Source organism: Ovis aries, chromosome X (genome assembly GCF_016772045.2).
Source record: "Ovis aries strain OAR_USU_Benz2616 breed Rambouillet chromosome X, ARS-UI_Ramb_v3.0, whole genome shotgun sequence".
In the NCBI taxonomy this organism is placed as follows: domain Eukaryota; kingdom Metazoa; phylum Chordata; class Mammalia; order Artiodactyla; family Bovidae; genus Ovis; species Ovis aries.
Window position 1 is genome coordinate 47,342,576 of NC_056080.1, and position 72,089 is coordinate 47,414,664.

At 39.1% G+C, this 72,089-nt stretch overlaps 1 pseudogene; it reads right to left on the reverse strand.

Moving 5' to 3' along the window:
- Positions 1–20,439: 20,439 nt before the first annotated feature.
- On the reverse strand, positions 20,440–36,411 carry LOC132658798 (endogenous retrovirus group PABLB member 1 Env polyprotein-like; annotated as a pseudogene).
- Positions 36,412–72,089: the final 35,678 nt, after the last annotated feature.

Below are 72,089 nucleotides of genomic sequence, written 5' to 3' on the forward strand. Positions count from 1 at the left end.
CTTTTTGGTTTCTTCTTTTCTTTTGACTGTAAAATATCTTTTTTGTAGGTTCCAGTCATTTTTATCAATGGTTGTTCAACAGTAGTGATTTTGCTGTTTTCCTGAGAGGAAGTGAACTCAAGTCCTTCTACTCAGCCATCTTTTATGGAATTGAAGTGCTGTTTTTAGTTTGGACATTTGATGTCTCTTTCCTCAATGTGTCTGGCCATTATTTCCTTGATACAGGATGTGCAGATGCAGCAGCCCTTGCATGCTTTTAGGACACTGGAGGTAAGACCTAGCACCTGCTTGAGGATCTCCTATGGGTGGTTCATCTCTGCACTCTCAAGATAATGGGGGCAAGGCCTGGTACCTACTCATGAATTTCCTAGTGGCAGGCACAATTGTGCCCTCCTGGGATGGTGGAGAAATGGCCTGGCATCTACTAACCAGTTTTCTTGGGGTGGGTGCTATCTGCACCTTCGTGAAACAGTGAGGGCTGGCTCTGCTGTCAGCTTCAGTTTTTCTAAGTGCAGGCTTTATTCACAAACTTCCAGGACAGTGGGCACAGGGCTTGGCACCTTCTGTCTCTCCTAAAGGCAGGCATTATGCATGCTTTCCTGCAACAGTGATGGCTGGGCCTGCCACCTGCTCATGGATTTTCTAGGCACATGTGCCATCTGCACCCTCCTGGGACTTCAGGGGCCAGGCTTGGCGCCTGTTTGTGGATTTCTTATAGGTAGGTGCTATCTGTGCTTTTCTGGAAAAGTGGCGGCAAGGTCTACTGCTTACTCATGAGTTTCTTAGGGTGAATACTATACGTACCCCTGCCCAGGACAGTTGGAAGAGGACCTGCTGCCTGTTTGTGGGTCTCAGAAAAGCAATGGTACCTGTCTCTGGAGCCTGTAATGACAGCAGTGTCACACTCCCACTCCTGGTGCTCCTGTAGGCAATGTATTGTTGCCTGGGAATGCTCACAGGGAAAGGAGCTCTCATGGTGGTTCCACACATGTCCTTGTCCTCCCTCTAATAATAGTGCCTTGCCTCTCCAGCAGGCTCAGTACTCAGGTTTTCTTCTGAGTACACAATCAGTTGCACAATCTCTTCAGGCTGTTTCCATGACGCTAACCCTGGACTTCTCCCTGAATCTGACCTCTGAAACCTGGGCTTCAGTGTCCAGCCCCATCTTGCACCAACAGAGGAGTATCTCAGTCTCAAGAGCACAGGGAGTTGGTGCTGAATTCCTCTGCAGGGTACTTTCCATTTTGCCTTCCACTAAATGTTGTCATTCTATCCTCCCAGGCTCTGAAGCCCCTCCTCCAATCTATCTGATCTTTCCATCAGTGGTGCATGGGGATGACCCAGAAAGATGTTATGGGGAGGGAGGTGGGAGGGGGGTTCATGTTTGGGAATGCATGTAAGAATTAAAGATTTTAAAATTTAAAAAATAAAAAACTAAAATAAAAAAAAAAAAAAAAATAAAGAGACTTCCCTGGGTGTGGGAACCTTTCCTTTTTCATAGCTTCCTCCTATGGGCACAGTTATTGTTGTTGTGGTTCAGTTGCTAAATTGTGTCTGACTCTTTGTGACCTTATTACCTGAAGCATGCCACACTTCACTGTCCATCACTATCTCCCTGAGTTTGCTCAGACTCCTGTCCATAGAGTCAGTGATGGTGATGCCTTCCAACCATCTCATCCTCTGTTGCCCCCTTCTCCTCCTGCCTTCAAGTTTTCCCAGCATCAAGGTCTGTTCCAATGAGTCAGCTCTTTGCACCAGGTGGCCAAAGTATTGAAGTTTCCACTTCAGCATCAGTCCTTCTAATGAATATTCATCAGTGATTTCCTTTAGGACTGATGTGTTTGATCTCCTTGCTGTCCAAGGGACTCTCAAGAGTCTTTTTCAGCACCACAGTTTGAAAGTGTCAATTTTTCTGCACTCAGCCTTCTTTAAGGTCCAACTCTCTCATTCATACATAAATACTGGAAAAACCATAGCTGTGACTAAATGGATCTTGGTTGGCAAAGTGATGTCTCTGCTTTTTAATGCAGTGTCTAAGTTTGTCATAGTTTTTCTTCCAAGGAGCAAGCGTCTTTTAATTTCATGGCTGCAGTCATCATCCACATTGATTTTGGAGCCCAAGAAAGTGAAATCTGACACCGTTTCCACATTTTCCCCATCTATTTGCCATGAAGTGATAGGACTGGATGCCATGATCTTAGTTTTTTTGAATGTTGAATTTTAAAGAAGCTTTTTTTACTCTCCTCTTTCACCTTCATCAAGAGGCTCTTTACTTCCTCTCACTTTCTGCCTTTAAAATGGTATCATCTGCATATCTGAGGTTGTTGATATTTCTCCTGGCAATCTTGATTCCAGCGTGTGATTCATCCAGGGTGTCATTTTGCATGATATACTCTGCATATAAGTTAAATAAGTAGTTCAGTTCAATTCAGTCACTCAGTCGTGTCCGACTCTTCACAACCCCATGGACTGCAGCATGCCAGGCCTCCCTGTCCATCACCATCTCCTGGAGTTCACTCAAACTCATGTCTACTGAGTCAGTGATGCCATCCAACCATCTCATCCTCTGTCATCCTCTTCTCCTCCTGCCCTCAATCTTTCCCATCATCAGGGTCTTTTCAAATGAATGAGTTCTTCACATGAGGTGGCCAAAGTATTGGAGTTTCAACTTCACCATCAGTCCTTTCAATGAATATTCAGGACTGATTTCCTTTAGGATGGACTGGTTGGATCTCCTTGCAGTCCAAGGAACTCTCAAGAGTCTTCTCCAACACCACAGTTCAAAACCATCAATTCTTTGGTGCTCAGCTTTCTTTACAGTCTAACTCTCACATCCATACATGACTACTGGAAATAACATAGCTTTGACTAGATGGACCTCTGTTGGTAAAGCAATGTCTCTGCTTTTGAATATGCTATCTAGTTTGCCATAACTTTTCTTCCAAGTAGCAAGTGTCTTTTAATTTCCTGGCTGCAGTCACCATCTGCAGTGATTTTGGCACCCAGAAAATAAAGTCTGTCACTGTTTCCACTGTTTCCCCATCTATTTGCATTGAAGTGATGGGACTATATGCCATGATCTTAGTTTTCTGAATGTTGAGTTTTAAGTCAACTTTTTCACTCTCCTCTTTCACTTTCATCAATAAGCAAGGTGACAGTATACAGCCTTGGTCCTTTCCTTTCCCCATTTGGAACTAGTCAATTGCTCCATGTCCATGTTTCTTTTTTCTTTTCTTTTTTTTTATATATAAATTTATTTATTTTAATTAGAAGCTAATTAAGTTACAATATTGTATTGGTTTTGCCATACATCAACATGAATCCGCCATAGGTATACACGTGTTCCCCATCCTGAACCCCCTCCCTCTTCCCTCCCCGTACCCTGCATGCAGATTACTCTGGAGATGGGTAAGGTGATCTGGTATTCCTATCATTTTAAGAATATTCCAGTTTGTTGTCAACCACACAGTCAAAGACTTTAGCATAGTCAATGTAGCAGAAGTAGATTTTTTAAAGTCCCTTGTTTTTTCCTATGATCCAGCATATGTTGGCATTTTGATCTCTGATTCCTCTGCCTTTTCAGTCATGTCTGACTCTGTGAGACCCCATAGATGACAGCCCACCAGGCTCCGCTGTCTCTGGGATTCTCCAGGCAAGAACACTGGAGTGGGTTGCCATTTCCTTCTCCAATGGATGAAAGTGAAAAGTGAAATTGAAGTAGCTCAGTCATGTCCAACTCTTCGCAACCCCATGGACTGCAGCCTACCAGGCTCCTTCATCCATGGGATTCTCCAGGCAAGAGTACTGGAGAATTGCCTTCTCCGCCAATATAGTATACTAATGCTTATATATGGGATTTAGAAAGATGGTCACGATAACTGTATACGAAACAGCAAAAGAGACACAGATGTATAGAACAGTCTTTCGGACTCTGTGGGAGAGAGCGAGGGTAGGATGATTTGGGAGAATGGCATTTAAACATGTATATTTTCATATGTGAAGCAAATCGCCAGTCCAGGTTCGATGTATGATACAGGGTGCTCGGGGCTGGTGCACTGGGATGACCCAGAGGGATGGGATGGGGAGAAATGTGGGAGGGGGGTTCAGGATGGGGAACACATGTACACCCATGGCTGATTCATGTCAATGTATGGCAATACCGATACAATATTGTAAAGTAAAATAAATAAATAATTTTTTTATAAAGGAATGTTATTTATATCACACTTTTCATCAGATAGTAAAAGTGAGTGATGAGTTAGAAAGAATGTTACAGCAATTTTGGAACAATAACCTCGATAAAGTCATGAAAGACACTTACTTTGCTCAGCATGAGGTAATGGCCATCACCATGAATAGGTCTGGAAGAATCCTTGCACACAGGTTTGAGATTTGTGAATGTGGATGAGGAACCCAAAGAGGTTTTCAGCAATTTAGTGACCCTCAGTGAGAATCTGGAGCTAGATATGCAAGAGGACAACTTCATTGAACTCTTTGTTGTGCAATATATAAAGTTTACTAATGAAGACCTGATGAAATTAGAGGCTCAGAAAGAGAGACAGGAGGAAGATGTAATAACAAAAACAAGAGATTTTACGATGCAGGAAATGGCAACGGTATTTTCTTTATTTGAGGAGTCCCTGTTAGTTGTTGAGGTACAGGACTTGAACATAGAGTGGTACGTTAAGGTTACAGCAGCTGTTCAGAATATAATCCAGTGTTACCATGTCACCTATGATGAGAAAAAAGAGCTAATATCAAGACACCACTGTATCATTTTTTGAAGAGGGTAGATAGAATTGAATCCAGTGAGGAACCAGAACCTGTACCATCACCATAAGGCATAAGTGAAATCATAACTTGCCAGGCATCTTCAATTGCTGTCAATCCTTCAACTCTACCATCTCCCACTTCCTCTCCCTCTTCTAATCAGTAGCTCTTCTTCCCTGTTCAGTAGATGCCAGTCTCTGTAGGCCCGCTGCTGTACTGTACTACTCTAACTTTCAAGGTACTATTATACTGTAAGATTAAAAAAAAATTCTTTTATTTTTGTATTATTTTTGTGAAAAGAATTATGAACCTATATATAGCGAATTGTATTAGTTGGGTACCTAGGATAACTTTCTTAGACTTATGAACATATTGGAGTCATGAGTATACTCTCAGAACAGAACTTGTTCTAATGTAGGGTACTTACTGTACTTCACTTTAAGTATGCACTTTAGAGTGTATGTCTTTAGAGCTGAAGAGTCTCTTGTGGGCAGCACTAAGATGGATCCTGTCTTTTTATCCATCTTGTCAGTCTGTATCTTTTGATTAATTCAATCAATTTACATTTACAGTGAATTTTGGTATGTCAGGACTCATGACTGCCTAATTATTGTTTGCTTTCTGGGTTTCTTTTAAATTTTCAATCCCCCCCCCCCATCTCTGCCTACCTTTGGCTTTAGTTGCACAGTGATGTAATTAAAAGTGGATTTAAAGGAAGCATTAAGTTATAATACTTGGCAAACTGACATAGGACTTTATCTCTACAGTAATTTTACTATTAAATGGCTTGCCACAACAATATCAATAGCATGTTTCTTCATATGATGCCAAATTCAGAATAGTAATGTGTATTATAAAAAGACACCATATTTTATTTTGTTATTTTAGAAAACAACTTAGTCTTCTGCCTTGTACCTAACTCAGTGTTAGATTCAGATAAGATTATCTCTCTGGTTGCCTTTTCTATATATTTTATACTGTTGACCTCTTCTTTAAAATCTTTCCTTAGCTTTCAATCAATGAATCTACTAAAGACACAGGATACAAAACCAATACACAGAAATCCTTTGCATTCTTCTACACTAATGACAAAAAATCAAAAAGAGAAGTTAAGGAATCAATTCCACTCACCATTTCAACAGCAACAACAGCAACAACAAAACATGAAATACCTATGGATAAGCCTACCTAAGGAGACAAAAAAAAAAAAAAACTATAAAGAAAACTGTAAGACAATCATGAAAGAAATCAAAGATGACACAAATGGAGAGAAATATAATTTTCTTGCATTTGGAAGAATAAATATGGTGAAAATGAATATATTACCTGAAGCAATTTACAGAAATAACACAATCCCTATCAGATTACCAATGGCATTTTTCACAGAAATAGGACAAAAAAAATCTCACAATTAATATGAAAGCACAGAAGACCCCAAATCGTCAAGGCAATCTTGAAAAAGAAAAGTGGAGCTGAAGGAATCAACCTTCCTGACTTCAGACTATACTACAAAGCCACAGGAATCACGATAATATGGTACTGGTATAAAAACAGAAATATAGATAAATGTAACAAGATAGAAAGCCCAGAGATAAACCCACACACCTATGGGCACCTTATCTTTGACAAAGGAGGAAAGAATATACAGTGGAGAAAAGATAGCCTTTTCAATAAGTGGTACTGGAAAAACAAGACAGCTACATGTAAAATAATGAAATGAGAATATTTCTTAACACTGTATACAAAAATAAACTTAAAATGGATTAAAGACCTAAATTTAAGGCCAGAAACTATAAAAAACATATTGGAGGAAAACATAGGCAGGACACTCTGACATAAATCACAGCAAGATCCTCTATGACCCACCTCCTAGAGTAATAGAAATAAAAGCAAAAATGAACAAATGAGACCTAATTAAACTTAAAAGCTTCTAAACAACAAAGGAAACTATAAACAAGATTAAAAAAAAAAAAACCTCAGAATGGAAGAAAATAATTGCAAATGAAACAATTGACAAAGGATTAATCTCTAAAATATAAAAGCAGCTCATGCAGTTCAATACCAGAAAAGCAACCTAATAAAAAATGAATGAAAGACCTAAGCAGACATTTCTCCAAAGAAGACAAATAAATGGCCAACAAACACATGAAAAGATGTTCAATATCACTCATTATTAGAGAAGTGGAAATCAAAATGACAGTGAGGTATCACCTCACCCCAATCAGAATGGCCATCATCAAAAAATCTACAAACAATAATTGCTGGAGAGGATGTGGAGAAAAGGCAAACCTCTTACACTTTTGGTGGGAATGTAAATTGATACAGCCACTGTGGAACATATTATATGCATTCTAAGTCACTTCAGTTGTGTCTCTTTGTGACTCTATGGACTGTAACCCACCAGGCTCTTCTGTCCGTGGGATACTCTAGGGAAGAATACTAGAGTAGATTGCCATGTCCTCTTCCACAAGATCTTCCTGAACCACACAGGAACTAAACCACGTCTCTTATGTCTCCTGCATCGGCAGGTGGGTTATTTTCCTCTAGTGCCACCTGGGAAGTCCAGAGAACAGTATGGCGATTCCTTAAAAAAAAAAAAAAATCTAGCACTAAAACTCCCATATAACCTAGCAGTACCATTACTGGGCATATACCCTGAGAAAACCAAATTAAAAAAAAAAAAAAGACACGTGTACCCTAATATTCATTGCAACACTATTTGCAATACCCTAGATGTGAAAGCAACCTAGATGTCCATTGACAGATAAATAGATAAAGAAGTTTAGTACATATATACAATGGAATATTACTCAGTCATAAAAAGAAATGAATTTGGTTAAGTTCTAGTTAGGTGGATGAAATTAGAGCCTAGAAAAATTAGAGCCTAGAAAAACTCATGAACCTATTTTCAGGGCATGAATAGAGACACCTACCTAGAGAACAGACTTGTGGACACAGTGAAGGAAGGAGAGGGTGGGACGAATTGAAAGAGTAGCATTGAAACATGTACATTACCATATGCAAAATAGCTATTGGAAAATTGCTGTAAAACAGAGGAAGCTCAACCTGGTACTCTGTGACAAAGTAGAGGGGTGGAATGGGGTTGGGGGTAGGAAGGTGTTTCAAGAGGGAGGTGATATGTGTATACTTATGGCTGATTCACATTGTTGTATGGCAGAAAACATCACGACATTGTACAGAAATTATCCTCCAATTTAAGAAAATGAAACATCACCCTGTAATAGAGAAAATAATAATAAAAAACACAAAAAAATCTTTACTTAGCTTTTGAGTATTTTACTCTTAGGATTCACCTACTCTTGGTATTTTTTTAGGTCTTTATTCTCCATCCACCCATAAAAGTCATTTTTCTCCAAGATACTCTTCTTGATCTTATTCTTTCATTTTAATAATATGAGTGTTTTAACTCACATTCACTTTTTTTTTTACTATAAATTGCATACTAATAGATCCAAAATTTATATACAGTCATACCTCAGAAATAGTTTGGGTTTAGTTCCAGACCATCACAATAAAGTAAATATTACAATAAGATGAGTCACCTGATTTTTTTTTTGCTTCCCAATGCATAATAATGTAGTCTATGTGTGCAATTAAAAATACTGCTAAAATATGTCAATAACCACCTGAGCCTTCATTGAGTCAAAGTAATAACATCAAAGATGGCTGATCACAGATCACCATAACAAATTAAATAATAATAAAGAAGTTTGAAATATTGTGAGAATTATTAAAATGTGATGCAGAGACATGAAATAAGCAAATGCTGTTGGGAGAATGTTATCAATAGACTTGCTCAATGCAGGTTTGCCACAAATATCATGCTGAATTGTTAAAAAAAAAAAAGCAGTATCTGTGAAGTACAATAAAGCAAACATAATAAAATTAGCTATGCCTACATCTCGATCATCTCTCATGCATGAAATTAATTCACAGTCAACTCTCAACCTAAATTTTTAATCTAAAAATTCATTTGATTCTTTAAATTGAGGATATTTAATGCTGAATTCATATTTCTTTTCCAAAAGGATTCATTCTCTTAACTCCTTTTCTTAGTTAATGGGATAATCATTTATCAAATTTCCAGGAAGAATCAGATATCTGGGAACCATAACCATCACATCATAGTTTCTCTTCTAAAACTTCATATTTAGTTGGTTATGAGAGCTGGGAATCTACTATTCAAGGTACATAGAGAGATATATAGATACAGATATCCATCTCGTTTTTAAAACTTCAAATTGACATTTTTTTATTCCTTTAATTTGTGTTCTCTGTAATTCCTGCTTGGATGATTAGAATAGTCATCTAACTATTCTGGATCTAAACTCTCCACAGCTTTTCCATACTCTTTAATCTTTTCTTCATACTGATTCCAGAGTGATGTATATAAAATAAAATCTGATTTATTTTCATGATTCAGTGAATCATTTTCTACAGAATAAAAGTTGAACTTTTTATCATAGTCATTCCTCTGTCCATATCATGGGGCTTATAGTTCCCCAGAACTCACCATAGAGTTTCAATCCACAATGACTGTAAATAATTGCCACTGTGAGGATTCACCCATACTCTCCTATACATTTGCCTGCATGATTTTTTACCCATCCTGCAAAAGCTATTCAGTAAAACTTCCTTTGTGAAATCTTGACTGTCTCTGCTTTCAAATACACATTTGACTTGACTTTAAAGAAAGTTTGCAATTTGAATGTGAAAAAAAGACAAATTTTAGAGATATCTTGAATGAAGCATGGCAGAAATTAGTTAATGCAACACTGTACTAAGACTTACAAAATCTTACAAAAGAATTAGTTCTAAGTCTGCCAGAGACTAAAAAATACTTGAGTCTAATATCTCAGTGACTCATTTTGCCTATCTGAAAAATATTAATGCTGAATGAGGTGGCCTTTAAAGGCTCTTGCACTTGTAGCATCATTGATTTTGTGGGTTCTGTTGGAAATGGAGAATAGGTAACATAAGCTGAACTTCTAAAAAAAAAAAACTACAAGGATCTGAAAAAGTTTCATGTTAAGTGTTTAGTTGAGTACTGATCAGTGCAAGAAAGAGAGAAGAATATGCAAGATTATGAAAAGAACTACCATAAAAGGATAAAATTGGGATTGTAGTTTACACAGTTCACATTGTTGTTGTTTAGTGTCTCAGTCATGTCTCTTCATGATCTCATGGACTGCAGCATACCAGGCTTGCCTGTCCTTCACCATCTCCCGGGGTTTGCTCAAACTCATGTCCTTTGATTCAGTGATGCCATCAAACCTCTGTCCTCTGTCGTCCCCTTCGATGTCATCCATCCTCTGTCGTCCCCTTCTCCTCCTGCCTTCAGTCTTTTCCAGCATCAGGGTTTTTCCACTGAGTGGGCTCTTTGCAGTAGGTGGCCAAAGTTTTGAAGCTTCAGTTTCAGCATCAGTCCTTCCAATGAATATTCAGAGCTGATTTCCTTTAGGATTGACTGGTTAAATCTTGCAGTCCAAGGGACTCTCAAGAGTCTTCTCCAACACCACAGTTAGAAGACATAAATTTTGGCTCTCAGCCTTTCTTATTATCCAGTTCTCACATCTGTACAGGACTACTGGAAAAAAAAAAAACAAACAAACAAACATAGCTTTGACTAATATGGAACTTTGTAGGCAAAGTAATGTCTCCACTTTTTAATATGCTGTATAGGTATTTTAAATACACAGTTCATGGAAGTGTTCATTCTTTCCCCAACTAGAGTGGAATTCCTTGTGCATACAACACAATCTTTGGAAAAGTCAAAAGGGTGTTGCCTCAGTCATGGTGAAAATTAATTATAGACTAAATAATTCTCCACATCTTCCTAACAAAGGAAAATTAAGACCTGAAAATATAACTATTTCCAAATAGCATAAAAGCATTATTGACTAAAGTGAAAGTCGCTCAGTTGTGTCTGACTCTTTGTGACCCCATGGACTACACAGTCCATGGAATTCTCCAGGCCAGAATATCAGAGTGGGTAGCCTTTCGCTTCTCCAGGGGCTCTTCCCAACCCCTGCATTGCCGGTCTCTTGCATTGTGGGTGGATTCTTTACCAGCTGAGTCACAAGGGCAGCCATTATTGACTAAAGATGAAGATTATTTACAAAAAGAATGGCATTGGCATCATGGAAGCATGAGACACTCCGTTTTCCTGCCCCTCAGTCTACAACGAACAAAGATGTCTCTGACCTATACACAAGGAATCTGGGGAATTTCCCACAACTGTGCATTTAAAGATGGGTGTACAGGAACACCACTCCAATACTCTTGCCTGGAAAATCCCATGGATGGAGGAGCCTGGTAGGCTGCAGTCCATGGGCACTAAGAGTCAGACACGACTGAGCGACATCACTTTCACTTTTCACCTTCATGCATTGGGGAAGGAAATAGCAACCCACTCCAGTGTTCTTGCCTGGAGAATCCCTGGGATGGGGAAGCCTCGTGGGCTGCCGTCTATGGGGTCACACAGAGTTGCACACTACTGAAGCGACTTAGCAGCAGCAGCAGTACAGGAATGCATATAGGAGGTGGAACCAAGGCAGAGGTAGTACCTGTGATCTTGGATCCCTGCCTGTGATAGCTGAGCCCACAGCCCCAGCGATTCCAGTAACAACACAGGATAGACAGAGTGGCAAACACACCTCCCATCTCGCAGGTGCAGCATAACCTGTGGCCACAAAGAACTGGACAGCAACAGCAGTTGGGTATGCAGTCCTGTCTATCTAAATAAAGAGGTGCCCATGAATCTACTTCCCTACCTCCATCACAGCAGTGGCACCTATTAACCTGATGATGCAGGACATGGCAAAGACAGCTGTGATTCTGGCTCTTCCTCAATCATCCCCCTCACCCTGAAGCTGTGGAGTTGTGAGACAGGACATCCTGAATGCAGAACATTTGCCATCTTTTTGCCCAAGGCAGAAAATTCAATAACAGCAGTGACACTGGAAACAGCAAGGCACCGGGAACACTGGAGGCACACACAGTAAAGAGACTATCAGTCAACACCTCTGAAGAGGATTCCCTTTCTAAACGGAGATCAAGATGATGGAATAGTAGGATACTGAGCTCACCTCTCCCCAAACACATCAAAAATATATCTAAATATGGGGAAACTCTTGCTGAAAACAAACTGGAGGCTGACAGAAAAGCTATTCTATAACCAGCTCTGTAAAGAAAGATTCACAAGGACTCAGGTAGGAAAGTAAAAGATGATCAGGTTAGGACCTGTGCCCCCAGCAGGGAATACAGAAAAGAAGGGGGGTATCTCAGGCTTGGGAATCCTCCCTGGGGAGTTGGAGGTTTGAGACAGATAATGGGCTTCATAGCCTTGGGGTCTGACACTGGGCAGACCAATCCCCTTAGCTGGTTTGCAAACCAGTAGGACTTACTAAAGGTCTGTGAAAAACTGAGAGTCTGTTCATGAGCAGAACATACACAAGCTTGCTTATACCCAAGAATAAAGTAGCGGAAGTAGATTTAAAATAGCCTGGGCCTGTGGCTAGTTTCACAGGACCATTCCAGCATACACCCTAACCCATAAAAAGTGCCTGATCCAGACCCTCTTGCTCCAATTCAGCTCTCTAGTAGGGCAAATGCTGCCATTGCCCAGGAGATTTTGCACTGAGGGAAACAAAGATGGCTCAGACTTGGCCCAGCCTCTGAACAGGGAAATGGCAACCATTGCCAGTAAGCATTCGGAATCAGCAGATAAGGAGCTACCTGAGATTGACTAGCCTGCTGGGACCATTCCAGCTCTTGACCTGCACTGGGCATGTCCTCCAATATCTCTTCCTTTGGCTATGCTCTCTACTGGGGTGAATGTGCCATTGCTGAGGAGAGGTGAAAGTGCTAGGAGGAAGCAGAGCAAGCTCAGACACAGTCCTACCTCTAAATGGGATGAAGGCAGTCGTTGATAGTGAACACACAGAGTCAGAGATTGTAAATTACCTAGGGTTCTAAATGGCTTGCTGAAACTATCCAATAATGTACCCTAATTCAGAACAGATTTGCACTTGAGCCCCTCTTACTCCAGCACTACTGCCAAATAGGGAAGAAGTGCCCTTGCCTGGGATACCCTGATGGGCTAGTGGTTAGCATTCAGCATTTTCACTGCCATGGATCAGATTTATTCCTGGTCAGGAGAGATCCCACAAACCATAAAGTGTGGCAAAAGAAAAAAAAAAAAAAAAGATGAACAAGAAAAAAAAAACTGAAAAAACAAACAAACAAAAACAACACTAGTGAAGCAGAGATAGTTTACCTGATAGAGTTCTAAGCATTAGTAATACATATACTAACTGAACTTGGGGAAAAAATAGATGAACTCAATGAGAATTTTAAGAAGAATCCAGAAAATATATACAAAAAATCAGTCAGAAGTGAAGAATAACTTAAATGACAACACACTATAATGAATTAGCAGTCTAGGTGACACATAAGTTCATTTATACAGATTGTATAAATAATCTGGAAGATAGAATAATGGAAAACATACAATCAGAACAGAAAAAAGAAAAAAAAATAAATGATAGATTAAAAGACCTCTAACACTACACCAAGCTTATTAGCATTCTCACTACAGGGGTCCCAGAAGAAGAGAGAAAGAGGTAGAAGTTTATTTGATGAAGTTATGCATGAAACTTCCTGAAGCTGAAGAAGGAAGCAGATTTTCACGTACAGGAATTTCCAAAATTTCCAAAATTTCCAAAAACGATAAAGTTCATGCTTTGTGTGTTTAGAGTATGCATGAATTTCAAACTTAGTTAAATTAGTAACAGCTCTAATAAAAATAATTAAGAAATGAAGACGGAGCAGAAGAATTAAGAAAATAATAATAATAACAACAACAAAAAGCCAAAGTCAGCAGAGGTAAGGAAATAATAAAGATCAAAGAAAAATCAAGGACCAGGTAAAGGCCATGGTTAACAAATGTTGACAAGGATGTGGAGAAAAGGGATCTCTAGCAAGTTGTTGGTGGGAATATTAAATGGCGTACCCATTACGTGAGACAGCATGAAGCTTCGTCAGAAAAAAAAAAAAAAAAACTACAAATACAAATACCATCAGGTCAGTTTAGTCACTCAGTGGTTTCTGACTCTTTGTAATGCCATGGACTGCAGCACACCAGGCTTTTCTGTCCGACACCAATACCTGGAGCTTGCTCAGACTCATGTCCATCAAGTTGGTGATGCCATCCAACCATCTCATCTTCTATTGTTCCCTTTCCTCCTGCCTTCAATCTTTCCTGGCATCAGGGTTTTTTCCAATGAGTGATTTATTTGCGTGAGGTGGCCGAGGTTTCGGAGTTTCAGCTTCAGCATCAGTCCTTCCAATGTATATTCAGGACTGATTTCCTTTAGGATTGACTTGCTTGATCTCCTTGTAGTCCAAGGGATTTGCAAGAGTCTTCTTCAACACCGCAGTTCAAAAGCATCAATTCTTCACTGCTCAGCTTTCTTTATAGTCCAACTCTCACATCCATAAATGACTACTGGAAAACCCATAGCTTTGACTAGATGAACCTTTATCAGTAAAGTAATGTCTCTGCTTTTTAATATGCTGTCTAGGTTGCTCTTAGCTTTTCTTCCAAGGAGCAAGCATCTTTCAATTTCCTGGCTGCAGTCACCATCTGCAGTGATTTTGGAGCCTCCCCCAAAATAAAGTCTGTCACTATTTCCATTGTTGCCCCATCTATTTTCCATGAAGTGATGGGACTGTATGCCATGATCTGAGTTTTTTGAATGTTGAGATTTAAGCCAACTTTTTCACTCTCATCTTTCACTTTCATCAAGAGGTTCTTTAGTTCCACTTCCTTTTCTGCCATAAGGGTGGTGTCATCTGCGTATCTGAGGTTATTGATATTTCTCTTGGTAATCTTGATTCGAGCTTGTGCTTCATCCAGCCCAGCATTTAGCATGATGTACTCTGCATATAATTTAAATAAGCAGTGTGACAATATCATCCTTGATGTACTCCTTTCCCAATTTGGAAGCTGTCTGTTTTTACGTCTGGTTCTAACTGTTTCTTCTTGACCTGCATACAGATGTCTCAGGAGGCAGATAAGGTGGTCTGGTATTCCTATCTCTTTAGGAATTTTCCACAGTTTGCTGTCACCCACACAGTCATAAGCTTTGTCATAGTCAATAAAGCAAAAGTATATGTTTTTCTGGAGCTCTCTTGCTTTTTCAATGATCCAATGGATGGTGACAATTTCATCTCTGGTTTGTATCCCTTTTCTAAATTTAGCTTGAATATCTGGAAGTTCTTGGTTCACATACTGTTGAAGTCTGGCTTGGAGAATTTTGAGCATTACTTTGGTAATCTGTGAGAGGAGTGCAATTGTGTCATAGTTTGAACATTCTTTGGTATTGCCTTTCTTTTGGATTGGAATGAAAACTGACCTTTTCCAGTCCTGTGGCCACTGCTGAGTTTCCAAACTTGTTGGCATATTGAATGCAATACTTACACAGCATCATCTTTCAGGATTTGAAATAGCTCAACTGGAATTCCATCACCTCCACTAGCTTTGTTCGCAGTGGTGCTTCCTAAGGCCCACTTGACTTCACTTTCCAGGATGTCAGGTGTGTGATCACACCATCGTTGTTATCTGTGTCATGAAGACCTTTTTTGTATAGTTCTTCTGTATATTCTTGACACTTCTTAATTTATCATGTTTCTATTAGGTCCATACCTCTTCTGTCCTTTATTATGCCCATCTTTGCATGAAATGGGTTAGATGGCATCACCAAATCAATGGACATGGGTTTGGGTGAACTCCAGGAGTTGATGATGGACAAGGAGGCCTGGCGTGCTGTGGTTCATGTGGCCACAAAAAGTCGGACATGACTGAGCAGCTGAACTGAACTTGCATGAAATATTCCCTTGGTATCTCTAATTTTCTTTTTTTTTAATTTATTTATTTTAATTGGAGGTTAATTACTTTACAATATTGTAGAGTTTTTTGCCATATGTTGACATGAATCAGCCACAAGTGCACATGTGTCCCCCATCCTGAATCTCCCTCCCACCTCCCTCCCCATCCCATCTCTCAGGATCATCCCGGTACACCGGCCCTGAGCACCCTGTCTCATGCATCAAACATGGACTGGTGATCTATTTCACACATAGTAATATGTATATATAGTTCAATGCTATTCTCTCAAATCATCCCACCCTCGCCTTCTCCCACAGAGACTCAAAGTCTCTTCTTTACATCTGTGTCTTTTTTGTTGTCTCACATATAGGGGCATCATTATCATCTTTCTAAATTCCATATATATGGATTAATATACTTTATTGGTGTTTTTCTTTCTGACTTATTTTGAGATCTCTAGTTTTTCCCATTCTATTATTTTCCTCTATTTCTTTGCATTGATCATTGAAGGAGGCTTTCTTATCTCTCCTTGCTATTCTTTGAAACTCTGCATTTAAATGGGTATATCTTTCCTTCTCTCCTTTGTCTTTAGTTTCTCTTTATTTCTCAGCTATTTGCAAGGCTTCCTCAAACAACCATTTCATCTTTTTGCATTTCTTTTTCTTGGGAATGGTCTTGATCACTGCCTCCTGTACAAACTCCTGAACTACTGTGCATAGTTCTCCAGGTACTCTATCAGGGCTAATCCCTTGAATCTATTTGTCACTTCCACTGTATAATCATTAAGCTTTTAATTTAGGCCATACCTGAATGGTCTAGTGGTTTTCCCTACTTTCTTCAAGTTAACTCTGAATTTTGCAATAAGGAGTTCATGAGCTGCAGTCAGCTCCCAATCTTGTTTTTGGTGACTCTATAGAGCTTCTTCATCTTTAGCTGAAAAGACTATAATCAATATGATTTCAGTATTGAAATGTCTTCTCTTGTGTTGTTGGAAGAGGGTGTTTGCTATGACCATTGTGTTCTCTTGGAAAAACTCTGTTAGCCTTTGTCCTGTTTCATTTTGTACTCCAAGACAAACCTGCCTGTTACTCAACATATCTCTTGACTTCCTACTCTTACAGACTTGTCTGTGAATGTCCAGTAGTCTCCAGCAGAGGCATGCTTTGGCAGTGGCCTGTGGTAGGATCAGGAGCACTGTGTGCAGCAATTCCTACAGGGGACCTTTTGAAAGATGTAGCCATTATCTTCATTGCCTCCACTACACTTTGGTCTCAGGTCAAACAGAAAGGAGAGAGCACAGCCCCACTCATCATTTAAAAATCAATTAAAGATTTACTGAGCATGGCCCTGCCCATTGTAATAAGATCCAGTTTCCCCCACAGTCTCTCTCATCAGGAACCTCCCATAAGCCTCTTATCCTTAACCTTCAGAGGGGAGACAGAGTGAAAACCACAGTCGCAGTCAACTAATCAAATTGACCAGATGGACCACAGCCTTGTCTAACTCAATGAAACTATGAGCCATGCTGTGAGGGCCACCCAGGATGGACAGGTCATGGTGGAGAGTTCTGACAAAACATGGTCCACTGGACAATGGCAAATCACTTCAGTATTCTTGTCTTGAGAACCCCATGAATAGTATGAAGAGGTAAAAAAGATATGACACTGAATAATGAACTTCCCAGCTCAATAGGTGTCCACTATGTTACTGTAGAAGAGTTGAGTAATAACTCCAGAAAGAAAGAAGAGATGGAGCCAAAGCATAAACAATGTTCAGTTGTGGATGTTACTGGTGATGGAAGTAAAGTCCAATGCTGTAAAGAACACTGCTGCATAGGAACCTGGAATGTTAGGTCTGTGAATCAAGGTAAATTGAAAGTGGTCAAAAAGGAGATGGCAAGAGTAAACCTTAAAATTTTAAGAATCAGTGAACTAAAATGGACCAGGATAGGTGAATTTAATTCAGATGATCATTATATCTACTACTGTGGGCAAGAATCCTTTAGAAGAAATGGAATAGTTCTCATAGTCAACAAAAGAGTCTGAAACACAGTACTTGGGTGCACTCTCAAAAACGATAGAATGATCTCAGTTCGTTTCCAAAGCAAACAATTCAATATCACAGTAATCCAAGTCTATGCCCCTACCAGAATGCTGAAGATGCTGAAGTTGAACAGTTCTATGAAGACATACAATTCCTTATGGACTACAAGACTACACAAAATGGTGGATTTGAAGGACTTGCACTCATCTTCTCCTTTGAGAACTCAAAAATTACAACTTGTTGCTGAACATCCATCAACTGGCTAATATTGGGTCCCACCAAAAAAATAAAAAAATACCCCACGTCCAAAGGCAAAGGAGAAGCCCAAGCAAGACAGTAGGAGGGCCAAAATCCTGTTTAGAATCAAGCCCCATACCAGCCGGAGATGCTCAGAGGGCTCAAACAAAAGCTTGTGTGCGCCAGGACCCAGAGATCCCCCAGAGACTGAGCCAGACCTGCCTTTGAGTGTCTCCTGCAGACGTATGGGTCAGCAGTGTCCTGCCATAGGGGCAGGGGCTATGGGTGCAGAGACCTAGGTCACACAGTATGTGAAATAAGCCCACTTGGAGGAGGTTGCCATTAATCCCACTATAAAGCCTCCAAGCACACCACCCACAAACTGCAGAACGATCATATGAAATAATTTACACACTGTTAAGAACATTCTAGGACCTACAACAGATTTCCCAACTTGGGGATCTGACAAAGGGACTGAGAACCCCCAGGGAGTTTGACTTTGGAGGCCAGTGGGATTTGATTATAGGACTTACACAGGACTGGGCAAACAGGCTCTTGGAGGGCACAGACAAAGCCTTGTGTGCACCAGGACCCAGAAGAAAGGAACAGTGACCCCACAAGGGACTTAACCAGACTTGTCTGTGAATGTTCAGAAATACCATATGGTCTAGCAATTCCACTCCTAGGTATTTACCTGAAGGAAACAAACAAATAAACAACAACAACAACAACAACAACAAACTATTAATAATTTTAAAAGGTACATGCACCTCAAAGTTTATAGCAGTATTGTTTCTAACAGCCAAGATATGAAAACAGCACATGTCAGGTAACTGGATAAATAAGCTATGGTATATGCATCTGTTCATGTGTGTTAAGTTGTTTCAGTCATGTCTGATTCTTTGTGGCTCTGTGGATTGTAGCCCACAGGCTACACACACATATGACTCAGCAATAAAAAGAATGAAATTTTTCCATTTGCTGCAGCATGAATGGACCTGAATGTTATTGTAGTTAGTGAAATGAATCAGACAAAGACAAATGCTGTATGTTATCACTTATATGTGAAATCTTAAAAATAAAACAAGCTACTTCATAAGAGCAGAAATTTCTAGACAAAGAGAAGAAACTTGTGGTTCCCAAAGGGAAAATGTATAGATGAGGCACAAAATAGAAGTAGGGGATTAAGAGGTTAAAACTACTATGTATAATAGAAATAAGAAGAGGGTGTTGTATAAAGATGGTGAGGTGGGAGAGTATGAATTGCACCTCCCTCCCATGAACATATCAAAATTACATCTACATGTGGAACAATTATCATGGGAAAAAAGATGAAAATGGCAAAACTCCTACACAAAAAAACTGCAAGAAAGATTTCCATGTAACTAGGTAGGAAGGAAAAGGACATAGGATTGGGATTTCTGCTCTTGGAAAGGATCTGAAAGGAAGAGAAAGTATGCAAAGGCAGATCATTAGACAGTGACGAGATTGAGCCAAAGACTACATGGCCCAGACCTGGGGTACCATGCAAAAGATACAAACCCCTTAGCTGCTAGAAGAATTGTTTAAACAGATATAAGTGATGGGGAAGGCTAAATTCCACTTCCATAATATGAGGGTGCTGGCTTGACAATAAACAGGGTGGAGACAACTTTGTGCTAGGGACTGCCACATCACCTCACTCTCCAATCTAAGAGGAATGGATAACTAAGGCCTGCTTATTGTACACTGCATCTTGTCATGGGACATGTGCTATACAGGCCCTGGAAAAACATTTGGCCTAGCCGTACATAGACAGTCTAGAGACCTGATGTGTGATCAAATGGATCAGTGGCGACCATTGTTGGCACTTATTCAAGTGGTACCTCAAGAAGCACTAATGACCTCCACACCTTGCTCACAGCTCCCATTTGAAAAAAACATTCTGGTTCCACCCACCCACAAGCCACAGGTTGGTGATGGGTCTAAGGAAGACAGATCCTGGGAAAAGATGTGATCTAGGGACAGAGGGATGGCTGGAGTCCTGGGAAGTTGTTCAGATGGGATGACAGCAGCCAATGTCGGTACTGACTCCATCAACACCACAGAAGCAGCCCAGATCTCAGACAGCACTGTAGCCACTTCAATAACTTGCACCACAATGCCCTGAATCCCAGCCCCAGCCTAGCAAATGCTGTAATCTTACACACACCATGCCGCAAGCTTGCACTAGATCAGAGATGACCAGAACAGGAGGAATGATACAACCTTGAACTACATCTTGGAGTGCAGATACAAACACTTGTACAGGCAATGCATCAGACCTCTGTGAGTGCATAAGCTACACTTACATCAACACTCCAATCTTTGAGGCAGAAAACACACTCAGAAGAGAGAGAGAGTCAGCTCAACCATGACCCTCAGTGTTTCTGCTACAGTAAGTAGGGAGCAGAACCCAACCCTGAGAGGTTGGCAACATCTATGGAGTAAAGAGGAAGTCATGCCTCACACTCTGCACAGACATTGCATCCTTCAACACCAGCTGCACTCACTGTCAATGTGATAGTGGCCAACATATCCTGAGGAAAGACATAGCTGGGGTCCACATCAAAACCGGTTTTGCCATAATGATACTGGACACATGTGGTAGACATAAGGACACTCCCAGATAAATGCACACCTTCAAGACTACAACAGACAAACTTTTCACCTAAATTCGAGACAAAAAAGTTGAGTAAAATAAAAAGGCAGAAGAATGAATCCCAACTAAAAGAGTAAGAGAAAAAAAGAAAACTGAGATTAAATTATGAAACAGACATTGTCAGTCTATGAGACATTGGGTTCCAAAAAGAGGTAATAAAAATGTTAACTAAATTAGAAAGATTACCAATATAAACTCAGATCATATAGTTAAGACATTCTTAACTATAAAAATGACCGAATCAAAAATAGATAATTCAATTTCTGAGATAAAAGGCAATCTAGAAACATTGAATAGCTGATTAAAAGACACAAAAGAATGAGTAAGTGATCAGAAAGAGAAAAAATAAAATCATGCATCAAAAGAGCAGACAGAAAAACAAATGAAAACGAACAAACAATCCTGAAAGCAAGATACAAGATCTATGGGATCATGTAAAATGTTCCTGAAGAAGAGAGAGAGAAGGGAATTAAAGATGTATTTGACGAAATCATGGCTGAAACCTTCCCAAACCAAAGTCCTGAGGAAATAGATATCCAGGAATAGGGAACACAGAGGGTCATCAAACAAAATTAACCCAAACAGACCCATGGCAAGACATATTATACTTAAAATGGCAAAAATTGAAGGTAAAGAGTATACTCTAAATGCAGCAAGAGAAATGCAAAGAGTCATATTCAAGAGGGTCTCTGTAACTCTATCAGCTGATTTCTCTACAGAAATTTAATAGGACAAAAGGGCATGTCATGATATATTCAAAGTCCTGAAAGCGAAAATCTTGAATCTAGGATATTCTACCCAACAAAATCATCATTTAGGAAAAAGGAGAGATAAACAATTTCTCAGACAAGCAGAAATTAAAATAATCATCAATAATAAACCTTCCCTAAAAGAAATGTTGAAGGGTCTTCTCTAAGTTGAAAATAAACTAGAATGTATAGAAAGGGAAAATCCCAATAGGAAAGTCAAATGTATAGTAAGGCTTGAAGTTCACTTTAAAAACTTAGTAAACAGATTAAAAACAAAAACAAAACAAAATTGTAGGAGAGATTATATCTACAGGAAACAGTAAAAGCATAAGCATGAAGGTATAAAACTAGAACGTGAAAAACACAAAATGTAGTCAATAGGAGTAAAAAATAAGGAGATCATTGAGAACATGATTGATGTTGATTATTAGTTTAAAACAAGTAGACATAGCTACAGGTAAACATACATAAACTCCATAGTAACTACAAAACAAAAACCTACAACAGACAAACAGAAACAAGAGAGAAAGGGTCACAAGCATTCCATTCAAGAAAATTATCAAACCACATAGGAAGAAACTAAAAGAAGAATAGAAAAGAACTGCAAAAACAAATCAGAAAGCAAGTACCAAAATGGAAATAAGTTCATACCTATCAGTTGCTGCTGCTGCTGCTGCTGCTGCTGCTGCTAAGTCGCTTAAGTCATATCTGACTCTGTGCGACCCAAGAGACGGCAGCCCACCAGGCTCCGCTGTCCCTGGGATTCTCCAGGCAAGAACACTGGAGTGGGTTGCCATTTCCTTTTCCGATGCATGAAAGTGAAAAGTGAAAGTGAAGTCGCTCAGTCGTGCCTGACTCTTAGCAACCCCATGGACTGAAGCCTGCCAGGTTCCTCCATCCATGAGATTTTCCAGGCAAGAGTATTGGAGTAGGGTGTCATTGCCTTCTCCACATACCTATCAGTAATCACCTTAAATGTCAATGAACTAAATGCTACTTCAAAAGATGTGTGTGCATGCTAAATTGCTTCAGTCATATCTGACTCTTTACAACCCTATGTACTGTACGTTGCCAGGCTCCTCTGCCCAGGGGATTCTCCAGGAAAGAATATTGGAGTGGATATAGGGTGGTTAATTGGATAACGAAGCAAGATCCAATAATATGCCTACAAGAGATTTATTTCAGAATGAAAAACACACAGACTGAAAGTGAGGGGATGGAAAAGGATATATGATCCAAATGAAAATAAGAAAGTGAGGTAGCAATATTCATATCAGATAAAATAGAGGATCCTGCTGTGATTTATGTCTGAGAGTGTTTTGCCTATGTTCTCCTCTAGGAGTTTTATAGTTTCTGATCTTACATTTAGATCTTTAATCCATTTTGAGTTTGTTTTTGTGTGCGGTGTTAGAAAGTGATCTAGTTTCATTCTTTTACAAGTGGTTGACCAGTTTTCCCAGCACCACTTGTTAAACAGATTGTCTTTACTCCATTGTATATTCTTGCCTCCTTTGTCAAAGATAAGGTGTCCATATGTGTGTGGATTTATCTCTGGGCTTTCTATTTTGTTCCATTGATCTATATGTCTGTCTTTGTGCCAGTACCATACTGTCTTGATGACTGTGGCTTTGTAGTAGAGTCTGAAGTCAGGCAAGTTGATTCCTCCAGTTCCATTCTTCTTTCTCAAGATTGCTTTGGCTATTCGAGGTTTTTTGTATTTCCATACAAAGCTTGAAATTATTTGTTCTAGTTCTGTGAAAAATGTGGCTGGTAGCTTGATAGGGATTGCATTGAATTTGTAAATTGCTTTGGGTAGTATACTCATTTTCACCTCTATGATCCACCTCCCAGAATTCTGGAAATAAAAGCAAAAATAAACAAATGGGATCTAATTAAAATTAAAAGCTTCTGCACAACAAAGGAAAATATAAGCAAGGTGAAAAGACAGCCTTCTGAATGGGAGAAAATAATAGCAAATGAAGCAACTGACAAACAACTAATCTCAAAAATATACAAGCAACTTCTGCAGCTCAACTCCAGAAAAATAAACGACCCAATCAAAAAATGGGCCAAAGAACTAAATAGACATTTCTCCAAAGAAGACATATGGATGGCTAACAAACACATGAAAAGATGCTCAATATCACTCATTATTAGAGAAATGCAAATCAAAACCACAATGAGGTACCACTTCACACCAGTCAGAATGGCTGCGATCCAAAAATCTGCAAGAAATAAATGCTGGAGAGGGTGTGGAGAAAAGGGAACCCTCCTACACTGTTGGTGGGAATGCAAACTAGTACAGCCACTATGGAAAACAGTGTGGAGATTCCTTAAAAAATTGCAAATAGAACTACCTTATGACCCAGCAATCCCACTGCTGGGCATACACACCAAGGAAACCAGAATTGAAAGAGACACATGTACCCCAATGTTCATCGCAGCACTGTTTATAATAGCCAGGACATGGAAACAACCTAGATGTCCATCAGCAGAAGAATGGATAAGAAAGCTGTGGTACATATACACAATGGAGTATTACTCAGCCGTTAAAAAGAATTCATTTGAATCAGTTCTGATGAGATGGATGAAACTGGAGCCGATTATACAGAGTGAAGCAAGCCAGAAAGAAAAACACCAATACAGTATACTAACACATATATATGGAATTTAGGAAGATGGCAATGACGACCCTGTATGCAAGACAGGGAAAGAGACACAGATGTGTATAACGGACTTTTGGACTCAGAGGGAGAGGGAGAGGGTGGGATGATTTGGGAGAATGACATTCTAACATGTATACTATCATGTGAATTGAATCGCCAGTCTATGTCTGACGCAGGATGCAGCATGCTTGGGGCTGGTGCATGGGGATGACCCAGAGAGATGTTATGGGGAGGGGAGGTGGGAGGGGGGTTCATGTTTGGGAATGCATGTAAGAATTAAAGATTTTAAAATTTAAAAATAAAAAAAAAATTAAATTAAAAAAAAATTCATATCAGATAAAATAGACTTTAAAGCAAATAATATAATGAAAGACAAAGAAGGATATTATATAATGTTGAAAGGATCAATAAGAAAGAAAGAGGATATTATGCTTGTTAACATACACAAATTCAATACAGAAGCACCTAAATACATAAATCACATGCTAACAAATGTAGAGGAGGAATTTACAATAAGACAATAATAGTAGGAGGTTTTAATGCCCCATTGACATCCGTGGACATACCATCAAGGTAGAAAATTGGTAAGACAACAGAAGTCTCACATAACATATTAGAGCAGATGGACTTAATGGATATAAGTCAAGACACACTATCCATAAAAAGAAGAACACACATTCTTCTCACGTGCACATGGAACTTTCTCCAGAATAGAGAGCATAGTGGGTCACAAAACAAGCCTCTACAAACTCATGAGGATAGAAGCTATATCAAGCATAAATTCAGACTACAACAAAATGTAATTAGAACACCTTATTTTCTTGGGCTCAAAAATCACTGTGGATGGTGACTGCAGTCATCAAATTAAAAGATGCTTGCTCCTTGGAAGAAAAACTATGAAAAACCTAGACAGCATATTAAAAAGCAGAGACATCACTTTGCCCATAAAGTCTGTATAGTCAAATATATGTTTTTTTTTTCAGTAGTTATGTATGAATGTGAGAATTAGACAATAAAGGCTGAGCCCTGAAGAATGGATATTCTTGAACTGTGGTACTGGAGGAAACTCTTGAGAGCCCCTTGGATAGCAAGGAGATCAAACCATTAAATTCTAAAGGAAATTAACCTTGAATATTCTTTGGAAGGACTGATGCTGAAGCTAAAGCTTCAATGCTTTGGCCACCTGATGTGAAGAGCCAACTCACTGAAAAAGACTTTGATGCTGGGAAAGATTGAGAGCAGAAGGAGAATGGGACAACAGAGGATGAGATGGTTGGATGGCATCACTGACTCAATGGACATGAGTTGGAGCAAACTCCAAGAGATAGTGAAGGACAGGAAAGTCTGGTGTGCTGCAGTCCATGGTGTCACACAGATTCAAACATAACTGAATGACTGGACAACAGCAACAGAAATAAATCTGGGAAAGAACAAACATGTGGACACTGAAAATATGCCACTACAAAACCAGTGTATAACAATGAAATCGAAGAAATCAGAAAATACCTTAAGATGAGATAAATGAAAATATGTTGTGAAATCTATGGGATGCAGCAAAAGCAGTTCTTAGAGGGATGTTCATAGTGCACAGGTGTTGCTCAAGAAGTAAGTACATCCAAGTAAACACCTTAACTTACCACGTTTAAAATAATTAGAAAGAGACAACAAAGCAAAGCAGTAAAGCCAGCAGAAGGAAATGCAAAAAAAATAGAGAAAAGATAAAATAGAAACCAAAATAAAGCAATAGAAATATCAAGGAAGATGAAAGCTTTTAATTTTTAAATTTATTTTTTAATTGGAGGAAGTTTGCTTTTTTCTCAGTGTTTATTTTAATTTAATTGGAGGTTAATTACTTTACAATATTGTATTGGTTTTGTCATACATCATCCTAAATCTGCCACAGGTATACACGTGTTCCCCTTCCTGAACCCCCTTCCCTCCTCCCTCCCCATACCATCCCTCTGGGTCATCCCAGTGCACCAGGCCCAAGCATCCAGTATCATGCATCAAACCTGGACTGGCGATTCGTTTCATATATGATATTAAACATGTTTTAATGCCATTCTCCCAAATCATCTGTGTCTCTTTTGCTGTCTTGCATACAGGGCTATTGTTGCCATCTTTCTAAATTTCATATATATGCATTAGTATACTGTAGTGGTGTTTTTCTTTCTGGCTTACTTCACTCTGTATAATAGGCTCCAGTTTCATCCACATCATTAGAACTGATTCAAATGTATTCATTTTAGTGGTTGATCCATTCATCTGCTGATGGGCATCTAGGTTGCTTCCATGTCCTGGCTATTATAAACAGTGTTGCGATGAACATTGGGGTACATGTGTCTCTTTCAATTCTGGTTTCCTCAGTGTGTATGCCAAGCAGTGGGATTGCTGGGTCATAAGGCCGTTCTATTTCCAGTTTTTAAAGGAATCTCCACACTGTTCTTCATAGTGGCTGTACTAGTTTGCATTCCCATCAACAGTGTAAGGGGGATCCCTTTTCTCCACACCCTCTTCAGCATTTGTTGCTTGTAGACTTTTGGATCGCAGCCATTCTGACTGGCGTGAAATGGTACCTCATTGTGGTTTTGATTTGCATTTCTCTGATAATGAGTGATATTGAGCATCTTTTCATGTGTTTGTTAGCCTTCTTTATGTCTTCTTTGGAGAAATGTCTGTTTAGTTCTTTGGCCCATTTTTTGATTGGGTCGTTTATTTTTCTGGAATTGAGCTTCAGGAGTTGCTTGTATATTTTTGAGATTAGTTGTTTGTCAGTTGCTTCATTTGCTATTATTTTGTCCCTTTCTGAAGGCTGTCTTTTCACCTTGCTTAGAGTTTCCTTTCTTGTGCAGAAGCTTTTAAGTTTAATTAGGTCCCATTTGTTTATTTTTGCTTTTATTTCCAATATTCTGGGATGTGGGTCATAGAGGATCCTGCTGTGATTTATGTTGGATAGTGTTTTGCGTATGTTCTCCTCTAGGAGTTTTATAGTTTCTGGTCTTATGTTTAAATCTTTAATCCATTTTGAGTTTATTTTTGCGTATGGTGTTAGAAAGTGTTCTAGTTTCATTCTTTTACAAGTGGTTAACCAGTTTTCCCAGCAACACTTGTTAAAGAGATTGTCTTTAATCCATTGTATATTCTTGCCTCCTTTGTCAAAGATGTTTGCTTTAAAATATCGTGCTTGTTTCTATGAATAACTTGAATCAGCCATAATTATACATATATACCCTCCCTTACAGGCCTCCATCCCCTTCACACATTTCCTCCCATCAGATCATCACAGAGCACCAGGCCGGTCTCCCTGAATTATACAGAAACTTCCCACCATCTTTTTATTTTACACTTGATAGTGTATATATGTCAATGCTACTTTATCTTTTGGACCCAACCTCCCCTTCCCCTACTGGGTCCACAAGTCTGTTTTCTCATTCTGAGTTTCCAATCCTTCCCTGTAAATAGGTTCATCACTATAATTTTTCCAGATTCCAAATATGTGTTACTATGCAATATTTATTTTTCTCTTTCCGACTTACTTCACTCTGAATAACAGGCTCTAGGTTCATCCATTTCACTACAATTGACTTAAATCCATTCCTTTTTATGTCTGAGTAATATTCCATTGTATATATATACCACAGCTTCTTTATCCATTCATCTGACAATATGCATCTTGGTTGCTTCCATATCTTGGCTATTTTAAATAGTGCTGCAAAGAATATTGGAGTATGTGTCATTGGGGTTTCCTCAGGGTATATGCCCAGTTGTGTGCTTGCTGGTTCATATGATAGATTACTCCTAGTTTTTTAAGGAATATCCATATTTTTCTCCATAATGGCTGTATCAGTTTGCATTCCCATGCACAGTGCAGGAGTGTTCCCTTTTCTCCACATCCTCTCCAGGATTTATTGTTTTTAGATTTGTCCATTCTGAATGGTGTGATATGACACCTTATTGTAGTTTTGATTTGCATTTCTCCCACAATTTGTGATGTTGAACATCTTTCCATGTGTTTATTGGCCATCTATATGTCTTCCTTGGAAGGAAATTATGACCAAACTAAGCAGCATATTAAAAAGCAGAGATATTACTTTGCCAACAAAGGTCTGTCTAGTCAAGGCTATTGTTTCTCCAGTGGTCATGTATGGATGTGAGAATTAGACTGTGAAGAAAGCTGAGCACCAAAGAATTGGTGCTTTTGAACTGTGGTGTTAGAGAAGACTCATGAGAGTCCCTTAGACAGCAAGGAGATCCAACAAGTCCGTCCCAAAGGAAACCAGTCCTGGGTGTTCATTGGAAGGACTTTGGCCACCTCATGTGAAGAGTTGACTCACTGGAAAAGACTATGATGCTGGGAGGGATTGGGGGCAGGAGGAGAAGGAGACAACCGAGGATGAGATGGCTGGATGGCATCACCAACTCGATGCACATGAGTTTGGGTGAACTCCAGGAGTTGGTGATGGACAGGGAGGCCTGGCGTGCTGCAATTCATGGGGTCGCAAAGAGTCAGACATGACTGAGCGACTGAACTGAACTGAACTGATGTCTTCCTTGGAGAAATGTCTGTTTACTTCTTCTGCCCTTTTTTGGATTGCACTCTTTGTTTTTCTAATATTGAGCTGCATGTGCTACTTATATATTTTGGATACTAATCCTTTGCAAGTTGCTTCATTTACAAGTATTTTCTTCCATTCTTATGATCGTCTTTGAATCTTTTGTATTGTTTCCTTTGCCATGCAAAACCTGTAAGTTTATTTCAGTTCAATTCAGTCGTGCCTGACTCTTTGTGACCCCATGGACTGCAGCACGCCAGGCTTCCCTGTCCATTACCAACTCCCAGAGCTTGTTCAAACTCATGTCCATTGATTTGGTGATGCCATCCAGCCATTTCATCCTCTGTTGTCCCCTTCTCCTCCTGCCTTCAATCTTTCATATTATCAGGATCTTTTCCATTTAGTCAGTTCTTCCTATCAGGGGGACAAAATATTGGAGGTTCAGCTTCAGCATCAGTCCTTCCAATGAATGTTCAGGAGTTCCTTTAGATGTACTGGCTTGATATCTTGACTCTCAAGAGGCTTCTCCAATACCATAAGTTCAAAAGCATCAATTCTTTTGTGCTCAGCTTTCTTAATAGTCCAATTCTCACATCCACACATGATTACTGGAAGAGACATAGCTTTGACTAGACAGACCTTTGTCAGCAAAGTAATGTCTATGCTTTTTAATATGCTGTGTTGGTTGGTCATAGCTTTTCTTCCAAGGAGCAAGCATCTATAAATTTCCTGGCTGCAGCCACCATCTGCAGTGATTTTAGAGCTCCCTAAAATAAGTGACCTTTCCCGGTGTGGGCTCCTCTTGCAGCACAGCTCCAGTACCAGCTGAGCCCCTGTTGGTCTCTGGAGGTGCTGGCATGAATACTGCACTAGGCCAGCCCCCACACTGCTTCGGCAGAGAAGAGAGGGTGCCAACCACCACATGGTGTCTCTTCAAGGCCCGTGTCTCAGTGGCACTGTTGACCTATTTACTTCTGGACAGTCTTCCTCCTCCCCATCCAAACAGGATCAACACTAGGACATCTCTCTGGAAGACTTGGATGATAACGCTGCCTAGGAATGTGAAAATTGAAATAGTAATGTGCAAGGGAAGGCGCTGCTGAATTCTGGAAACGTGTCAAATGCTGGAGAGAATCCTCCGTGATCACAGATATGTAAAGGGAAGGTGATATGATGGCAGAGGAGAAAAACGTGTGCCCATCTTCTGTGAGAACTCAAAAATTAAAACTCTCTGATGAACAACCACTGACAGCAGAATGTTGGATCTCATAAAAAAAAAAAGATACCCCATGCCAAAGGGCAAAGGAAAAGCCCAAGCAAGACAGTAGGAGGGGCAAAATTACATTTAGAATCAAATCCCTTACCTGCCAGAGATTCTTGGAAAGCTCAAACAAAACCTTGTGCACACCAGGAGACCCCACAGAGACTGAGCCAGATCTGCCCTTGAGTATTTGAGTATCTTCTGAGGAGGTAGCAGTCAGCAGTGGCCTGCTGCTGAGGCAGGGGCTCTGGGTGCAGCAGACCTGGCTGTGGCAGAAGCCCTTTTGGAGGAAGTTTCCATTAACCCCACCAGAACTCACACAGGATTGGGGAAACAGACTCTTGGAGGGCACAAATAAAACTGTGTGCACTAGGACCCAGGAGAAAGTAGCAGTCCCCCCACCCCGAAGAGACTGACCCAAACATGCCTGTGAGTGTCCAAGAGTCCCTGGCAGAGGCATGGGTTGGTAGTGGCCTGCTGCAATGTGAGGGGAACTGAGTGCAGCAGTGCATGCTGAGACCTTTTGAAGGAGGTCACCATTTTCTTCATTACCTCCACCATAATTTGGTCTCAGGTCAAACAATAGGGAGGGAGCACAGCCACATCCATCAACAGAAAATTGGATTCAAGGTTTACTGAGCCACAGTCAGTCTCTCCCATCAGGAAACTTCCATAAGCATCTCATCCTTATTCCTCAGAGTGCAGACAGAATGAAAACCACAATCATGGAAAGTTTATTTAGGTCCCATTGTTCATTATTGTTTTTATTTCCATTACACTTGGAGGTGAGTCAAAGAGGATCTTTCTGTGGTTTATGTCAAAAATTGTACTGCCTATGTTTTCCTCTAAGAGTTTTACAGTTTCTAGCCTTACATTTAAGCCTCTGATCCATTTTTAGTTTATATTTGTGTATGGTGTTAGGAAATGTTCTAGTTTCTTTTCTCTAAATGTAGCAGGCCAGCTTTTCCAGCAACCCTTATCGAAGAGACTGTCTATTCTCCACTGTGTTTTCCTGCCTCTTTTGTCAAAGATAGGTTGCCCATAAGTGTGTGGGTTTCAGTTCAGTTCAGGCATTTAGTTGTGTCTGAATCTGCAACCCCCATGAACCACAGCGTGCCAGGCCTCCCTGTCCATCACCAACTCTCGGAGTTTACTCAAACTCATGGCCACTGAGTCGGTGATGCCATCTAACCATCTCATCCTCTGTCATCCCCCTCTCCTCCTGCCTTCAATCTTTCCCAACATCAGGGTGTTTTCAAATGAGTCAGGTGTTTGCATCAGGTGGACAAAATATTTGAGTTTCAGCTTCAACGTCAGTCCTTCCAATGAACACCCAGGACTGATTTCTTTTAAAATGGACTGGTTGGATCTCCTTGCAGTCCAAGGGACTCTCAAGAGTCTTCTCCAACACCACAGTTCAAAAGCATCAATTCTTCTGCTGTCAACGTTCTTTATAGTCGAACTCACATCCATACATGACTACTCGAAAAGCCATAGCCTTGACTAGACAGACCTTTCTTGGCAAAGTAATGTCTCTGCATTTAAATATGCTGTCTATGTTGGTCATAACTTTCCTTCCAAGGAGTAAGCGTCTTTTAATTTCATGGCTGCAATCACCATCTGCAGTGATTTGGGAGCCTGCAAAAATAACATCAGCCATTGTTTCCACTGTTTCCCCGTCTATTTGCCATGAAGTAATGGGACCCGATGTCATGATCTTCGTTTTCTAAATGTTGAGCTTTAAGCCAACTTTTTCACTCTCCTCTTTCACTTTCATCAAGAGGCTCTTTAGTTCTTCTTCATTTTCTGCCATAACTGTGGTTTTATCTGCATATCTGAGGTTATTGATATTTCTCCCGGCAATCTTGATTCCAGCTTGTGCTTATTCCTTAGTTGGAACTATTTTGAAGAAAAGCAGATTCCAAAGCAAATACATAGTTTCATTAACATAGCTTAAGAAAAGTATTTCCATAAGAAAAACACATTGGTTACCTCAAGGTAGAACCAGGTGTCATCAACGTAGAACTAATAGAAGCCTCTTTTAATTTTGTGTAGAGGAGGGAAAAAAAAAAAAAGTCTGCCATTTGCAGTTTATTTCCTCCTGCTGCTTGGGGACCTTGGGCCTTCCTGCCTCTTATCCTCTCATTCTTCCTTTTCTTTTAGGAAAATTATGTTGCCTAGGGAAAGGGGCAGCATTCTCATTCCATAACTGCTTCCCAACTGATAAGGGGCATCTTCCGTAAATTGGTGAGGCAACATATTCTCCTAATCCTCATATTGAGAGGTCTATGATCCAGAGGTCCCAAGTAGTAGTTGGAAGAAGCTGTGACACTCATAGGAGTTTGGACAACCATTTGGACCTTGAAAGCTTCATGTATCTAGAAACAAATCCAGGTACACAGTTGCAGATGCAGGGAGCAAACAGCAAAAGTAGAACAATCAGAATTATTAAAATTAAGATAGTTTTCCACCATGGGGAACTAGTTAACATATCCCAAAGTGAAGTGACTGAGGCTTCAGGAGTATCCATAGCTTGAGTCATCTTGTTCATGTGCTTAGTAAAGTGAGTAACATTAGTGCTCATATTAGGTATATATGCACAGCATTGGGTATGAATAATGGCGCAAGTTCCTCCTTGTGCAGCTGTCAGAATATCTAAAGCCAATCCGTTTTGTAAAATCACCTTTCTAATTTGTATTTGTTCATAATTAAGGGCTGAAATAGTTTTTTTGAGAATTTTGTAAAGCCTGTTGAATAGTTAGTCAGAGCATCAACTTGTAGCATAACATCTGTAGCTCCCAGAGAGGGAACGAAAATTGCAGCCAAATAATCATACCAGTGAAATACAGACCTGGTCCAACGAGTTCTAAGATGTGGCAAAATAGCAGGGATCTCTGGAACTTCTGAAAATATGAAGGCATGAGTAAAAACTAGACTTAGGGTGCACTCTCTATCCAGCCAGGGGAAGTGATGCCCATAGGTAAGAGCCACATATCTAGTAGGTCCTGTTTGGAGCAAGCCACTGTAACTGAGAGATCCAGTCCCAATCAGTGCCTGGCCAGGCAGGTTAGAAAACACAGGAATAATTACACTGCATATTTCTTGAGGCAAAAATCCCAGTTGTTTCCAGTGATTATAATTGAGTTGTGGGCTAACTTCTGGGAATGGCTCTATTTGTTCCCAGCATATGAGGGAACTGACATTAGGCATTCCTTTTCAGGAGTTAGCCATATGACCTCATCTCATATTTGACAAACATTGGGTAAAAAAAAAAATCAGATATATATCTGTTTGTCTTCTTATGTGCAGCAAAATAGTCATTAAACCAAGATAAAGTATAATCAAAGTTAAAAGTCACATTATGTCCATAGTTAAGGTATAAAGTGTTACACCAGTCCATTTTAGGATTGTTAGATGTCATCAGATTAAGAAGAGGCATCACATATGATTGCTGTTGTCGAAAGTAGTCACAGACACAGAAAAAGTCCTTTCCCTGAAGTGGAGACACCTATGATGGGAAGCCTTCCACTGATGAGGAGAAGCATGTTTCACAGACCCAGCAATTAGACTGATTGTGGAATGTGGCTTAGAAATGAGCCCAGAATAAGAAGGTATTGTTGTAAGAGTCAAATGGCAGACTCAGGGTTTTTGAAGTCAGCAAAAGCAAGCCCACATAGATTATCAGGCCAATCTGAAAAGTAAAAAAGTAAAAGCATAGAGAATAAAGCCATAAAATGACTGGGTCAGGATGCACCTATGAATCATTTCCTGGCACCTTGACAACTATGACAGAAGAAAGAATAACATGGTAAAGGCCTTTCCAGAGGGGCTTGAAAGATTGACCCCAGATCCCAATGTCTTTATCAGGACCTTGGTTCTTGGCTCAAACAGCAGCTCTTTTGACTCAGAGGCTGGGTCAGGAGTCAACTCCCAGAGTTTCCATAATATCTGTTGGAAAGCTGAAAGCTGCCACAAACTTTAAGCTTAGTTATTTGTCCTTCTAACAACAATGACTGATATTTAAGAAGCTGACTGTCTGTCATCCAAATATTAACTTTAGAGTTTAAGATTCCACTCACATCATGAGAAGTCAGTAACAGTATGATTTCACCCATTAATGAACTTAAGAGCTTCAAGCACTAATAAAGCAATATCAGGAATTACTTCTAGATAAAGTGCCACTATTTCTAATTATCTATTCTGGTATCCTTTAGGTTTCTAGTGAGGCCCTTGGGGCTGTGTCATAACTCCCAAGGCCATATCTTTTCTTTTTGACAAACAAATTAAACTCTGACCCTGTGGGCAAGCTCAAAACAGGAGCTTGCAGGACAGCAGTTTGAAGAGCCTTAAAAGTCTTTTGAGCATTTGGACACCAAACCAGCTTGTCAGTTTGGGCTTGTTGAATTTCAGTTATAAGAATATATAGAGGCTGGGCAAGGTCCCCATAACCCAGAATCCAAATGTGGCAGTAGCTTTAAGATAGTCGTCTCATTATCTTAAAGTCATAGGTGAAAGTGAAAGTCACTCAGTCGTATCCAACTCTTTGTGACCCCATGGACTATACAGTCCATGGAATTCTCCAGGCCAGAATACTGGAGTGGGCAGCCATTCCCTTTTCCAGGGGATCTTCCCAACCCATGGATTGAACCCAGATCTCCCACATTGCAGGAAGATTCTTTATCAGCTGAGCTATATAAGTAGGGGATGATTTAGTATAGGCTTAATTCGTTTAGGGCTTATGGCCCTTGTCTCTTCGGATATGATTAGGTCCAGATATTTAACAGATTGTTGACAAAGCTGAGCCTTTTCCCTTGATGACTTATAACCACAGCCAGCCAAAAATGTTTACAAAGTCTGCTGAGGCTTTTGAGCAAGCTTTCTCTGCCTCAGCACAGAGCAGAATATCATCTATTTATTGTAACACTACTGCCTCGGGGTTATTAAAGTTTTGTAGATCCCATGACAAACTCTGTCTGAATAAAACTCTCCAGGTTAACTGAGAAGCTGGCTGGGTAGGGTCTTCAAAGGCAAATAAAATTTTGCTTTCCTTCACCAATAGTATATACTAGAAAGCATTGAAATCAATTACTGAAAATTATTTGGCTGGTTTAGGAATTTCAGACAATACAGTGTAAGGATTAGGCAACACAGGATGTAAAGGGACCACAGCCTCATTTATTATTCATAAATCTTGAGCTAGTCTCCATTTATATTTGACTTTTTAACACCCAAAATAGGAGTATTGCATGAACTGTTGCAGGGAATTAATTGCCCCTGCTCCTTTAAATTTTCAGTGATAGGCTTTAACCCTTCTTTAACCTCAGGTATTAGAGGATATTACTTTTGATGTGGAAATATGTGTAAGTCTTTGAGCCTGACATCAACAGGAATAGCATTTTGTGTTCAACCCAGTTTTTACATTAGCCTACACTCTAGGATTTATATTTTGTTCAACCAATGGGAGAGAAAGAGAACATTCATGAAAACAGAGGCATGCAGCTTGCTCAGTATATCCCTCCCCAAAAGGGGTGAGGGAGACTCTGGCATGATCAGAAACTCATGTGAAAACAGCACAGAGTCCCAGTTGCAGCTTAGAGGACAACTGAAATAATAATGTTTGGGACATCCAGACAGTCCCATTACAGTAGTGGATCAGGGAGAAAGTGGACCAGAGGCTTCAGTAAGCACAGAGTAAATTATCCCAGTGTCCGAAAGGAAAGCGACTGACTGGCTCCCCATTACTAATATTTGTGATTAATCAAGAGTAATTAGGATAGGAACTTGTAGGGGGATCCCCAGACAGCTTCAGTCCTGATTGTCCTGAGAGCCCAACTCCTGGGTCCTATGCCTCTGGGGTCAGTCTTTCCTCCAGTGTGGTCCTTTGCAGACTGGACATGGACCCAGGGCAGCTTAGAAGCCTGAGGACAATCCCACTTGTGGTGCCCCTCCTTTCCACAGTAATAGCAAATCCATCCCTTTCCACCTGGGTTCCTCTGGGCACTTTTCTCAAGCTGTCTCAGAATGGTTTTGATAATGAACTGTCTGATCCAGTTGCAACAAATTATCTAAGGACTGATTTGGTCCATATGTCTGTTTTAGTAGCTTACAGTAAATGTCTGTTCCCCACTAAGTGAGAAATATATTCTTTAAGATCAATCTCCCCTCTTCACTTTCAGAATCAATCTCAGTGAATCTGCAAAGGGCATCTCACAGTCTATGTAGGGATTTACCAGGTGCTTCCTTCTCTTCCTGTTCTATGTTTGCCAATTTGGCATAGTTTAAAGTCTTAGCACATGCTCGCCTGAGTCCTTCAATAATACATCTGACAAAATAACTCTGATCCCACCTTCCTTTAGCCGTGTTATAGTTCCAGTCTGGTTCTATAGTTGGGGCAGCCTGTTTCTCAGTAGGAAGGGTTGCTATCTCATCCTCCCTCTTTCCTGCTGATTCATTATCAAGCCATTCATCTCCATAGGCAATAGTTTTCTCCAAAACTCGAATTTCTGAGTCAGGAGTTAGTGTCTGCCCCAGAATATACATCACATCCTTCCAAGTAAGGTCACACAGCAGAGTAACACACTTAAAGGCTCTAATATATTTTTCTGGGTCCTCCTAATAGTCTCCCAGACCTTCCTTGATTCTTGGTACTTCTTGATAAGAAAAGGGCTTATTAACTCTCATAGATTCATTATTTTTCTTGTTAGTTGCTTCATGGAGAGGCAACAGCTTGTGTGGCTGTTCCTCAACCTCTCTGGCTGCCCTTTGCATATGTTCCCAGGGATATATTGGAGAAGCCTATTTTTCCTTATCTCTTTGTCTCCTGTCCTGTCTCATCCTGTATTTCATCCTTAGTTTTAGCTGTCTGAGCTTCTCTTACTTCGACTGGCTGAATTTCAATTGAAAACAAAGTAGTCTGAGGTCATATTGAGACTGGAGTTTAGACTTCTACTGAGACTGGAACAGTTTGAATTTCAGTTTGATTTTCTACCGAGACTGAGGAAACCCTCTCTTGAGGGGTGCCCTGACTTTCAGTTTGCTCAGTTGGAAACCCTGGATATGGGGGCAAAGTAGGAGGACAGGAGGGAGCTGAAGGTTTCACACCCAAATGCATATCCTTAGGATATAAATCTGGAGTGTCTCACAGAGAGAAATAAAAGGCAACACATATGTCACTTCTAGCCATTTCCCTTGTTTTCTGCAGAACTAGTCTAATTGTAAGACAGTATTATAATTATGAGACCCTTCAACTGTCCACTGTTCACCATCCTTCAATGGATACCTTGGGCATACAGTATCACATAGGAAGATCAAGCATGTCTTCTTTAAGCTCTGGGGATCAAATTTATCCCAGTTTTTCAGGATGCAGTTCAAGGCAGTGAGGCTGAAATTGTTAGCTTCCATCTGTAAGAGAGAAAAGCAGCATCCAGCAGCCTTTTCTACCAGAGGCATCTCTCCTTGCTTTAGGTGGTGGTGGAGATAAGTCTTCCACCTAAGCTTCCTTTCCTGGCTGGAGTTAACTTGTCTCTTACTGACGCAGGTGTCCCACTACTGTCCCTCACCATTCTACCACTGAGGCAGGGTGGAGATGCACCAGGGGTAGACCTGGTGACATACCAGATTGATGTCCAGTTCCTCATCATTAAACCCTTTGTCTGATTTCTACTCTTCCTCTGATGCCACCTGGGGTGCAACAGAGTAGCCTTCAAGAATTCCTCCCAAGCTAAGATTTCCAGAGAAAACACCCATCTGCTGCATGCCTTTGCACAGTCCTGAGTATATTCCTGACCACAATAGAATGGGTAAATCACAAAAGGGCAAACATAAAACCCAAGATGTTCCATTTGAGTGTCACCACACCAGTATATGTGATAACAAAATAGGTGGTGAAGGTCTGGCCATGAGGAAAAAGTGATTTTTGTCCTCAAGCTATATTAGGGCTAATCCTTCCAAAGCCACCTCTGGCCCACTAAGAGCTAGTGTTACCAAAGGAAGAAGCCCATTGCACTTCCAATCTGATCAGATCCTAGGATTCCCTATCTGTGTCCTCAAAAACCTCATGGTCACCAGCAGTGTTCCTATTCACATAGATTGGAGGCTCAGCTGTGATAAAGACTCACTTTCATGTCCCTAGCCACTGAGGCAGGTAGTTTAGAGAGCGACTTCTAGCCTGAGAGACATTCTTGGAGCTAGAGCTCTACGTAGCTACTGAACGTGCTCTTGTCTGCAGTGCATGATAAAACAACCAACAGCATGGATCACAAGTCCCTTGAAAGTCTGTGATCCGACAGGCTTGGTTATTAGTTCTAGTTCCTCAGGCAGTTATGAAATGGTCAAAGAGACCAGGAAATGTGACCAAGAAAAAAAAGCTCAGTCCACACGCTTTGCCCATTTCTGGCTGCTCCCCTTGCAGGGACAATGGGTGCCTCTTGGCATTGTCTGCCTTCAGTCATTATGAAGCATTGCAAAATTGCAGAATATGGCTCAATGATTGCTTCATGGACAATTCCATGTCTCATTCATGCTGTTTTCACAAAAACAGGCACACCATGGAGTTATTAAAGTACAGCAGAAAATGTGTTTACTAGGAGAACAAAGAGCTAGAGCTCCGAGTGTCCTTATGTTGTCTTGAAGATCCCACATGAGCCCCCTGAGATGAAAGGTTGCTGCTACAAGCTGTGTGTTATGCAGGGATTCATGGCCTCTGGAGGAGAGGAATTTGATATGGGGCCAGAGATGAGGCTTGACCACTTGGAGTTTTGTGTAGCAAAATTATATTAAAGTATAATAGAGATATGGAAAGCTTCTGACATGGACATCAGAAGGGGACAGAAAGAGTGCCCTCTTACTAGTTTTTAGCAAGGTGTTATATGTTTGTTCAGTTCAGTTCAGTCGCTCAGTTGTGTCCGACACTTTGCGACCCCATGAATCGCAGCACGCCAGGCCTCCCTGTCCATCACCAACTCCAAGAGTTCACTCAGACTCACGTCCGTCGATTCAGTGATGCCATCCAGCCAGCTCATCCTCGGTCGTCCCCTTCTCCTTCTGCTCCCAATCCCTCCCAGCATCAGAGTCTTTTCCAATGAGTCAACTCTTCGCATGAGGTGGTCAAAGTACTGGAGTTTCAGCTTTAGCATCATTCCTTCCAAAGAAACCCAGGGCTGATCTCCTTCAGAATGGATTGGTTGGATCTCCTTGCAGTCCAAGGGGCTCTCAGGAGTCTTCTCCAACACCACAGTTCAAAAGCATAAATTCTTCAGCGCTCAGCCTTCTGCACAGTCCAACTCTCACATCCATACATGACCACAGGAAAAGCCATAGCCTTGACTAGACGGACCTTAGTCAGCAAAGTAATGTCGTTTAGAAAGCTATTAATCAGATAAGAGAGACACCTCAAAGCTGAGGGTGTTTCACTCACAATATGCATTTTTGAGATATGATGGCATGAGTTGTGTCATCCCCCTGGTATAAAACAATTGATATGAATACTGGTTTGTTGAGCCGTTATCAACCTAAAGTTTGAGAAAAGAACAAAAAGTTAGTCTTAGGTGGAACCATTTTGAAGAAAGGCAAATTCCAAAGAAATACATAGGTTCATTAATGTAGCTCAAGAAAAGCATTTCCATAAGAAAACCACATTGGTTACCTCAAGGCAGAACCAGGTGTCATCAACATAGAATTACAAGAAGTCTCTTTTAATTCTGTGTAGAGAAGGAAAAATAATGTCTGCCACTTGCAGTTTATTTCCTCCTGCTACTTGGGAACCTCTTGCCTTCCTACCTGTTGTCCTCTCAGTTCCACACGCAGATGTATTTTTGATGTATTTGTGGGGAAGAAAGCGATACCCCCATCTTACTTCTCTGCCATCTTCTAAGAGCTTTTTATTTTTTTAAGAAAAGATAAAACTGACAAATCATTCTGTGTAAATCCAGATCCCTCCCAAGGACAAGTGTCCAAAATAAGAAATGGAAAAGGGAAAATAACCATCAATATGGCACCAATACAAATAAAAATAGGAAAATGCTAAGAACCTTTATGTGGCAACAAATTGGACAACCTAGAGAAATGAACAAATTTCTAGAATCTTACAGCCTTCCAACACTGAGTCAAAAAGCAATAGATAATTTGAACAGACTGATCATTAGAAGTGAAATAACAGCTCTAGTCAAAATTAAACTTCCTGGAAATGAAACTCCAGGATGAGATGGCTCCACAGGGGAATACTACCAAACATATTAAGGATAACTCATACATATCATTCTCATACTAATCCAATCCAAAAAAACTGAAGTGGAAGGAACATACTTAAAGGCATTCTATGGATCCACTATCACCCTGATAACAAAATCAGACAAAGACACTGCAGAAAAAAAAGTATGCAAGCTAATACCTCTGAAGAATATAAATGCAAAAATACTCAACCAAATTTTGACAAACTAAATTCAGTGATATATAAAAAGGGTCATACACTGATCAAGTGGGATTTATCGTAGTGATGCAAGTATTGTACAATATCCAGAAATCAATGTGATATATCACAGTAACAAAAAGAAGAATAAAAATCACATGATCATCTCAATAGATGCAGAAAAATAATTTGAGAAAATTCAACCTTCATTCACAATAAAAACTCTCTTCCAACTGATTATAAAGGGAATATATCAACATAATCAAGGGCACATGCAATAAGCCCCATAGCCAGCTCAATAATCAATGGTCAAACGCTGAAAGACTTCTCATTGAATTCAGGAACAAAGCAAGAACTTTCACATTCACTGTTTTCATTTAACAAAGTATTAGAAGTCCCAGTCACAGCAATCAAGCAAGAATAAGAAGTATAATGGCTCAAATTGGAAGAAAAGAGGTAAAAATTTCATTATTTGCAGATGACATGAAATTCTGTATAGAAACCTTAGTGTTTCTACCAGAATACTATTAGAACAAATAAATGAACTCAACAAGGTTTCAGGATATAAAATTAATATACAGAAATTGTTGTGTTTGTATACACTAATAATGAATTATCAGAAAGGAAAATTTTGAAAAGAACAGTTTCTAAATCACATAAAAATATGCATGAAATAAACTTAACTAAGGAAGTGTATATACTATACACTGAAAACCGCAAGCATTGATAAAAGAAATTGAAGATGACTTATAAAAATGAAAAAAAAATCTATACTCTTGGGTTAAAAGAGTCAATATTATTTAAATGGTGTATTATCCAAAGAAAACTATAGATTTAATTCAAACCTTATCAAAATACTAAGGGCATTTTTCGCAGCACTGGAAAAAATTCCTAAGAATTATATTGGACTACAAGAGACCTGAGTTGTCAAAGAAATCCTGAGGGGGAAAAAAAGATGAAAGTTGGATCTATAATTCTCCCAGACATCATAATTTAAAACAAAGCTACTGTTACCAAGAGTGTGTGATATTTTCACCTAAACTAATGGAACAGGATAGAGAGCAAAGGGGGGAAAGAAACAAAAAACAAAATAAAAACTGATAGAGATATGTTAATTAATCTGCAACAAATGAGGCGATATACAATGGGGAAAACGCTGTCTTTTCAACATGTGATATTGGAAAAACTAGACAGTCACATGTTAAATAATGAAATTAGAACATTCTCTAATACCATACATAAAAATAAACTTGAAATGCATTAGAGATATAAATGTAAGAATGGAGACTATAAAACTTCTAGAGGAAAACAGGCAGAACACATTTTGACATAAATGGAAGGAATGCTTTCTTTTTTTTTTTTTTTTCCTTGAATCTGCCTTCTAGAGTAGTGGAAATAAAAGCAAAAATAAATAAATGGGGCCTAATTAAACTTGAAACCATTTGCACAAAACAGAAAACCATAAACAAACAAACAAAAAAGACAACCTATGGAATGGAAGCAAATATTTGACGCAGGATGCAGCATGCTTGGGGCTGGTGCATGGGGATGACCCAGAAAGATGTTATGGGGAGGGAGGTGGGAGGGAGGTTCATGTTTGGGAATGCATGTAAGATTTAAAGATTTTAAAATTTAAAAAATAAAAAACTAAAAAAAAAAAAGAAAAAAAAAACAAACAAAGAATTAATATATAAATTATACCAACAGCTCATACAGATCAATGTCAGAAAACAAAACAACCCAATCTAAAATGGACAGAAGACCTGAACAGACATTTCTCTACAGAAGACATACAGATATCCAACAGGTACATATAAAGATGATCAACATCACTTATTATTCAGTTCAGTTCAGTTCAGTCGCTCAGTCGTGTCTGACTCTACCACCCCATGAATCACAGCACGCCAGGCCTTCCTGTCCATCACCAATTCCCAGAGTTCACTCAGACTCACGTCCATCGAGTCAGTGATACCATTCAGCCAGCTCATCCTCTGTTGTCCCCTTCTCCTCCTGCCCCCAATCCCTCCCAGCATCAGAGTCTTTTCCAATGAGTCACCTCTTCGCATGAGGTGTCCAAAGTACTGGAGTTTCAGCTTCAGCATCATTCCTTCCAAAGAAATCCCAGGGCTGATCTCCTTCAGAATGGGCTGGTTGGATCTCCTTGCAGTCCAAGGGACTCTCAAGAGTCTTCTCCAACACCACAGTTCAAAAGCATCAGTTCTTCAGCGCTCAGCCTTCTGCACAGTCCAACTCTCACATCCATACATGACCACAGGAAAAACCATAGCCTTGACTAGACGGACCTTAGTCAGCAAAGTAATGTCTCTCCCTTTGAATATGCTATCTAGGTTGGTCATAACCTTTCTTCCAAGGAACAAGCGTTTTTTAATTTCATGGCTGCAGTCACCATCTGCAGTGATTTTGGATCCCAAAAAATAAAGTCTGACACTTTCCACTGTGTCCCCATCTATTTCCCATGAAGTGATGGGACTAGATGCCATGATCTTCGTTTTCTGAATGTTGAGTTTTAAGCCAACTTTTTCACTCTCCTCTTTCACTTCCATCAAGAGTCTTTTAGTTCCTCTACACACAGGACAGGAAAAGGTCAGTTTTCATTCCAATCCCAAAGAAAGGCAATGCCAAAGAATGCTCAAACTACCGCACAATTGCACTCATCTCACATGCTAGCAAAGTAATGCTCAAAATTCTCCAAGCCAGGCTTCAGCAATTCATGAACCGTGAACTCCCTGATGTTCAAGCTGGTTTTAGAAAAGGCAGAGGAACTAGAGATCAAATTGCCAACATCCGCTGGATCATTGAAAAAGCAATGTTCCAGAAACACATCTATTTCTGCTTTATTGACTATGCCAAAGCCTTTGACTGTGTGGATCACAATAAACTGTGGAAAATTCTGAATGAGATGGGAATACCAGACCACCTAACCTGCCTCTTGAGAAATCTGTATGCAGGTCAGGAAGCAACAGTTAGAACTGGACATGGAACAACAGACTGGTTCCAAATAGGAAAAGGAGTACGTCAAGGCTGTATATTGTCACCCTGCTTATTTAACTTATATGCAGAGTACATCATGAGAAACGCTGGACTGGGAGAAACACAAGCTGGAATCAAGATTTCTAGGAGAAATATCAATAACCTCAGATATGCAGATGATACCACTTATTATTAGAGAAATACAAATCAATGAGGTATCACTTCACATCAGTCAGAATAGCAATCATCAAAAATTTCACAAATAATAAATACTGGAGAGGATTGTAGGAAAATCGAACCCTTGTACACTGTTTTTGGGAATGTCAATTGATACAGTGTCTATGGAAAAAAATATGGAGTCTTCTTAAAAGTTATCAATAGAACTACTTGCAATTCCACTAAAAAATAATTCCAGAAAAAAACAAAAAACACTAATTTGAAAATATGTTTGCACCCCAAAGATTATACTAGCATTATTTACAATGGTCAAGACATGGAAGCAACCCAAGTGCCCATCAACAGATCATAGGACTAAAAATATGTGATATATATATATATATATATACACATATATAGGACTGACCAAAATGTTTGTTCAGATTTTTCCATAATATCTTACAGAAAAACTTTCAGGTTTTGGTCAAGTGTATATATACAAGGAAACATCATTCATCTATGAAAAACACTGAAACGTTTCCATTTATAGGAATGTGAATTGGCCTAGAGATGCTATGCATAGTGAAATAAGTCAGAGAATGACAAATACCATATGATGTTACTTATATGTGGAGTCTTAAAAATAATACAAATGAATACATATACAAAAAGAAGCAAATTCACATAAATAGAAAGTAATTTAATTGTTACCAAAGGGTTAGAGAAGAAGGGAGGGAAAAATTAGGGGTATGGTTAACAGATATAAACTTGTTTGTTAACAGATACAACCGCTATAAATAAAATAGATAAGCACCATCCTAAATTGAAAAAAAAGACTTTGAAAAACAACAGGTGTATGCATATGTATAACTGAATCACATTACTGTATACCTGAAATTAACACATTATTAATCAACTATGCTGCTGCTGCTGCTAGGTCACTTCAGTCATGTCTGACTCTGTGCAACCCCATAGATGGCAGGCCACCAGGCTCCACTGTCCCTGGGATTCTCCAGGCAGGAGTACTGGAGTGGGTTGCCATTGCAACTATACTCCTATATATATTCCAAGATTTAACTACCAGCAGAATTATACCCATTATCTTTTAATGACTTAAATGAAATACAATCTGCAAACATACTGAATCACTGTGCTGTATGTTTGAAACTAACACAATATTGTAAATCAAATGTACTTAAATTAAAAACTAAACTAAACTAAACTAAAATAAAATAAAGGTTACAACAGAAATTCCCAGATGAATAAAAACTTGGATTTTGGGATTGTTCATTATTAGTAGACATAACTTACATATTCTATATGGAGGCACTGAGGATGGAATGAAAAGGTAATGAGTAGCTCAAATGAAATGGTTAAATGAAAAACAGTAAATACAAAGGTACATATAAAAATCAGTAGAATTTAATTTTTTGTTTTTAAGTTCTCTTTTTGTTCCTGCATGCCTGCTCAGTCGCTCAGTCATGTCCGATTCTATGCAACCCCATGGACAATAGCCCTCCCAGCTCCTCCGTCCATGTAATTATCCTGACAAGAATACTGGAGTGGGTTGCCATTTCTCCTCCAGGGCTTTTTGTTCCTATATAATGTAAAAAATAAAGACATAAAATGATAATTATGAAACTATGTTAATGGGTATGCAATACATAACCATGTAATATGGGACAATAAAAACATAAAATGTAGAAGGAAAGAGATGTATAAAAAGTTATATTCTATATACAGTTGAAGAAAAGTTGGTATTAATTTAAGGCACATATTTATAATGTTAAGATGTTATTTTTAATTGGGGGAAAACTCTAAAAAAAATTAAAAATAAAGGAATAAACCAAGCACACTTGAAAAATAATTAAGCAGAAAACAAGGAAGTAATAGAAAAATTGAGGAGTAAAGTTATTAGAAATTTAGGAAACAAAGAGTAAAATGACGAAATTCTTAGATGTAAATAGTTACTTTAAATAGCAATGAATCAAAGTCACAAATTAAATGGTTTGGATTGATATAATGAATAAATTATGATCCAACTGTATCCTGTCTTCAAGAACGTCACTTTAGATTATAAGACAAAATAAATTGAAATTTAAAGAATGGACAAACATATTCTGTGCAAATCATAACCAAAATCGTGCTAGAGTAACTATAATATTCCCCTTCATGGACCACTGCCTTGTCACACTAAAGAGGCTTGTGTCATGAACCAGAAATCAAATTGCCAACTTTCGCTGAAAAGAAAAACCAAGGGAATTCCAGAAAAAAAAAAAAATCTACTTTTGTTTCATTGGCTGTGCTAAAGCTTTTGACTGCATTGCTGCTGCTGCTGCTGCTGCTGCTGCTGCTGGTTACTACGAGTGAAATGACACAGAACATACAAGACATACGAGACGCACACAAGAGACATACACTCTGGCCAGAGGGACAAGAACTGCGTGCGCCAGCAAGCTCGCAGTTTATTTATATACATCCCTTCTGGGCAGAATTCCAGACTGTATGACCAAACTTGTTCAGTACAGCGCATGTGCATAAATGTTATTGTACAGCAGAAGGGAGTGAAATTCCGGCCTACTGCAGAGTCCGTCCAGAGCCCTTATCACAAGAAGGGAATGTTTCATTATTAGCAAGGGACCGTTAATCTCAAGGCTGTGTCCATCTCCTTGGCAGAACATCCTGTTTGCAAGCAGCACATCTCCACTTTCCCTATTGTGGCTGCATTAACCCTTCAGCTGCTGCTGCTAAGTCACTTGAGTCTTGTCCGACTCTGCAACCTAGACAGCAGCCTACCAGTCTCCTCTGTCTCTGGGATTCTCCAGGCAAGAATACTGGAGTGGGTCACCATTTCCTTCTCCAATGCATGCATGCATGCTAAGTCGCTTCAGTCATGTCCGACTGTGGGACCCCATAAACAGCAGCCAGGACCCATGGACAGGGACCTCTGTCCACAGGATTCTCTAGGCAAGAATACTGGAGTGGTTTGCCATTTCCTTGGATCATAGCAAACTGGAAAATTCTTAAAGAGATGGGAATACAAGACCATCTTATCTGTCTCCTGAGAAATCTTTATGTGGTCAAGAAGCAACCTTACATGGAACGTTGGATTGGTTCAAAAAGTGGGAAAGGAGTATGACAAGGCTGTACATTGTCACTCTGTTTATTTAACTTGTATGCAGATTACATCATGTGAAATGCTGGACTGGATGAGTTTCAAGCTGGAATCGAGGTTGCTGGGAGAAACATCAACAACCTCAGATATGCAGATTATACCACTTTAATGGCAGAAACAGAGGAACTAAAGAACCTCTTGATGATGGTGAAAGAGGAGAGAGAAAACAACTGGCTTAAAATTCAACATTCAAAAATCTAAGATCACTTCATGGCAAATAAAAGAGGAAAAAATGGAAACAGAGACAGATTTCCTCTTCTTGGCTCCCAAATCACTGCAGATAGTGATTGGAGCCATGAAATTAGAAGATGCTTGCTTCTTGGAAGGAAGGCTATGACAAACCTAGGCAGGCATCACTTGGCCAAAAAGGGTCTGTATAGTCAAATCTATGGTTTTTCCAGTAGTCATGTATGGATGTGAGAGTTATGCCATAAGGAAGGCTAAGCACCAAAGAACTGATGCTTTCAAACTATGGTGCTGGAGAAGACTCTTGAGAGTCCCTTGTACAGCAAACAGATCAAACCAGTCAATTCTACAGGAAATCAATCCTGAATATTCATTGGAAGTAATGATGCTGAAGCTCTGATACTTTGCCCACCAAAGAGTCAACTCATTGGAAATGACCCTGATGCTAGGAAAGATTGAGGGATGGAGGAGAAAGGGGTGACAGAGGATGAGATGGTTGGATGATATCACTGACTCAATGGATATGAGTTTGAGCAAACTCTAGGAGATAGTGAAGGACAGGGAGGCCTGGTGTGCTGCAGTCCACAGGGTTGCAAAGAGTCAAACATGACTTAGCTACTGAACAATGATACCACTGAACTATTAATATACAGCTAAAATTGTTAAAGTTGTAGATTTTATGTTGTGTATGTTTTACTACAATTTTTTAAATTAAAAAAAATATATATATATAGTGGAATATATGATGAATTCCATTTTGAGGAGGTACATATTGGAAAAGCAGGATTGAAACTGTCCTGAGACTTGTGAAAAATATCAGAACTAGTGAATGTCTTCACATGTAGATCTTTGTTAACTGGCATGAAATTTTATAAATATATATATATATATATATATATATATATATATATATATATATATATATAACTAAGGAAGAAAGGAGAAAAAATGTTGCAAGATAGACTTGATTTTTACTCATCTCTGTTTCTCTAATAGTTAACATATTGGATGAAATGAGTGCTTAGTGGATGGACCCTGAATAAATGAATGAAAATATATAGCTTTATTTGGTATAAAGAAAAAGAGAAATGATCAGAAACTAAAGAGAATGTGACATTAATTTCTGTATCTGTTAGTTTTCTTGATATTAAATTCTAGATAATGCCCTATAAATTTGACTTATAAGCTGCTTTGAAAATGTTATATAGTTGTTTTTCCAATTAGTAAAAATTCCAGGGAATAAAACCATTATTTTTCTAACAATCCATATTTTCTATATGCCAACTACAAAACAAATGCCGTGATATATATTGATACATAGTCATCACCTGAGACCTTATATGCCTATGAGAACAAAGTGCTTTGTTATTATTGTGTTGCCTTTTATGTTAACACATGAAACACATATGTTCTTTAAAACAAAATGTAATTGGTATGCAGTGTGCTGTTAGTTCAGTTCAGTTCAGTCTCTCAGTTGTGTCCGACTCTTTGCCACCCCATGAATCGCAGCACACCAGGCCTCCCTGTCCATCACCAACTCCTGGAGTTCACTCAGACTCACGTCTATCGAGTCAGTGATGCCATCCAGCCATCTCATCCTCGGTCGTCCCCTTCTCCTTCTGCCCCCAATCCCTCCCAGCATCAGAGTCTTTTCCAATGAGTCAACTCTTCACATGAGGTGGCCAAAGGACTGGAGCTTCAGCTTTAGCATCATTCCTTCCAAAGAAATCCCAGGGCTGATCTCCTTCAGAATGGACTGGTTGGATCTCCTTGCAGTCCAAGGGACTCTCAAGAGTCTTCCCCAACACCACAGTCCAAAAGCATCAATTCTTCAGCACTCAGCCTTCTTCACAGTCCAACTCTCACATCCATACATGCCCACAGGAAAAACCATAACCTTGACTAGATGGACCTTAGTCGGCAAAGTAATGTCTTTGCTTTTGAACATGCTATCTAGGTTGGTCATAACTTTTCTTCCAAGTGCTGTTAAATCACACCTATTTTCTTCAATGAAGTCATCCACAACTTTAGAAGAGATTTTTATCCTAAAGAAGCAGTTTAAAAGCAAAAAAAGAATGCTTTGCTCTTGGTATCAGCTACCAGTATTAGAGTATCATTGCTTTTGTAATACTATTGAAATACAGTGAATGTTATTTTTCCCTCCAGTTTTTTTGGAGGGATATGGTTAACATATAGAACTATTAAGCTTAAGGTATACACTTAATGCTTTGACATACATAGCTTATGCAATAATTATCACAAGTTTAGTGAGCATCTATTATTTCATATAAGTAAAAAAAAGCATTTTCCTTTTGATGAGAATGCTTAGGATTTACTCTTAACTTTTATATAAAACATATGGCAGTGTTAATTATATTCATCATGCTGTACATTACAGAGGAATACATTTCATTGCATTTTTCCCTATTTTTACAGAACTCTTTACGTTGCATTTTGTCTATGTTCTTGATTTTGTATTTTTGCTAGTCCAGTTTTTAGTGCTAATTTTCACTTATAGGTGCGTTTCCTGGCTTGAATGCTCTCTCTTTTTTCACCCTGTTTTTATCCTTTTTAAAAAACTTTTTCATCTCTTCTTTACTCTTTGTAAATGTGTGAGTTTCTTTGAGTGTTCTGGACTGTTGCCTCAACCATTAGTCTTGGGGTTTGTTTCCTGCACTGTGTGTCCTGTAAAGTCTTGGTGTTACAGCTAGGAATTGGGCCTGAACCTTCAAGGTGGGAGACCTGATTCTAGGATTTTGGACAATGAAAAAACTCCCAACACATGGAGAGTTAATTGACAAACGTTCTCTCAAAGTCCTCCATCTCAACACTAAGATCAAGCTCTACCCAAAAGCCAGCAAGTTCCAGTGCTGGGCACTTCATGCCAAACCTTCAGTAATTTAGGAACACACCCCTCTTCGTTAGCAGATAGGCTGCCCAAAGCCATACCAAGCTCTCAGATACCGCAAAACACACTACTTCAGTGAGAAAAAGATCCAGTTCCATCTACCAGAACACAGGAACAAGTTCCTCCAACCAGGAAACCTTCACAGGCATTGCTCCAACCCACCCTTGTGAGGGAGACTCCACAATTAAATGGAACTAAGGTGAACTCCATCAATTCTAAAGGAAATCAACACTGAATATTCATTAGAAGCACTGATGCTGAAGCTCCAGTACCTTGGCCACCTGATGCAAAGAGCCAACTCATTGGAAAAGACACTGATGTTGGGAAAGATTAAAGGCAGGAGGAGAAGGGGATGACAGAGGATGAGATGGTTGGATGGCATCATCGACCAATGGACATGAGTTTGAGCAAACTCCAGGAGATAGTAAAGGATTAGGGAGGGCTGGCATGCTTCAGTCCATGGGGTTGCAAAGATGTGGACACGACTCAGTGACTGAACAATAACAAATCTATTGTATCTGCACCTGAAGGAGTGCATTTCCTTCCTCTTCTTTGGTCACAGAGCCCAGAGTGTTCTGCTTTGGTTTGGGGCCTGACTTTGCTTCTAGACTGCCTTCTGATGTCTGTTCCCCACCCAGACAAGAGGGGACAAGGGATGATGCTTATTAGGGCTCACGTGCTCTGTTGGGCTGGGGGGAGGATGGGTTATGTTAGCCAAAATTAGGAAGTACCAGGGAGTGCCTGCAGTGGTAGAGACCTTCAGGATGTTGCTACAGTCTGAATGGAGTCGTGTGCTCTCCAAGAGGAATTGGCCCCTTGTTATGAGTTCCTAGGAAGAGTCAAACTTCTTAGGCTCCCAGTAAGGTGTGGGCAGTCACAGCTTGGTGGGAACTGCCACCTCTGGGGTCAGGACCACAGTGATGGCATTTTAACTGCTGTCTCAGGCACTCCCCTGGCTTATGTTTCCCCCACTGTGATCATAAACTGCAGTCACATTTAATTCTGCCACTGGCACTCCTGCTGGCTTTGGAAGCCAGTGGGGAACACAGCCATTGTCTGCAAGTGCTCAAAGTTAGAGAGTCCTCATGACAATGATCTCTTGCCTCTCTGGGAGACCCAGTCTTTTCCCTGGACTCCCTCAGCTGTGTTGTACTAGCTCTCTCAGAGTATCTTCATGGCAGTCAATCTCAGTCCTCTCCCTGGGGTCCAACCCCATACCCCAAGCCTGAGCCTCAGCACCCAGCCCTCACTCTTCATGGGCATGAAAACCATTTCTTGGCTGCAAAGTGCTGTTTGGCAATGACCTCTGCAGTGAATTCTCTCCATTTTGCCTTCCAAGTACCTGTTGCTGTGTTCCCCTCTGAGGTTTTGTAGTTCCCCCCTGACCTCGCCTGTGGGGGGATTTCTGGGTGTGTAGAAACCTTTCCTCCTTCAAGACTCCCTCCCCAGGTTGCAAGTGCCCATCGCAAAATCCTTTGTCTACTTTCTTTTTCTTTATCTTTTGCCTTGCCTCATTCTGAGGTGATTGGCTTCTCTTTTTGGAAGTCTGGCATCTTCTGCCAGTGTTCAGAAGGTGTTCTGTAGGAGTATTTTTGATGATATTTGTGGGTTTAAAGGTGATCTCGCATTCTTAGTCCTCCACCATCTTGTAAGTCTCTATATCACTTTTTAAATATAAGTTCATTTGTATCATCTTTAGAATCCATATACAAGTGATATTATATCATATCATATCTGCTTTGTCTGAGTTACTTCATTTCGTATGATAACCTCTAAGTCCATCTATGTTGCTGCAGATGACATTATATCATTCTTTTTTATTGCTGAATGATATTCCATCATGTATATATTGATACCACATCTCCTTTATCCATTTTTCTATTGATGGACATATAAATTGCTTCCATGTCTTGGATGTTGTAAATAGTGCTGCAATGAATATTTGGGGTACATTTATATTTTCAAATTATCATTTTGTCCAGACATATGCCTAGGAGTTGATTGCAGGGTCTTATGTTGGCTCTTCTCAGTTTTTGAAGGAACCTCCATACTGTTCTCCATACTCACTAAAACAATTTATTAATACATTCCCATCAACAGAGTAAGAAGATTTCTGTTTCCTCACACTCTCTCCAGCATTTATTATTTGTAGACTTGATGATGGGCGTATGACTGACTGATGTGAGGTACTATCTCATTGTAGTTTTTATTTACATCTCTCTAATGATTAGTGACACTTAGCATCTTTTCATGTGTCCTTTGGATATTGGTATCTCTTTGGAGAAAAGTGTATTTAGATCTTATGTCCATTTTATGGTGTGTTTTTTTTTTTTCATATTGAGCTTCATAAGTTTCTTGTATATTTTGAAGATTAATCTCTTGTCAGGCTCATCATTTACAAATATGTTCTCCCATTCTGTAGGTTGTGTTTTCATTTTGACTAAAGTTTCCTTTACTATGGAAAATCTCCTGAACTTAATTAGGTTCCATTTATTTATTTTTGTTTGTATTGCTATTCCTTTAGAAAACAGATCCAAAAAGACATTATTGTGATTTATGTCAGAATATCCTGCCTACATTTTCCTCTAGGAGCTTCATAGTATCTGGTTTTACATTTGGGTCTTTACTCCATTTAGAGTTTATTTTTTGTTTATGATGTTAGAGAATGGTCTAATTTTATTCTTTTATATATAGCAGTTTTCTCAACACCATGTAATGAAGAGACTATCTTCTTCATTGCATGTTTTTGTCTTGTTTGTCATAGATTAGATGACCATAGTTGCATGGGTTTACCTTTGGACTTTCTGTCCTTGTCCCTTGGTCTAAATTTCTATTTTTGTGCCAGTACTATACTGTTTTGATAACAATAGCCTAGTACTATAGTCTGAATTCAGGAAGCCATATTGAGGAATCCATATTTGTATGTTTTACTCAAAATTGCTTTGACTCTTCAGGGTCTTTTGTGTTTCCATACAAATTGTAAAAATTTTTGTTCTGGTCTGCGAAAAATACCATTGATAATTTTGTCTATGTTTCATTGATCTATAGATTGCTTTCAGTAGTATAGTCAGTTTTACAATAATGATTCTTTCAATCCAAGAGTACAGTATATCTTTCCATCTGTTTGTGTCACCTTCAATTTCATTAATCAGTGTCTTAAAGTTTTCAAAGTACAACATTTTGCATCCTTAGGTAAGTTTATTCCTAGATATTTTAATTCTTTTTGATGAAATGGTAAATGGTATTGTTTTTTCTCTTTATCATTTATCATTCATGTATAGATGTGTGAACTATATCTGTGTGTTAATTTTTTATCCTGCAACTTTACCAAATTTTCACTGATTAACTCTTAGTTTTCTGGTAGCATCTTTATGATTTTCTATGTATAGTATCATGTCATCTGCAATCAATGACAATTTTATTTCTTCTTTTCCAATTTAGATCCCTTTTGTTTTCTTCTATGATTTCTGAGGTTAGGACTTCCAAAGCCATGTTGAATAAAGGAGGAAAGAGTGGGCTTCCTTATCTTGCTCCTGATCTTTGAAAAAATTATTTCAGTTTTTCACCATTGAATATGATGTTAGGTGTAGGTTTTTCATATATGGCCGTTATTATGGTGAGTTAGATTCCTTCTATACCCACATTCTGGAGAATTTTTTGTCATAAATGGATGTTGAATTTTTCAAAAGCTTTTTTTGGATCTATCCAAATGATCATATAGTTTTTTTTTTTCATTTTGTTAATGTGGATATCATGCTGATTGATTTGAAGATACTGAAAAATCTTTACATCTCTAAGTTCCACTTGATCATGGTGCACTATCTTTTTCATGAATTGTTGGATTTGGTTTGCTAGTGCATTGTTGACGATTTTTATGTGTATGTTCATCAGTCATATTTGCATGTAATTTTATTTTTTGTTGTGTCTTTTTCTGGTTTTGGTATCAGAGTGATTGTGTTCTCATAGAATGAGTTTGGAAGTGTTTTGTTTACTGCGATTTTGGGGAATATATTCAGAAATATAGATGTTAACTCCTTTCTAAATGAATAATAGAATTTGCCTCTGCATCCATCTGGTTTTGGACTCTTCTTTGTTGGGAGTTTTTCATCACAAATTCAATCAGTGCTTGTAATTGGTCTGTTCATTTATTTTTAAATTTCTTCTTAGTTCAATCTTGGGCGATTGTACTTTTCTATGAATTTGGCCATTTCTTCTAAGTTATTCATTTATTGGATATAGTTGCTTCTAATAGCCTCTTATGGTCCTTTGTATTTATCTGATGTCAATTATAACTGCTTTTTCATTTCTAATTTTATTTATATGAGCCCTTTCTTTTTCTCTTGTTGAGTTTGGCTAGTGTTTAATCAATTTTGTTTATCTTTTCCAAGAACCAACTTATACTTTCATCTTTTATACTCTTTTCTTAAGTTCTAGTTCACTTATTTCTGCTCTGATATTTATGATTACATTTCTTCTACTAAATTTGGGTTTTGTTGATTTTCTCTAGTTGTTTTCACTATAAGGTTAAGTTGTTTACTTTAGATTTTTCCTTTTTTGCTGAAGGCTATATTTCTATACAGAGAAGGCAATGGCACCCCACTCCAGTACTCTTGCCTGGAAAATCCCATGGATGGAGGAGCCTGGTAGGATGCAGTCCATGGGGTCACTAAGAGTTGGGCATGACTGAGCGACTTCACTTTCACTTTTCACTTTCATGCATTGGAAAAGGAAATGGCAACCCACTCCAGTGTTCTTGTCTGGAGAATCCCAGCGATGGGGGAGCCTGGTGGGCTGCTGTCCATGGGGTCGCACAGAGTTGGACACAATTGAAGTGACTTAGCAGTAGCATATTTCTATAAACTTCATTCTTACGACTGCTTTTGCTCTGTTCAATAAGTTTTGGATTTTCATATTTTAGTTTTCACTAATCTGTTTACATTTTTTTTTCTTTCCTCTTTAAATTCTTCAGTGATCTATTGGTTGATTAGTGACATATTTTGTAGCCTCCAATGTGTTTCTTTCTTGCCATTTTTTTTTCTTGTAGTTAACTTTCACAATATTGTGTTAGGTAAAGCTGCTTTGTGACCTTGCATGCAATCTATTCTGGAGAAAGTTTGATTTTGTCTGATATAATTATTGCTACTCTCCAGTTTTCTTTTGTTTTCTGGATTGTTTTGTAGGTCTTTCTTCTTCCTTTCTTACTTTGTTCTTTTTAGTTATGATCTGATGACTTTACTTAATGTTGTGTTTGAATTCCTTCTGTGTGTATGTATCTATTATAAATTTTTGATTTGCAGTTACCATGAGTTTTTGATAGCAAGTCTATACATGTATATTTTTTGAAGTTGCTGTTTTATTAATTTCAAATGCTTTTTCAATATCTTGAATTTATACTCTCCTCCTCCCACAATTTGAAGCTCCAATACTTTGGCCACCTGATGTAAAGAGCTGACTCATTGGAAAAGACCTTGGTGCTTGGAAAGGTAGCATCACTAATTCAATGAACATGAATTTGAGAAAAATCCAGGAGATAGTGGAGGACAGAGGAACCTGACATGCTGCAGTCCATGGAGTCACAAAGAGTTGGACATGACTTAGTGTTTGAACAACAATAACCTGTCAAAACTACTGGCTAAAATATCATATTTTTGTGTGGATGATCTCAACCCTTACTGTGTGTTCGCTTTTGCTAGTGAGCTTTCCCATTTCCTAACTTTCTTGTTTATATTTGTGGTCATTTCTTTCTTTCTTTCTTTCTTTCTTTTTTTTTTTTCCCCTGCCTAGAGAAATTTCCTTAGCACTTCTTGTAAAACTTATTTAGTGGTGCTGAATTCTTTTAGTTTTTGCTTGTATGTAAAGCTTTTGATTTCTCTATCAATCTGAACAAGAGCCTTGCTGGGTATAGTATTCCTGGTTGTGTGTTTTTCACTTTTATCACTGGCATATATCATACCCCTCCTTTCTAGGCTGAAGAGTTTTTGTATAGGGATCACCTAGTAACTGTATAGAGATTCCCTTCTATGTTATTTGTTTTTCCCCTTGTTGATTTTAACATTTTCTTTTCATATTTAATTTTTATTAATTTGATTTATACATGTCTCATAATGTTCCTCCTTGGTTTAAATCCTGTATGAAATTCTCTGCTTCCTGGACTTGGGAGACTGCTTCCTTTCCTATGTTAGGAAGGTTTTCAGCTATTATTCCTTCAAATATTTTATTGAGTCCTTTCTTTCTCACTTCTGGCACCCTGTAATGTGAATGTTGGTGCATTTGACATTGTCCCAGAGGTATCTTAAACTGTCCTTATTTCTTTCAATTCTTTTTTCTTTATTCTGTTTCATGGCAGTGATTTTTCACCACTCTATCTTTCAGCTCACTGATTCTTTTCTTCTGCTTCATTTATTTTGTTATTGATTCCTTCCAGTGTATATTTCATTTCAGTTATTGCATTACTGAACTCTGCTTGATTGTTCATTTTATTTTTTTAACTCGTTTTTGAAAACTCGTTGTAATTGCTTGCTGTGCATCCATTCTCTTGAGTTCTTGGATCATCTTTATGATCATTACTCTGATCATTTCTTGGATAGATTGCCTATCTCCCTGTCACTTAGTTTTTATTCTGGGGTTTTAAATTGTTTTTCAGGAATATATTCCTCTGTTGTTTCATTTTGTCTAAATTTCTATCTGCATTTTTATGTATGTGGAGAGCTATTTATACTTCTCAACCTTGGAAAAGTGGCCTTCTGTAAGGGATATTCTGTGTCATAGCAGTACACTTTCCTCTCATCATGTAAGCAGGTGGATCTAAGGTAGGTTCTGTCCTGAATTTGTGAACCTGATTCTGCTGGCTGCAGTATTATAGTTTTGCATCTGGTTGGTGAGACAGGTCTAGAGGCTTGTGCAGGCTTCTTGGTGGGAGGGGCCAGTGCCTACTCATTCAGGGGTGGGGCTGGGTCTTAGACCTCTGGTAGGTAGGACTGTGCCAAGGGGCATGTGTGGAGCTGGTGACGGGTTTAGGAAGTACTGAGGCAGATTGTCTGTTGATGGATGAGATTGTATTCCCACCTTGTTGGTTGTTTGGCCTGAGGCATCCTAGCACTGGAGCCTAGGCTGGTCCTTTGGCCAGGTCTTGATGCTAATTACCCAAACAAGATGTCTGCTTCCAATAGGATATCAAGTAGATTAATGTCCCCTGAAATTTCTACCACCAGCTTTCATGACCACAGAGAGAGCAACAGACACCCCCTGGCTCCTCAGGAGACCTTCCATGGTTAGCGTGTAGGTCTGGCCCAGGCTCCTATAATGTTACTGCTTTCACCCTGGGTCCCAGATTTCAGGACACCTTTTGTGCACCCTCTAGGAGTGGGGGTCTCTGTTTTTCCCAGTCCTATGGAGATTCTGCAGTTGAGTCCCATCAACCTTCAAAGCCAAACTCTCTGGGCTATCCTCCTTCAAATGCCAGAGCTCCAGGCTGTGGAGCCTGACATGAAGCTCAGTTCTCTCACTCCTGTGGGAGAATTTCAATGATATAATTATTCTTCAGTTTGTGGGTTGCCTATCAGGGGGTATGTGATTTGGCTATGTTGCAAGTGCACCCCTCTGACCATCCTGTTAGGTTTCTTCTTTATATTTTAGATATATAATATCTTTTAAAGTAGATATTCTTCTTAAAGAATTATTCTGTAAGACTTCTTTTATCAGTGGCTTTTCATAAGTTATTATTTTGTTGTTATTGTGAAATGAGATGAGTTCAAGTTCCTTCTACTCCACTATGTTGTCTGCAAACCTCCAGCTGATTTTTTTTTTCAAATTAAGCAAACTTTTATTGAAGTATAGTTGATTTACAATGTTGTGTTACTTTCAGATGTGCAGTGAAGTAATTCAGTTATATACATACTCCAATTCCTATACACAATGGTGTGTGACAATACTACATCTAATTCCTCAATAGTTTACTTATTAAAACTCAATTCCAGATCTGTTAAGCAGTCATTCCTGGTTTCTGTGCCCTACCCATCTTTGGTAATTGCTTTATGTCTCTATGGGTTGGCCTATTCTAGTATTATTAGAAAAGTGGTATCATACCAGACTTTTTGTACCTGGCTTCTTTCAAGATCTATATACATAGTTGAGCATATATCAGTACTTTATCCATTTTTAATAGATGACAAATATTCCACTATATGAATAGACTATATTTTGTTTACTGCATCATCCACTGATGTGTCCACTGATGGGAAAACTCTGAAAAACAATAAAAGATGGAGGACTGGCATATTTAACCTGAAGCCTTATTATAATACTACACTGTTCTGGACAATGTAATATCAGCAAAAATGCAGACAAATAGAACAATCGAATAAACTAGAAAACCCCAAAATTGACCCACATATATATAAGTCACTGGTCACTGAAAAAGGAGCAAAGATGAAGGAACGAAGTTGAAAGAATGGAGGAAGGAAATGACAATTGAAAATTCTGTTTAACAAATGGTAGTAGAACAACTATACATCCATAAACAAAAGAATGAATTGAGACCCAGACTTTATACCTTAATCTCCAAAATATACAAGTAGCTCATGACTCTCAATACCAAAAAAAAAAAAAAATCAAAAAGTGGGAGGAAGACCTAAACAGATATTTTCCCAAAGACCTACAGATGGCTAGTACGTACATGAAAAGATGCTCAACATTGCTGATTGTTAGAGAAATGCAAATCAAAACCACAATGAAGTACCATCTCACACCAGTCAGAATGTCCATCATCAAAAAGTCTACAAACAGTAAATGCTGGAGCAGGTGTGGAGAAAAGGGAACTCTCTTGCATTGTTAGTGAGAATGCAAACTGATACAACCACTGTGAAGAACTGTATGAATATTCCTTAAAAAAATCTAGGAATAAAACTACCACATGACCCAGTAATCCCACCACTGGACATCTACCCTGAGGAAACCATAACTGAAAAGGACACATGTACCCAAATGTTCATGGAAGCACTATTTACAATAGCTAGGATGTGGAAACAACACAGATGTCCATCAACAGGTGAATGGAAAAGGAAATGTGGCACATATACACAGCGAAATATTACTCAGCTACAAAAAGGAACACATTTGAGTCAGTTCTAATGAGGTGGATGAACCTAGAGCCTATTATACAGAGTAAAGTAAGTCAGAAAGAGAAAGATAAATATCATATTCTGTGCTGTGAAAGTCAATTAGTCATGTCTGACTCTTTGCAACCCCATGGACTGTAGCTTGCCAAGCTCCTCTGTCCATGGAATTCTCCAGGCCAGAATACTGGAGTGGGTAGCTGTTCCCTTCTCCAGGGGAATCTTCCCAACCCAGGGATCAAACCCAGGTCTTTCACATTGCAGAGAGATTCTTTACCATCTGAGCCACCAGGGAAGCCCAAATATTGTATATTAATGCATATATATGGACTCTAGAAAAATGGTACTGACGATCCTACATGCAGGGAAGCAAAAGAGACACAGACATAAAAACAGACATTTAGACTCAGTGGGAGGAGAGGGTGAGATGATTTGAGAGAATTGCATCAAAACATATACTTTACTATATGTAAAATAGATAACCAGTGTGAATAAGATGTATGATTCAGGCTAGCCAAAGCCAGTGTTTTGTGACAACCTGGAGGGATGAGGTGGGGAGGGAGGTGAGAGAGGGGCTCATCAGGGAGGGGACACATGTATGCCTATGGCTTATTCATGTTGATGTATGGCAAAAAACCATCACATTATTGTAAAGTAAAGTAGCATAGGAGAAAATCTAGGTGACCGTGTACTTTGCAATGATTTCTAGGTATGCCAACAAAAGTACGACTTATGAAGTAGAATATATAGCCAATGGAAATTTGCTGTATGACTCAGGGAACTCAAACTGGAGCTCTGTAACAACCTAGAAGGGTGGGAAAGTGTGGGAGGTGGAATGAAGATTCATGAGAGAGGGGACACGTGTACATCTATGGCTAATTCATGTTGAAGTATGGCAAAAATCAAACAAATATTGTAAATAAATTGCCTTTAAATTGCAAATAAATGAATTTAAAAATTAATGTTGAACTATAATAAAATTACAAAATTCTTCTGTGATAAATACTGTTAAAAGAAAGAAAAGAGAAGCTCTATATTGTAAAATGATATTGTAACCTTCATATCTGATAAAGGACATATATGTTCAAAATATTAAAATAACTCTAAAACTAATCAATTAAAAACAATCAGCCTAATTACAAAATGATTAAAAGTTCTGAACAGACACCTCACCAAGAAAATAAACTCACAGATGGCTATAAACATATGAAGATAGTCACTATTAGGTATCATTAGGAAACTGCAAGTTGAAACAATAATAAGATACTGCTGCTAAGTCGCCTCAGTCGTGTCCGACTCTGTGCGACCCCATAGACGGCAGTCAACCAGGCTCCCCCGTCCCTGGGGTTCTCCAGACAAGAACACTGGAGTGGGTTGCCATTTCCTTCTCCAATGCATGAAAGTGAAAGTGAAGTTGCTTAGTTGTGTCTGACTTTAGCGATCCCATAGACTGCAGCCTACCAAGGCTCCTCCATCCATGGGATTTTCCAGGCAAGAGTACTGGAGTGCGGTGCCATTGCCTTCTCCAATAAGATACTACTAAATGCTTATTAGAATATCTAAACTCCAAAACACCACCAGCAACAAATGTAGGCAGCTGTGTGAACCAAAAGTAAATCTTGTTCACTGAAAATGAAAATGCAAGCTGGTATAACCAGTTGTATCCTATTGGAGGGCACAAGCAAAACCTTGTGCACACCAGGACCCAGGATAAAGGAGCAGTGACCCCACAAGAGACTGACCCAGACTTTCCCATGAATGCCCAGGAGTCTCTAGCGGAGTCATGGGTCAGAGGTGGCCTGGTGCAGGATTAGGGGCACTGAGTGCAGCAGTGACCGTACAGGACCTTTTGAAGGAGGTCACCATTATCTTCATTACCTCCACCATAGTTTGGCATCAGGTCAAACAGCAGAGTGGGAACACAGCCCTGCCCATCGACAGAAAATTGGATTGCAGATTTACTGAGCATGGCCCTGCCCATCAGAACAAGACAGTTTTCCCCTCAGTCACTCCCATCAGGAAGCTTCCATAAGCCCCTTATCCTTATCCATCAGAGGGCAGACAGAATGAAAACCACAATCACAGGAAACTAATCAAACTGATCACCTGGACCACAGCCTTGTCTAATTCAATGAAACCATGAGCCATGCCCAGTCGGGCCACCTAAGACGGACAGGACATGGTGGGGAGTTCTAACAAAATGTGGTCCACTGGAGAAGGGAATGGCAAACTACTTCAGTATTTATGCCTTGAGAACCCCATGAAGAGTATGAAAAGGCAAAAAGATAGGAGACTGAAAGAGGAACTCCATAAGTCAGTATGTGCCCAATATACTACTGGAGAACAGTGGAGAAATAACTTCAGAAACAATGAAGCAAAGAAAGAACGTGGACTTTCCTGGGGACTCAGATGGTAAAGCATCTGCTTACAATGCAGGACACCTGGGTTCAATACCTGGGTTGGGAAGATCTCCTGGAGAAGGAAAGGGTAACCCACTCCAGTATTCTTGCCTGGAAAATCCCATGGAGGGAGGAGCCTGGTAGGCTACAGTCCATGGGGTTGCAAAGAGTCACTTTCTTTTCTTTTCCTTTTCTGGTGATAGAAGTAAAGTCTGATGCTGTAAAGAAAAATATTGCCTAGGAACCTGGAATGCTAGGTCCATGAATCAAAGTAAATAGAAAGTGGTCAAACAGGAGATGGCAAAAGTGAACATCGACATTTTAGGAATCAGTGAACTACATGGACTAGAATGTGGGCATTAAATTCAGATGACCATTATATCTTCTACTGTGGGCAAGGATGACTTAGAAGAAATGTAGTAGCCTTCATAGTTAACAAAAGAGTCTGAAATGCAGTACTTGGGTGAAATCTCAAAAACAAAAGAATGATCTCTGTTTATTTCCAAGGCAAACCATTCAATATCATAGTAATCCAAGTCTATGCCCCAACTAGTAATGCTGAAGAACCTGAAGTTGAACAGTTCTATGAAGACCTACAAGACCTTCTATAACTAACACCCAAAAAAGATCTCTTCATCACAGAGGACTGGAATGCACAAGTAGGAAATCAAGAAATACCTGGAGTAACAGGCAAATTTGGCCTTGGAGTAAAGAATGAAGCAGAGCAATGGCTAACAGAGTTTTGCCAAAAAACACACTGGCCATAGCAAACATCTGCTTCCAACAACACAACAGAAGACTCTACACATGGACATCACCAGATGGTAAATATCAAGATCAGATTGATATTATTCTTTGCAGCCAAAGATGGAGAAGCTCTATACTGTCAGCAAAAACAAGACTGGAAATTGACTGTGGCTCAAATAATGAAATACTTACTGAAGAAATTCAAACTTAAATTGAAGAAAGTAGGCAAAACCACTAAACCATTCAGGTCAGTTCAGTTCAGTTCAGTCGCTCAGTCGTGTCTGACTCTTTGCCACCCCATGAATCACAGCACGCCAGGCCTCCCTGTCCATCACCATCTCCCGGAGTTCACTCAGACTCACGTCCATCGAGTCTGTGATGCCATCCAGCCATCTCATCCTCGGTCGTCCCCTTCTCCTCCTGCCCCCTATCCCTCCCAGCATCAGAGTCTTTTCCAATGAGTCAACTCTTCGCATGAGGTGGCCAAAGTACTGGAGTTTCAGCTTTAGCATCATTCCCTCCAAAGAAATCCCAGGGTTGATCTCCTTCAGAATGGACTGGTTGGATCTCCTTGCAGTCCAAGGGACTCTCAAGAGTCTTCTCCAACACCACAGTTCAAAAGCATCAATTCTTCGGCACTCAGCCTTCTTCACAGTCCAAATCTCACATCCATACATGACCACAGGAAAAACCATAGCCTTGACTAGACGGACATTAGTCGGCAAAGTAATGTCCGTGCTTTTGAATATGCTATCTAGGTTGGTCATAACTTTTCTTCCAAGGAGTAAGCGTCTTTTAATTTCATGGCTGCAATCACCATCTGCGGTGATTTTGGAGCCCCCAAAAATAAAGTCTGACACTGTTTCCACTGTTTCCCATTTATTTCCCATGAAGTGATCAGACCGGATGCCATGATCTTCGTTTTCTGAATGTTGAGCTTTAAGCCAACTTTTTCACTCTCCACTTTCACTTTCATCAAGAGGCTTTTTAGCTCCTCTTCACTTTGTGCCATAAGGGTGGTGTCATCTGCATATCTGAGGTTATTGATATTTCTCCTGGCAATCTTGATTCCAGCTTGTGTTTCTTCCAGTCCAGCATTTCTCATGATGTACTCTGCATATAAGTAAATAAGCAGGGTGACAATATATAGCCTTGATGTACACCTTTTCTTATTTGGAACCAGTCTGTTGTTCCATGTCCAATTCTAACTGTTGCTTCCTGACCTCTTATGATTATACAGTGGAAGTGACAAATATATTCAAGGGATTAGATTTGATAGACATAGTGCCTGAAGAACTATGTACAAAAGTTCATGACATTATACAGGAGGCAGTGATCAAGACCCTCCATAAGAACAAGAAATGCAAAAAGGCAAAATTGTTGTCTGATGAAGCCTTACAAATAGCTGAGAAAATAAGAGAAACTAAAGGCAAAGGAGAAAAGGAAAGATATACCCATTTGAACGCAGAGTCGCAAAGAGAAGCATGGAGAGATAAGAAAGCCTTCCTCAGTGATAAATACAAAGAAATAGAGGAAAATGATAGAATGAGAAAGGCAAGAGATATGTTCATGAAAATGAGATTAGAATTCTAAGGAACTATTTCATGCAAAGATGGGCACAATAAAAGACAGAAATGGTATGAATCTAACAGAAGCAAAAGATATTAAGAAGAGGTGGCAAGAATACACAGAGGAACTGTACAAAAAGATCTTCATGACCTAGATAATCACGAAGGTGTAAATCCTCACCTAGGGCTAAACATCCTGGAATGTGAAGTCAAGTGGGCCTTAGGAAGCATCGCTAAAACAAAACTAGTGGTGGTGATGGGATTCCACTTGACCTCTTTCAAATCCTAACACATGATGACGTGAAAGTGCTGCACTCAATATGTCAGCAAATTTGGCAAACTCAGCGGTGGCCACAGGATTGGATAAGGTCAGTTTTTATTCCAGTCCCAAAGAAAGGCAATGCCAAAGAATGCTCAAACTACCAGACAATTGCACTCACCTCACACGCTACCAAAGTAATGCTCAAAGTTCTCCAAGCCAGGCTTCAAAAGTGCATGAACCATGAACTTCCAGATGTTCTAGCTGGGTTTAGGAAAGGCACAGGCACCAGCGATCAAATTGCAAACATCTGTTGGATCAATGAAAAAGCAAGAGGTCCAGAAAAACATCTACTTCTGCTTTATTGACAACACCAAAGCCTTTGACTATTTGGATCACAGTGAACTGTGGAAAATTATTCAAGAGATGAGAATTCCAGAACACCTCACCTGGATCCTAAGAAATCTGTATACAGGTCAAGAAGGAACAGTTAAAATTGAACATGAAACAACAGACTGTTTCCAAATCAGGAAAGGTGTACATCAAGGCCATATATTGTCACCCTGCTTATTTTACTTATTTGCAGAGTTAAGTCAGTTCAGTTGCTCAGTTGTGTCCAACTCTTTGCAGCCTTATGAACCACAGCTCGCCAGGCCTCCCTGTCCATCACCAACTCCCAGAGTTTACCCAAACTCATGTCCATTGAGTCAGTGATGCCATCTAACCATCTGATCCTCTGTCATCCCCTTTTCCTCCTGCCTTCAATCTTTCCAAACATCAGGGTCTTTTCAAATGAGTCAGCTCTTCACATCAGGTGGCCAAAATATTGGAGTTTCAACTTTAACGTCAGTCCTTCCAATGAACACCCAGGACTGATTTCCCTTAGGATGGACTGGTCAGATCTCCTTGCAGTCCAAGGGACTCTCTAGAATCTTCTCCAATACCACAGTTCAAAAACGTCAATTCTTCTGTGCTCAGCCCTCTTTATAGTCCAACTCTCACAGAAGAGTACATCGTGTGAAATGCTGGGCTGGATGAAGCACAAGCTGGAATCAAGAATGCTGGGAGAAATATCAGTATGCTCAGATATGCAGATAACACTGCCCTTATGGCAGAAAGTGAAGAAGAAGAACTAAAGAGCCTCTTGATGAAAGTGAAAGAGGAGAGTGAAAATATTGGCTTAAAACTCAACATTCAGAAAACTAAGATCATGGCATCTGGTCCCATCACTTCATGGCAAAATGATGGGAAAACAATGGAAACAGTGACAGACTTTATTTTGGGGGGTTCCAAAATCACTGCAGATGGTGACTGCAGCCATGAAACTAAAAGACACTTGCTCCTTGGTAGAAAAGCTGTGACAAAACTATTCAGCATATTAAAAAGCAGAGACATTACTTTACCAACAGAGGTCCATCTAGTCAAAGCTATGATTTTTCCAGTAGTCATGTATGGATGTGAGAGTTGAACTATAAGGAAAGCTGAGGGCTGAAGAATTGATGCTTTTGAATTGTGGTGCTGGAGAAGACTCTTGAGGGTCCCTTGGAGTGCAAAGAGATCAAGCCAGTCCATACTAAAGGAAATCAGTCCTGAATATTCATTGGAAGGACTGGTGCTGAAACTCCAATACTTTGGCCACCTGATGTGAAGAACAGACTCATTGGAAAAAATCCTGATGCTGGGAAAGATCGAAGGGAGCAAGAGAAGGGGATGACAGAGTATGAGACATTTGGATGGAATCACCGACTCGATGGACATGAGTTTGTGCAAGCTCCAGGAGTTGTTTTGGACAGGGAAGCCTCGCATGCTGCAGTCCATGGGGTAACAGAGAATCTGACACAACTGAATGACTGAACTGATATCCAATTTTAGTGGACAGTCTATCAGTTCCTTATTTCATTAAATTTTTTATTTTGTATTGAAGTATGGCTGATTAAGAATGTTGTGATTGTTTCAGATGGGCAGCTAAGGGACTCACTCATACATATACATGTATTAATTCTCCCCCAAACTCCCTCCCATCCAAGTTTCCACACAACACTGAGCAGATTTCCTTGTGCAATACAGTGGGTCCTTGTTTGTTATCCATTTTAAATATAGCAGTGCATACATCTCCATCCTAGACTCCTTACCTGTCTGTTATCCCTAACCTTTCTTCCAGCAACAATAAAATTCACCAGTCTATGAATATGTTTCTGTTTTTTAATAAAGTTTGCTTGTATCATGTCTTTTCAGATTCCATGTATAAAGGATGTCATACAATATTTATGATCTCTGATGTTCTTCACTCAATATGGCAATCTCTGGTCCGATTATGTTGCTCCAAATGACATTATTTCATTATTTTTAATGGCTGTGTAATATTTCATCATAAATATAGGCCACATCTCTTTATCCATTCTTCTGTCAAAGGACATTTAAGTTGCTCCCCTGTCTTGGCCAATGCAAACAGTGCTGCAATGAATATTGTGGTGCATATATCCTTTCAGGCCATGTTTTTCTCTGCATATATGCCCAGGAATGGGGTTGCAGGATCATCTGTTAGCTCTATTTTTAGTTTTCATAGGAACGTCCAGACTATTCTGCAGTGGCTGTACCAACTTATATGCTCACCAATAGTGTAGGAGTGTTCCGTTCTCTCCATACCCTCTTTAGCATTTATTTTTTGTGGATTTTTAAAATGATAATAATTTTGACTGATTGAGGTGATATCTCATTTTAGTTTTTATTTTCATTTCTCTAATAATTAGTGATGTCGAAAAACTATTCGTGTGCCTCTTGGCCATCATTATGTCTTCTTTGGAGAAGTGTCTATTTAGGCCTTCTGCCCATTTTTGGATTGGGTTATTCCTGTGCTAATGTTGAGCTTTGTGAGTTGTTTGTAGATTTTGGAGATGTCTTGTAATCTGGGACCTTTGTCACAGATTAATTGACCATAGGCTTTATTTTGGGGCTTTATATCCTATTCCACAGATCTATATTTTTTGTGCCAGTACCCTGGTGTCTTGATGACTATAACTTTTTAGCATAGTTTGAAGACAAGGAACCTGATTATTCCAGCTCAGATTTTCTTTCTCAAGATTGCTTTGGTGTTTGGAATCTTTTGTGTCTCCATACAAACTTTGTTTTTTTTTTTTTCTTTTTTTGTCCTAATTCTGTGAAAAATGCCATTGGTAACTTGATAGAAATTGCACTGAATTTGTAGACTGCCTTTGTTAGTATAGTCATTTTGATAATATTGATTCTTCCAATCCAGAAGCATCTATCCATCTGTTTGTGTCTTCTTTGATTTCTTTCATCAGCATCTTATAATTTTCTGAGTACTGGTCTTTTTGTCTCCTTAGGTAAGTTTATTCCTAGGTATTTTATTCCTTCTGATATTATGGTAAAAGTAACTGTTTCTTGGATTTCTCTTTCTGATCTTTCATTGTTAGTGTAAAGGAATACAACAGATTTCTCTGTGTTAATTTTGGAAGCTGCAACATTAGCAGATTCATTGATGAGCTCTAGTAATTTTCTGGTAGCATCTTTAAGATCTTCTATGTATAGTATCATGTCATCTGCAAGCAGTGACATTTAGCTCTTTTTCCAATTTGTTGTTTTGTTTTAGTCACTTAGTCGTGCTTGACTCTGCAACTGCATGGACTGTAGCACACCAAGCTTTCCTGTCCTTCAGTCTCTCCTGGAGCTTGCTCAAACTCATGTCTACTGAGTTGATGATGCCATCCAAGAGTCTCATACTCTGTCGCCCCTTCTCCTCTTGCCTTTCTCTTTCCCAACATTGTGATCTTTTCCAATGAGTCAACCCTTTGCATCAGATAGTCAAAATGTTGGAGCTCCAGCTTCAGCATCGGTCCTTCCAATGAATATTCAGTTAATTTCCTTTAGGACTGACACGTTTGATCCCCTTGCTGTCCAAAGGATTCTCAAGAGTCTTTTCCAGCACTGTGGTGGAAAGCATTAACTTCAAAGAATTCAAAAGCATTAACTCTTTGAAGTTCAGCCTCCATTATGGTCTCACATTCACATCTGCACGTGACTACAGGTAAAACCATAGCTTTGACTATGCAGACTTTATGGGCAAAGTGATGTCTTTGCTTCTTAATACACTGTCTAGGTTTGTCATAGCTTTTCTTCCAAGGAGCAAGTGTCTTTTAATTTCATGGCTGCAGTCAACATTTGCAGTAATTTTGGAGCCCCTCAAAATAAAGTCTGCAATTTTTTCCATTTTTTCCCCATCTACTTGCCATGAAGTGATGGACCGGATGCCATGATGTTAGTTTTTTGAAAGTTGAGCTTTAAGCCTTTTTTCCAGTTTGGATTCACTTTCTTTCTTTTTCTTCTCTGATTGCTATAAGCTAGGAATTCCAAAACTATGTTGAATAAAAGTTGTGACAGTGGACTTTCTTGTTTTATTCTTGATCTTAGGGGAAATATTTTCAGTTTTTCAACATTGAGTATGATGCTAGCTGTAGGTTTGTCATATGTGGTCTCTATTATGTTGAAATAAGTTCCCTCTATGTCCACTTTCTAGAGAGTTTTTACCCTAAATGAGTGCTGAATTTCATTTAAAAAAAACAGGTTGTTTCTGTGTCTATTGGGATGATCAAATGGTTTTTATTCTTCAATTCATTTATGTGGTGTACCATACTGATTGATTTCTGTATATTGAAAAAATACTTGTATCCCTGGGATAAATCTCACTTGATCATGGTGTTTGATCTTTTAAATATGTGGTTGGATTTAAATTGCTAGTGTTTTGCGTCTATGTTGGTCAGTGTTTTTTGGCCTGCAATTTTCTTATTTTGTCGTACCTTTGTCTGGTTTTGGTGTTAGAGTGATTGTGGCCCCATAGAATGAGTTTGGGAATATTCCTTCCTCTGCAAATTTTTGGAAGCGTTTCAGAAGGTAGGCGTTAGCTCTTCTCTAAATGTTTTATATAATTCACATATAAGGTCTCATGTCCTGGACTTCTCTTTGTTGAAAGCTTTTTAATCAGAGTTTCAATTTCAGTGCTTTTGATTGGCCTGTTCATATGTTCTATTTCTTTCTGGTTCAATCTTGGGAGACTGTACCTTTTAAAAAAATGTGTCCATTTCAGGTTTCCCATTTTGTTGACATATAATTGCTTCTAGTAGTCTTGTGATTTCTTCATACTTCTATGATGTCAGTAGTGAATTTTCCTTTTTCATTTCTAATTTTATTGATTTGAGGTCTCTTGCTTTTTTCATGACAAATTTAGCTAAATGTTTATCAATTTTTTTTTAATTTGGTCAAAGAACCAACTTTTAGTTTCATTGATCTTTGCTGTTTTCTTTGTCTCCATTTCATTTATTTCTCCTCTGATGTTTATGATTCTTCCTTCTGGTAACTTTAGGTTTTATTTCTTCTTTATTTTAGGTGTAAAGTTAAGTTGCTCATTTCAGATTTTTCTTGTTTCTTGAGGTAAGAGTGTACTGTTATAAACTTCCTTCTTAGAACTGCTTTTGCTATATTTCACAGCTTTTGGGTCATTGTACTTTCATTTTCATTTGTCTCTAGGCATGTATTTTATTTCCTCTTTGATTTCTCCAATGATACTTTAGTTGTTTAGTAGCATAGTGTTTAGCCACCATGTTTTTGGATTTTTAATTTTTTTCCTTCTAGTTTATTACTAAAGTCATAGCATTGAGATCAGAAAAGATGCTAGATATGATTGCAATTTTCTTAAATTTACCATGGCTTGCCTTGTGGCTCATCATTTGGTCAACCCTTCAAAATGATCTGTGTGAACTTGAGAAAAATTTGCTCTGCTACTTTTGGTTGGAATGCTTTATAAATATCAAACTCCATGTGGTTTAATGTGTCATTTTAAGGCCTGTGTTTCCTTATTAATTTTCTGTCTAAATAGTCTATCGAGTGGCATAAGTGGGGTGTTAAAATCTCCAATATTATCATGTTATTGTTGATTTCTTCTTTTATGGTAGTTAGTATTTGCCTTATATATTGAAGTGTTCCTATGTTTGGTGCATATATTTTTGCAATTTATATATCTTCTTCTTGGATCGATCTCTTGTTCATTATGTAGTGTCATTCTTTGTCTCTTATAACAGACTTTGTTTTAAAGTCTGTTTTGTCTGATATGAATATTGCTACTCCAAATTTCTTTTGGTTTCTATTTGTGTAGAATTCCTTTTTCCATCCCCTCACTTTCAGTATCTATGTGTTCCTAGGTCTGAAGTGCATCTCTTGTAGACAGCACATATATGGGTCTTATTTTCACATTTGCTGAGACAGTCTATGTCTTTTGGTTAGTGCATTTAACCCATTTACATCTAAGATAATTATTGATATGTATGTTACTATTACCATTTTCTCAATTGTTTTTTGTTTGTTTTTAGATCATTTCTTTATTTTGTGTTTCCTGGCTGGAGGAGTTCCTTTGATGTTTCTTTTAAGATTGGGTTGGTAGTTCTGAAGTTTCTTAACTTTTGACTGTGTATAAAGCTTTTGATTTCTCCATCAAATCTGATTGAGAGCTTCACTGTGTAGTGTAATTTTGCTTGTAATTTTTTTTTCTCTTTCATCACTTTAACTGTATTGTACTATTCCTTTCTAGCTTGTAGAATTTTTGCTGAGAAATCAGATATTAACTTTAAGGAATTCCCTTTGTATGTTATTTGTTGTTTTTCCTCTATAGATTTTAATATTGTATATTTGTCTATAATTTTTGTATTTGATTACTATATATCTCAACATCTTCCTTCTTAGGGTTATCCTGCCTGGGATGCCCTGTGCCTCACGGACTTGGTTGATTGTTTCCATTCCCATGTTAGGTACATTTTCAGCTGTTATCTCTTCAAATTCATCCTTGGGTTCTTTCTCTCTTCTTCTCCTTCTGTTGTTGTTCAGTTGCTCAGTCATGTCCAGCTATTTGTGACCCCGTGGACTGCAACACACTAGGATTCCTGTCCTTTATTATCTCCCTAAGTTTGCTCAAACTCATGTCCATTGACTCTGTCATGCCATCTAACCATCTAATCCTCTGTCATCCCCTTCTCCTCCTGCCATCAATCTTTCCCAGTACCAAGGTCTTTTCCAATAAGTCAGCTCTTCACATCAGGTGGCCAAATTATAGGAGTTTCAGCATCAGCATCAGTCCTTCCAATGTATATTCAGAGTTGATTTCCTTTAGGATTGACTGGTTTAATCTCCTTGCTGACCAAGGGACTCTCAAGAGTCTTCTCCAGCACCACAGTTCAAAAGCATCAATTCTTCAGTGCTCAGCGTTCTTTGTGATGCAACTCTTACATGGGTACATGACTGCTGGTAAAACCATAGCTTTAACTATATGGAACTTTGTAACAAGTGATGTATCTGCTTTTTAATATGCTGTCTAGGTTTCTCATAGCTTTTCTTCATAGAAGTCAGCTCTTTTTTTTTTTTCTTTCCACTTTTGTGGCTACAGTCACAGTCCACAGTGATTTTAAAGCCAGAAAAATAAAGTCTGTCACTCTTTCCATTTTTGCCCATATATTTGCCATGACGTAATGGAACTGGATGCCATGATCTTACTGTTTTGAACTGAGTTTTAAGCCAGCTTTTGCACTCTCCTCTTTCATCTTCTTCAAGAAGATCTCTAGTTCCTTTTTGATTTCTGCCATTAGGGTGCTGTCATCTGCATATCTGAGGTTATTGATATTTCTCGTGGAAATCTTGATTCCAGCTTGTAATTCATCCAGGGCAGCATTTCACATGATGTATTCTGAATATAAGTTAAATAAGCAAGGTGACAATATACAGCCTTGACGTACTCCTTTCCCAATTTGGAACCAGTCTGATGTTCCATGTCTGGTTCTAACCATTACTTCTTGACCTGCATACAAGTTTCTCAGGAGGCAGGTAAAATGGTCTGGTATTCTCATCTCTAAGAATTTTCCACAGTTTCTTGTCATTCACACAGTCAAAGGCTTTGTTGTAGTCAATGAAGCAGAAGTTTTTCTGGAATGCCCTTGCTTTTTCTATGATCCAACAGATGCTGACAATTTGATCTCTGGTTGCTCTACCTTTTCTAAATCCAAGCTTGTATATACTGAAGTTCTTGGTTAACATACTGCTGAAGCCTAGCTTGAAGGATACTGAGGGTTACCTTGCTAGCCTGTGAAATGAGTGCAGTTGTACAGTGGTTTGAACATTCTTTTGCATTGCCCGTTTTTGAGATTGGAATGAAAACTGACCTTTTCCAGTCTTGTGGCCACTGCTAAATTTTCCAAATTTGCTGGTATGCTGTGTGCAGCACTTTCACAGCATTGTCTCTTGGAATTGAAATGGC